At 43.4% G+C, this 60805-nt stretch overlaps 1 protein-coding gene across 1 annotated transcript; it reads right to left on the bottom strand.

The window, feature by feature from the left end:
• Positions 1 to 3569: 3569 nt before the first annotated feature.
• On the bottom strand, positions 3570 to 60150 carry LOC117528166 (protein lin-7 homolog B-like). Its single transcript, XM_034190748.1, has 5 exons — positions 60003 to 60150; positions 38006 to 38124; positions 37836 to 37907; positions 29382 to 29591; positions 3570 to 3791 (listed from the first exon to the last, which is right to left on the bottom strand). Exons 1-5 carry the CDS (start codon positions 60067 to 60069, stop codon positions 3585 to 3587), a joined length of 675 nt encoding a protein of 224 aa, XP_034046639.1. The 5' UTR covers positions 60070 to 60150; the 3' UTR covers positions 3570 to 3584.
• Between the last annotated feature and the right edge of the window lie 655 nt (positions 60151 to 60805).

The raw sequence follows: 60805 nt of genomic DNA, 5'->3' as shown, positions 1-60805 counted from the left end.
AGTTGTATTTACAGAGCTCCTGGATCAAACACAAATATTTTTGTGGATAAATTGACAGATATGTATAACACCTATAAAAATAATAAGCTTTTGTTTATCTGTGGAGACTTCAATATGGATTTTCCTCAATCCTCATTGTCAATCACACATAGATGACTTATTAATTTCGTATTTAGTATGGGATTGTATCCAGTAATTACTCATCCAACTAGGATAACTAGGAAATTCATCAACACTCATTGACATATATTGACAAACATTACTACGGGAAACATAATGGGTGGACTTCTCGTTAGTGATATCAGTGGCCATCGCCTGTTTTTGTTGTTTTCAATTCATTAGTTGATAAAATTGACCATATTAATATTATAAACGTCACAAGGAAAATAAAGGAACAATGAAAAAGCTTAGTGGCGCATTTAGACAGCAAAATTGGAGTGACAGTTACATTGAGGATGTTGATCAATCTTACAAAGTTATTCATTTCTATTATTTCCAATTTATATGACAGATATTGCCCGTGTGTGTTAAAAAAATGGAAAAAAGCTAAGCAAAGAGAAACCTGGATCAGTAAAGGACGTCTGAATGCTGTCAAAAGAAAAAAGTTTTGTATAAGCAGTTTTTAAAATCTAGAACAACTGAAGCTGAGATAAATTAAGTCATAAAAACAAACTAACATACTTATGCGATCATGGTAAAAAGCAGTATTATAAACCATATCGAAAGCCACAAATTCCATTATTTGCTTGTCTGTAAATTTTAAAAATTCTGGGACTTGGTTGATTATATTACAATACAGATTATGTATAAAGTTAAAAAATAAGATTTGCCTCTACATGTCCAGGAATCTGTTTTAAATGAGAGACTCCAGCTACAGTTTGAGAGGAACATTAGTATTTGAGAAATTGAAGATCCGTACCTACTGTTAAAAGTCATTGTGTTTCCGTCAGGGTGTTAATATTGGAATAAACTGTCATGCTAATATTAAATACTTGGTACACATGGTTGGTTTTAAACGGCTTTACAGAAATAATATTTTACATGTTATAGGTGACGGATTAGGTTACATTTTGTCACTTCACTCTTACCTTGTTTGGTTGTGTTTTGAATTGTTGTGATTAAGTTAAATTGTTTGATGCACTTTTTCCTTTCTTTCTCCTCTTTTCTTGTACAGCTATTAGACCATATATATATATATATATGTTTCTTTAACTCAGCACATGGGGCTGTGCAGCCAGTACATTCTGAGTGCTGGTCCCAAGCCCAGATAATGAGAGGGTTGCGTCAGGAAGGGCATCCGGCGTAAAACAAGCCAACCCAACTATGCAGACTCAGAATTGAATTCCCATACCGGATCGGTCGCGGCCCGGGTTAACAACGTCCACCACTGGTGCTATTGCCCAACAGGGTGCCAGTGGAAATTGGGCTACTGCTGGGCGAAGACGACGACGAAGAAAAGGAGGAAAACGTTGCCACGAACGCAGGAGAAGAAAACTAGAAGGGTGGAAATGAGAGTGGGGACTTTGAATGTTGGTAGTATGACTGGTAAAGGGAGAGAGCTGGCTGATATGATGGAGAGGAGAAAGGTAGACATATTGTGTGTGCAAGAGACCAAGTGGAAGGGAAGTAAGAGCAGGAGCATCGGCGGTGGGTACAAGTTGTTGTACCATGGCGAGGACAGAAAGAGAAATGGTGTTGGGGTCATTTTAAAGGAAGAGTATGTTAAAAGTGTGTTGGAGGTTAAGCGAGTGTCTGACAGGGTGATGAGTGTGAAGTTGGAAATTGAAGGGGTGATGATGAATATCATCAGTGCATATGCCCCACAGGTAGGTTGTGAGATGAAGGAGAAGAAGATTTCTGGAGTGTGTTAGATGAGGTGGTGGAGAGTATGCCCAAGCATGAAAGAGTGGTGATAGGAGCAGACTTCATGGGCATGTTGGTGAAGGGAACAGAGGTGATGAGGAAGTAATGGGTAGATAGGATAGGAATGGGGAAGGACAGATGGTAGTTGATTTTGCAAAAAGGATGGAAATGGCTGTGGTGAATACCTACTTTAAGAAAAGGGAGGAGCACAGGGTAACATATAAAAGTGGAGGAAGGTGCACAAGGTGGACTAATTCTTTATAGGAGATGCAAGCTAAAAGAAATCACAGACTGTAAGGTGTTTGTAATGCTAGGAGAGAGTGACAAGGATAGGGATGCAAGGGACACGTGCCACACTTTGCTTCATTTCTGCAAAATCAGAACTCAAAATATGCAAAAATGTATACCTGCCTTTCAAAATCCAACAGCTCTCATTTTTGGAGTTTTTCCCAGTGAAAACTGGTGTTCATCAGGGCTGTATTTGGTACACGGTGCCTGCCTGGATTGGTTGTTGGGGCGGGTTGTGGAAACCAGTGACTTAGGTGTTTTTGTTGGTGAGGGCAGGTGTCCTGAGCTTAACTTCATGGATGATGCTGTGATCTTTGCAGAATGAAAGGATGCTCTGATTGCAGCACTTGAGAAGCTGAGTGAGGAATCACAGAGTCCGGGTTTGTGACGGTCCTGGATCAAGAGATTCAGGCTTTCAGCGACTTCCTGGACTCAGCCATCATAAGTGGATCTGTATGTGGTGAAAGTGTTGAACTCCTCCTCCTTCTGCTCTGGTCTGGAATTTCCCTCAAGTGCATTGAAAAACCTGAACCTTTGCTGTGGATTTCGGTGAAGCCGTACACACTGTGTGCCAGGAAGCTAGCTTGGAAAGCTGTTTCAGTTTTGGAAAGTTATCTTTCATCTCAGTTATTTTTCTGTGAATGCTCAAATTGCAGTTGGAGAAGTAAAAAGAAATATTTTTGTGGTTTTAACACATTGTGAACATTAGTTATTTTTTTGCAGCAGTAGTGTGGCGCTATAGTGTTCCGTGCGCATATTCCACACAAGTGAACGATGACAAAACAAAACCAGCCTTTCATTGTTGCTGTGCTCTCTGTAGTGAAATGCATTTCTTTGCATTAAACACTAGTGGGCGCACGGTGACCCCCCACACGCTCCGTGGGAGTGAGGCGTGTATTTGCACACTACCCTCTTTTACTCATGTACCCTGTACGCAGATTTGGCCTCAGCTTGTCAACATTTGGTTTGCATAGTTTATTTCATTTGAAATATGGATTTTTTTTTTTTAGATATTATTCATGAAATTTGCATGCAAAATAAGTCTACCCTTCTAGCAGGAATAAATAAATAAATAAAATTAGTGACTAAATAAATAAACTCACTGCAATGTTCCTAAAGTCAGTTTCAATTCTGTTGGGAAAACCGAAGACGTGGTGATGTGGCGTGTCACCGCTGCCGTGTGCCGTGCCACGAGGAGGAAGAGAGTCAAAGCACACAAGGAAAAGTAGTTCCTTCGTAGTTTAATTTGTTTTTTGTTTTTTTTTTTTCATATTTTCACCATCATTTTTAAAATATGCCATGAAAATACACAATCACAAAAATATACTGATGCATATTTTAAAACAGGAAAATAAATATTTGCACTGTGAAAACTGATTTCTAATGTAAGAAAGCAGTATGAGAGGTCCTGGTGGGAGTTTTCCTTAAGTTAGTCACTTAACAGTGACGAATGAGTGCAGAACAACAAGCAGCCTCACGTGTAGCTGGTGTGCTGGTGCCGTCCTGGCAATCCTCATCTTTTCAAATCGAGCCTCCATTTCTTCCAGGACCTTGGGAGTGTATCGAACCACCAGTTTGACTGAACTCTGAGCAGCTTTCAGTAGCTCCACGGCCTTTTCGTGGTGCTCTCCCTCAACACTCTGCATGGACACAAGGCAGAAATACTTCAATAAAATATTGCTTAATTTCCTTATGCCTTCAATTCCAATTCAAGTCTTAATACAGAGTCCCAATCGAATACTTTTATTTTCCTTGATTACATCCGCAGAGAGCAGAATGTAAGCACATTAAAGTCAATCCATTACAAATGCTTATCACTGCAACAGCTCGGATAGGCATTAACGGAAAAACATTTAATACAAGGCATTTCATAAAGTTTGGATTAAATATTTCAAAATTTGAAACTTTTGTTATACGCCTCATCAACTGCACTTAGTACAGAATATAGTAGTAAAAGCAGGAAACTCAGTAAAAGTGACTGAATGATGTTTTAGTTGCTGAAAATACATTCATTATTATTATTTTATTAATATGCTTATGTCACTGACATAAATGAGAGAAGCTCATCACCATCTCACTATGTCATTTAGGTCCTTCAGACTTTATTTTTAGTAAAATAGTTATGGGGAGCATTAGCATGACTAAAACCCTTCAGCTTCTGGGGGCTGAGGCCTCCCAGACCCCCCAACTACAGCCCTCTTAATCGCCAACCATTTTAAGCATAGTTCTTTATTTGCCTCTCATTCGCCTGGAAAGTCCTCACCATCTCATTCAGGTCCTTCAGACTTTTTTCAGTAAATGGTTCTGGGGAGCATTAGCATGGGTAAAACCTTAAAATGAATGTCATCCATTTTGGAATACAGCCATAACATTAAAAATTGGAAAAAGTGAATCCCTGGAATATTTTCCAGGTGCATATACATACATTCACTAAAATCTTTTAGGTACCAAAGGTTCTACAATGTATTTTAACATGACAAGGTCAAGATCTATTAACTTGTCATTACTGATCACGGCTGACTACAACTGGCGATTTCTCTTTGTTAGCAAAAAAAGGATGTTTGACAGCATTCACTGAACTAATACTCAGAACAATGGGGAAGTCCAAGGAACTCAGTGCAGACCTAAGAAGGAGAATTGTAGAGTTACAAAGTTGGGAAGGTCCCTTGGAGCCATTTCTAAACAACTGCAGATACCAAGATCATCACTTCAAACTATTTTATGTAAGTACAAGTTAGTCAAATGTGTCAGCACTTTGACAAGGTCTGGAAGAAAACCCAAACTATCACCCTCAGATGAAAGAAATTGGTTAGGATATTCAGGAGCGACCCAAGAACCACCAAGGCTCAAACCTGCCATGAACTGGAAATTGCAGGAATGCCAGCATCACTGTCTACAGCGAAGTGAGTTGTACATCACCATGGACTGAGAGGGTGCCAACCAAGGAAGGTACTCCTGCTCCACAATCAACACCTTCAAGTTTGACTGAATTTTGCAGCTACCCACATGGACAAGCCAAATACCTTCTGGAGAAAACCTTTATGGTCAGACGAGAAAAAGATTGAGCTATTTGTCCATAATGACAAGCTTGGAGAAGTCAGTGTCAGGTTTTCAAACCTAAGAACACTGTACCAGCTGTCAAGTATGGTGGTGGTAGCATCATGCTGTGGGGCTGTTTTGCTGCCAGTGGTACTGGCGCTTTGCAGAAAGTGGTTGGAATAATGAAGAAGGCGGTCTTACCTCCAAATTCTTTTGGGTGTTCTAACAAGACAATGATCCCAAACACACATCAAACTGTTTGTGGGTTGGATAAAGCAGGCTAACATTACGCTTCTGGAATGGCCTTCCCAAAGCCTCAACGCTCATGAAAATTTGTGGACTACACTTAAAAGCCAGGTCTGTGCCAAGAAACCAACCAATTTAATTGAACTCTACCAATTCTGCCAAGAATAATGGTCAAATATCCAGCCACAATTATGCCAGAAGCTCGGTGATGACTACCAAAAGCATTTGGTCGATATGTAGCTTGCTTGATATTTAGGAGGGGGTATGTATATTTGAGGATTGGTGGTGGCCAAGCAGTTAGTGCACTTGGTTTTGGTGTGGCAGGTTTCTGGTTTAAATCCCACCTCTGCCACATTTCTCCATGTCATGTGGAGTTGCGTCAGGAAGGGCATCCTGTGGAAAAGTGCCAATTCAACATACAGATCCACCTCGGATTTGCTGTGGCGACTGAGTGCAAACAAGGGAGCAGCCAAAGGGTTTTACTTTTATGCATATATTTGAGCCTGTATGTCTTATTTTGAGCCTGTGTGGATTTGAGAAGAGCCAAATAAATTCAAACTTGTGCATGAAATTGTTGTTTGTTGGAGTCATTAAGCCTTTAACTCGAGTGCCAGCCATTTTCAAAGTTCAGAACATCCCAGTGCCAGGATTTTCAGCATTTGAGTGTTTTTCAAGACCCACAGAAAAGTGAGTTCTATGTCCATGTCAACAACAAACATACCAAAACAAACTTCACACTTTTCTTTATCATCAGAAAAAAAAAAAAAAAGTTTGTTTGTACCTCTTTCCATTCTTTAGTAACTGTCTGCAGAACATGGTTGGGTATCACTAAAAAATGCTGATTTCTGACAAAAAAAAAAACAAAAAAAATTGGCTTTTGTGACAAGCAACATTTCAAGCAGAAAATGTCTTTGATTCTAATTGTTTTTGCTTCAGTGACATCTCAAACATTATGAAAAGTGATCCTATTGTATAATGCACCAAAAACGTCAGAGGAGGGACTCAGTCTGCTTCTTCTCTCGGCGGCGCGTCTTTTCCCTCTGGCTCGCGCGTATCGGACCTTTTTATTTTTTTCAAAAACCTGATGGATTTGAATCACGTGTGTTTGCATGAGCCAACCTTGAACCTTCGTGCGCATGGTGAATTTTTTCACGCCTGTCGATTGCGTCATTTGCTTGTAAGCAGCCTTTGTGTGAGATGTGTCGTGCGCTCAGCGTTTTTGATTCCAAGGAAAAAGACGGAATGACTGGAGCAGCACGACTGCATCAAATTTTGCCAGAAACTGGGCGACAGCCAAGTGGAAACCATCCGGATTAGGAGCGGTACAACCGGTTTAAAGAGAGCAGGGGTGGTTAATGTGGTTAATGCGCTTGGTTTCAGTTCAAAAGGTTCCAGGTTCAAATCCCACCCCTGCCACATTTCTCCATGTAATGTGGAGTTGCGTCAGGCCGGGCATCCGGCGTAAAACTTGTGCCAATTCAACATGCAGATCCACATGGGATTTGCTGTGACGACCCCAAGTGCAAACAAGGGAGCAGCCGAAGGGACTTACTTTTTACAACCGGTTTAAAGACATCCGCACCACAGTGGAGAGCGATCCGCGCTCCGGTCGGCCATCAACATGCTGAAATGACCAGATTATTTCCAAAGTGAACACTGTGGTGATGTGGGACCATCGTGTGACTATCCGAGAAATTATGGAAGGGGTGGACATCAGCACTTTTTCAACACCCACCACGGTCATACTGACACCGGGTGGGAGGAGGGGAAAAATGGACGTAAAGCAAAAAGAGACCCGGTATAGAAAAACAAGACCATAAAGCAAAGAACCATTAGGCAAACTGACAAACCCAAAAACAGACCAGTAGGAGAACCACTGGGTGGCCACCAGGGCCTAAAGCAGAACCAGGAGGGTGACTGCGAGACGTCACACAGTGTGCAAATATACCCGGGATCAGGGCAAAAACAGGAGGATGACCAGGAGGCCCTACACCATACAGTGGAATATCAGGGGACCGAATTACAGATGGATCAGGAGGGTGACCCTGAGCCTTCACACCTTGCACAAAAACATCGGAGGCCTGGCTAAGGACAGAATCAGGGAGTAGGCCAGTGTTGGGCCTGTGTTGGGCCTCCAACACAGTGCCGAAAAACATGAGGGGATCATTTAGCAACTGGGTCAGGAGGGTGACTATGAGCCACAATGCAGTCCATGGGAGCATCAGGGAACTGACTATAGAGGTCACAGGCCCTCATGGCAAAGCCAGAAGAACTATCTGGGTCTTTTCCAGAACCATCAGACTTGGCAAAACCAAAAGCCATGCTCAGTCTCCCACAAATGGAGCCTACTGGAAGTAGAAGCCGGAAAATTTGGAAAACAAAGTACAGAGCCCCCCAAAAACCCAACCCCAAGTAATGACCAATTTAAATGGGTCTGAGGTCAAATAAACTGCATAACCCAAGCAGGAGCTTAACCATTTAATCAAAGAACTCAGGTGAAAACCAAGAGGGTACTTATATATGGAATCAAAATGTCGACAGAAAATTCCATAAAAGTGGGCCGTTCAATTGAATTACAGAAACCAGATCGGGAAAAGATCCACCTGGGAACACATGTTCTTTCCTTGAACAAATCAAAAGAATGGCTGGCAAAACTGCAGAAAATCTGATTTGAAAACCTTAATCAAGAAAGAAAGAAGGGATTTGAAATGTTTTTGAGTGGGAACAAACCTCCCAAAATCATACTTTAACCTCAATGAGGACCAGAAAAATAGAACTGATTAACCAAAGGTCATTAATAATTTAGTGTGCAGCTTAAACGGCAACCAATCCAAACAATGACATTGTGATACAAACAGGTTTCTTGATAAATCAGATATTACAGTCAAAACCCAGCAGAGAAAAATACCGGCAGGAAAAGAAACTTCATTGACCGTCCCACCATGACTGTCCTCGGTGGTTGGCTTCCAAACTGTCATTAATGCTGGAGCTGGATTAGGTGCAGGGGACGCACCTACAGGTATCAGTTCTGGGCATGATGCGATGCGTGCTGAGACTGATTCACTTGCTGCCGCCACTGTCACTGGAGTGCTGCACGGCGCAGGCGTCACAAGAACAGAGTGCGTAGGTGCAGATCCACCAGATGTGATGCGCTCTGGTGCCGATCCTCCAGACGCCGCTGGTGAAACGGGTGCGAAGCGCTCTGGTGCCACTCCTCCAGGCGCTGCTGGTGCGGCTGGAGTGATGCGCGTTGGTGCCGCTCCATCTAGTGCTACGGGTGCCACAGAGACAGCACGCTCCGAAGCAGATCTGTCAGCTGTAGCCGGTGTCACTGAGTGCGGAGATGACCTTCCGATGGCTCTGCCAGTGTGGAATCTGGAGAGGAGACAGGCAACGAGGGTGCGTTGGTTTCCACCGGTGTTATTGCGCTTGGAGCTGGTGCCTGCAGTTTCAGCGCTCGCGATTTCCTGGGAGTAGGTATTGGAGGTGGACCGGAGGGGGATGACATCAGTCCTGAGGAATGTGGAGACAGGAGAGTGGACAGGGCTTCCCCGAGCGGCCGTGCTGATGACTTCACCACAGTGGTTAGTGCTGACTGGACATGAGGAGGGCGTGCTGGAGTCACAAGAGATTTCCATGGCCTGGGTCTCGGTGGCTCCCGTGATGTCAGACTGGGTGCTGGGCATGGCTGTGATTCCAACTTTTCTGACTGAGTTGGTGCAGCTGGCTTTTGCGCAGATGCGCACCAGGCTGCATTTGAGAGAGTTATGTATTGGGGTTCGGCTGAACAGGCAGCAGTAATGTCCGATTTAAACAAAAATGGATTAGGTCCTTAATGCATGGAGGAACCTGGACCTGCTTGAAAAGAGCTCAGGAAACGAGGTGACCACTTCTGACTCGGCTTGCAAGAGCTGGTCGAAAGTTGACAGTACGTGACGACGGTTCTGTTGACTCGGATTGTCCTGGTACTCAAAAAAATATGTCCTGTATTTTAAATAGTACCGTAGCTGTGTCCTGGAGTGCTAACTGCTCTGCCTCTGATGACTCATCATCACAATCGCTCCACTCAGAGTCATCATCAGCGGACAGGTGTTCAGAACACAGGTGAGCCTCAGGATGTTTAACCCAGTCGGGAAGTCTTTCCCCAGAAAAATAGTGTCCAGATCCTGCAAATCAGGAAAGACTTCATACAGCCAAACATTTGCTTCCAGAAGTTCCCTAGCCTATTCCAAAAAGTCAAATTTCTTCCATGGAGAGTAGCAGTCCCGGAAACACACAAAGAAAAAAGTAATGTCAAAAATCCTTCTAACGGCGTAGAGGTCCAGGTTCCTGGCAACAGGGTTCAAGCCCGCTGTGTCCATGTCTGGCGCGTTTGTTCTGTCAGGCTGAGTGGTGGCGAGGCACAGACAGAGGCTGGACACAAATGCAGGCTCTCAAACAGGACGTATGAGTAAAAATATAGGTCTTTTTACCAGCAGGGGTTTGGTAAACAGGAAGGAAGTCCCCGGAGCAAAAGTATCAGGCAGAGGCGAGACAGAGGATGTGGTCAAAAACAAATAGGGTCAGTACACGAGCAAACTCGGTTTTCAGAGCTGAGGCAAAAGGCAGGATCCAGAAAACAGAGCAGAGTCAAAACACAGCGTGGCATAAACAGAACAGAGACGAGGTGCTGGTTAGTGATAATCATCAACAAACGAGCAATGAGGGAGTGAACAGACGCAGTTTAAATAAGGAAGGTGGTGACAGGAAAACAAGACGCGTGTGAGGATGAAGGATTTGGGAAGGGGGACGTGGCTGACAGACGAGGAACAGGTGCAACAGAGTGAGGGAAGAAAATGCAATGCAGACAAACCAAAAGAACTAAGTGACTAGAAAATTAATGGTGGAAAATGTGACATGCTTAAGGCAGACAATAATTAAAATGAGCAAAACAAAGGGGGAAAAACTAGGAAATAATGTGACTAATCAATAAATTGGAAAACTAGGTGATCAATAATAAACAAAACTGGAACAGAACTGACACTGAATAAAGTATAGAAATAAATAGAATGACAATACAAAATAAAAATGCAATAAATCACCAACGGAACATAGTCAGATACAAACACTGAATAAATAATAAGCAAGACCTGTGACTAAAGCATACTTACATTTGAAGATAACCAATACAAATATGACTAACAAAATAAAAGATAACCCAGAACAAAACCAGTGACCACAGCTAACAGAAAGAAAACCAATAAATGACTGACCTGAAAATGCAATACTGTTCTTTTGTCAGGGAGGAATGGTTGATTCTTCTCAGCATACATCATTAACCCATTAATGGTCTACTCAATCATATGATAAAGCATATTGACTGTTTCAAGGCATATTGACATCTCATTTCAAAATGAGCAAATATTTGCACAAAAACAATAAAGTTTATCAGTTTGAACATTAAATATCTTGTCTTTGTGGTGTATTCAATTGAATATAGGTTGAAGAGGATTTGCAAATCATTGTATTTATCATGTTTCTGTCCTGTTTGGTTTCCAGTTTGCATTTTGTCCTCTTGTCTTTTCTTTCTGTTTGCTTTGATTTTGACTTTATAGTTTTTTGGCCTTTTGATTATGTTAATTCTTGTTTCTCTTCATTCTAGTATTCTGGTTCTTGTATTAGAGAATTTGCGTGACGACGGAGACAACACGAACAACGGTGTTTAATACTTTTTAATTGCCGTTTCATCCCACCCCTTCCTGTAGTGCTGCAGTTTACACCGCCGTAATTGGTGGCCGGCGTTGTATCCCTAACCAACGGCGTGTAAAACCGCAATAGAGCCCACATCGGTGTCCTCAAAGGCGTTTTAACCGGCGACAGAGGCAGACAAAACGGCGGCGCTAGCGGACAGTACGCCGTTCTAAAGGCCACCTCCCGGTTAACGGCATTGCAAACGGCCGATAGGAGGTGGTCAATATAAAAACGCTAGTGCGCTACATGCAGGCCTCTCACTCGCGGCCAGCTCCAGATATTTTTGCAGAGAAACTCCAGTATGCCTCCTAAAAGAAAATTGGCAGCGGCAAGGACTTACCAAGAGGAGAGGAGAGGCCTATGGTGGAGACGAGCAACACGCTGAGGAGGGGAAAGGACAGGAGAAGAAAAAGCTGAGTATGATCTCCCTCCCCCTGCAGTGACAGCTGCTTCAACCTATTATACTCTGGGGGCAGTGCCTATATGCAAAAGTTCCTGGAGTAACGCAGGATTTGCCTGGATAAATCCAGCGGTAACAGGGCATTATCGGCGGCAGCAGAACACCGCCGTTCTCACGCGCGTCTTAACCTGCGATTGTAAAGGATAGAACTGGGTATTAATCCCGTTGCCTGACGTGTGCCGGATGCTATGGCGTCAAAACGCCGCTTTATTCGGCGGATTTAGCGGCATTTTATCCGCATATTTGCGACTAGTACGGCACTCAAAATGCCGGTGAAATGCTCCGCCCCTTTCCACCGTGAAAACAGCCGGAACTACCGCAAACTTCGGTCTACGTACTACCCGCCAACAAAACCGGCTATGTGTAACCTGGGCTTTAAAGCAGACTGCAGCGGCTCAAAAAGATCATTCTCAGTGAGGTGGTCTATAAGCTGCCGTGAAACCACCTTTTCTAAAATTTTGGAACACAATGATAGATTTGATATCGGCCTGTAATTTTCAATACACTAGGGTCAAGATTAGATTTCTTAAGTAATGGTTTAATCACTGCTGATTTAAAACATTTCAGAACAGATCCAGAAGTTAATGACAGATTAATAATTTACAGCACAGTTGGCCCAAGAGTGGGCCACAGGTCCTTAAATAATTTTGTTGGTATGGGATCAAATAAACAGGTTGTGCAGAGTAGGAAAAAAAGGTAGTTTTTTTTAAACTGTGAAAACAACATGTTTAACAAACCATTTTTACCAGAGGCCAACATATGGCCATCGGGTATTGCGAAGACCTGGACTCCATCCGTCTGTCTGCCTATCTGTGTACATTCTTGGGACACAGACCTTGGACAAGTTCAAAGATGGCTAACCTTCACCTATTTTAAGAGGTTAAAAAGTCACATTCTGTACCTAATTTTATGGCATGATCTCACGAATGTTAGTGTGGTGATGTCACATGCTGCTAGCAAAGTGCAACTTCATTTCGTTTGTGTTTAAATATAACCTCCTATGTGATTTCAAAGACATTCAGAAGATAACTTTCAGTTTCGTTTTTGAGTGGCGTGGGGTGACAGCCAATCAGAGTAGAGCTGCACCATGATGTCACAGTCTGGTTACTAGCTCCAAATTCAGTTTTGTGTGTAAATATATCCTCTTTGTCATATAAGCTAGTGAGAAATAAACACTTTGAAAACTGAAAACGCTGTTTTTAGAACCTAATAATACTTCTGAAGTGTTTTAAAAGGCATTTAGCAGACGCTGGCATTCAGTATAGTTTTGGAGTGGCAGGGGTGATAGCCAATCAGAGTAAAGCTGCACCGTGACATCACAGTCTGGTTGTGAGTTGCAAACTTTTGGAACCTAATAATTACTTAAACAACTGCAAATTATACAGAACACAATGTTCATGTGGCTGAGGGTATTTTAGCATTGCACTGTTTTTATCACTTAGAATGCAAAAACAAATGTAGCAAACAATGTTATATACAACTATTTACATTAAAATGCAGGAAATGCTTCAGGCTATTTACAAAACAAGCATGTCACAATAAGATGGCACACCAACTATTTGTGCCACTCACAAAACCAATTCCCATCCAACACAAGACAGAGGGGTACGTCACAGGCCTGACACTTCCAGGGTGTGTCACTCCTCCGGTTGTCCATCTGAATGCAGTGTTGGCACCTCAGCCTACCTTTGGTGGCTCTTTGGCCAGGATCTGTGGCTGTGGCAGTGGGCACAGGAATGTGATACTCTCTCCTGCTCTTCGCAGCGAGACCAACAACATGTATATCAGCAGACCAAAAAACTTGTGCAGAGCTTCTGTCCATCCAAAGTCAGTCCATTTGTTCTTCTCTAATTCCGTGATTTTTGCAGTATTTTAGTTGGTTTTGCTGTTGATAATCCTGACTGTGTCAATGGCAAAAAACAATAGAAAAGGGTCTTTTGGACTATGGGGACAAAGGGTCTCTACCTGGACTCCTGGTGTTCTCCATGACTGGAAAATGCTGATTCCTGCTGGGGCAGTGTCAGCATCCTCCTCTGTCTTCCAGGGGCGTGGCTCTACTGCTTGATCCAGCGGAGCTCTAAACCCAGAAGCAGAGGCATGCTGTCCCATCCTCCCAGAGGTCCGTGTAGCGCACCATGCATGTCAGTGGCTCCTCATCCTCTGGCAACTCTTCCAAAACAAGAGAGGGATCATCCATTTCATTGTCAGAATCCTGACAATACATGGGTTGGTGATAATTTTTGATTGGTTTAGGTTGTCCATATTTTCACGTGTTTTTTTTCCTTGCAATTGCTCCAGTGAGAGAGGAGAGAAAAAGGAAGAGCAACTTGCTAAAACTTTGTTAAACTTTGTAACTGTTAGAATTGCCTAATGCTGCATTTACACATAATGACAGCACGTCACGAATGCCACAAAGTATACATTCTTGGCCGCTAATCACGAAAGTGCTGATTCGGGGCAGAGGTGTCAGGTGTCCTCAGAAACTGCTGCAACCTGTTACCATGCGTTACGATTAATGGCACGTGTTGCTGGAGAATTATCAGGAACCATTACGTCCAACCGTCAGTTGCTAAACAATTCAGATTGCTCCAGTTTGCTCCTCAAAATCCACAGCAGAAGAACTTTGTGACTGCATGCTTAGTTCGGCTCTGTGCCATGGAGTGGCGCAGAGAGGAGGAGGAAATGGAGAGCCAGATGTGTGGCTCCACGTGGCTCTCGTCTCGCTTGTTTTCCCAAACATCAGGCACATGCAGCAGGTGGAACACCTGCAAGAGCACGCTAAGGAGCACTGGAACAAAACCTTTAGCCGACTTGGCATCACTGTCCTTCAGCATACTGCAACAATGAAACTGAATGCGGCGCAGCAGGGTTTAACTGTGCGCACGTCAGAGAAGAACGCTGTCACGCTGTCACCTCCACAACATGAGGAAAATGAGGGTGGTGCATGACTTTCGTGGAAGATTTTTTGATAGCCAAAAACATGCTCCACAAAAAAATCACAAATATCACGCACCAACACGCACTATTAAGAAACCTATTCAGATGCGTTAAGTCATGTTAAAAATGTCAGGAATGTGCCAAGAATGACGCAAATATCCATCCATTTTCTTCCGCTTTATCCGGAGTCGGGTCGCGGGGGCAGCAGCTCAAGCAAAGCCGCCCAGACCTCCCGATCCACACACACCTCCTCCAGCTCCTCCGGGGGAACCCCAAGGCGTTCCCAAGCCAGCCGAGAGATGTAGTCCCTCCAGCGTGTCCTGGGTCTTCCCCGGGGCCTCCTCCCAATGGGACGTGCCCGGAACACCTCTCCAGCAAGGCGTCCAGGGGGCATACGGAAAAGATGCCCGAGCCACCTCAACTGACTCCTTTCGACGTGGAGGAGCAGCGGCTCGACTCCGAGCTCCTCCCGAGTGACCGAGCTGCACCGATCCGTGTATCGATCTCACGCTCCATCCGTCCCTCACTCATGAACAAGACCCCGAGATACTTAAAATCCTCCACTTGAGGCAAGGACACTCCACCGACCTGAAGAGGGCAAAGCACCTTTTTCCGATCGAGAACCATGGCCTCGGATTTGGAGGTGCTGATTTTCATCCCGGACGCTTCACACTCGGCTGCAAACCACCCCAATGCCAGCTGAAGGTCCTGATTTGACGAAGCCAACAGAACCACATCGTCCGCAAACAGCAGAGACGAGATTCTGTGGTTCCCAAACCAGCCCCCTCTACACCCTGGCTGCGCCTAGAAATTCTGTCCATAAAAATAATGAACAGAACCGGTGACAAAGGGCAGCCCTGACAGAGGCCAACGTGCACTGGAAACAGGTTTGTCTTACTACCGGCAATGCGAACCAAGCTCCTGCTGCGGTCGTACAGGACCTGCTGCGGTCCTTAGCAAAGGACCCCGGACCCCGTACTCCCGGAGCACTCCCCACAGGGTGCCCCGAGGGACACGGTCGAACACCTTCTCCAGATCCACAAAACACATGTGGACTGGTTGGGCAAACTCCCATGAACCCTCGAGCACCCGATGGAGCGTGTAGAGCTGGTCCAGTGTGCTGCGACCAGGGTGAAAACCACACTGCTCCTCCTGAATCCGAGGTTCGACCATCGGTCAAATTCTCCTCTCCAGTACTCTGGAATAGACCTTACTGGGGAGGCTCAGGAGTGTGATCCCCCTATAGTTGGAACACACCCTCCGGTCCCCCTTCTTAAACAGAGGGACCACCACCCCGGTCTGCCAATCCAGAGGCACTGTCCCCGATCGCCACGCAATGTTGCAGAGGAGTGTCAGCCAAGACAGTCCCACAACATCCAGAGACTTAAGGTACTCAGGATGGATTTCATCCACTCCAGGAGCCTTGCCACCGAGGAGCTTTCTAACCACCCGGTGACTTCGGCCTGGGTAATGGATGAGTCCGCCTCTGAGTCCCCAGTCTCTGCTTCCTCTCGGAAGACGTGACAATGGATTGAGGAGCTCCTCAAAATACTCCTTCCACCACCCGACAACATCCCCAGTCAGGGTCAACAGCTCCCCACCCGCACCATAGACAGTGCCGGTGGAGAGCTGCTTCCGCCTCCTGAGGCGTCGGACGGTTTGCCTGAATCTCTCCGAGGCCAACCAATAGTCCTCCTCCATGGCTTCCCGAACTCTCCCAGACCCGAGTTTTTGCCTCTGCGACCGCACGAGCTGTGGCACGCTTGGCCTGCCGGTACCTGTCAGCTGCCTCTGGGTCCCACCTACCAACAAAGCTAAGTAGGACTCCTTCTTCAGCTTGACGGCATCTCTTACTTCCGGTGTCCCACCACTGGGTTCGGGGATTGCCGCCGTGACAGGCACCAGAGACCTTGTGACCACAGCTACGAGCAGCCGCATCGACAATGGAGGTGGAGAACATGGTCCACCCGGACTCCATGTCTCCAACCTCCCCCGGGATCTGGGAGAAGCTCTCCCGGAGGTGGGAGTTGAAGACCTCACTGACAGAGGGTTCCGCCAGTCATTCCCAGCAGACCCTCATGATACGTTTGGGCCTCCCAGGTCTGACCGGCTTCCTCCCCCTCCCAGCGGATCCAACTCACCACCAGGTGGTGATCGGTCGACAGCTCTGCCCCCTCTCTTCACTCGAGTGTCGAGACACGTGGCCAAAGGTCAGATGATACGACTACAAAGTCGATCATCGACCTCCGGCTCAGGGTGTCCTGGTGCAACGTGCACTTATGGACACCCTTGTGCTCGAACATGGTGTTCGTGATGGACAAACTAGCACAGAAGTCCAACAACTGAACACCACTCGGGTTCAGATCGGGGAGGCCGTGCTTCCCGATAACCCCCCTGCAGGTCTCACTGTCGCCGCCCACGTGGGCGTTGAAATCCCCCAGGAGAACAATCGATTCCCCAGTCAGAGCGCTATCTAGTACCCCTCCCAGGGACTCCAGGAAGGTCGGGTACTCTGCACTGCTGCTCGGCCCGTAGGCAGAGACAACGGTGAGAGACCTGTCCCCAACCCGAAGGCGTAGGGACACAACCCTCTTGTTCACCGGAGTGAACTCCAACACATGGCGACTGAGCTGGGGAGCAATAAGCAATGCGACCCCAGCTCTCCGCCTCTCCCGTGGACAACGCCAGAAAAATGAGCATCCAGCCCCTCTCCAGGAGTTGGGTACCAGAGCCCAAGCTGTGCGTGGAGGTGAGCCTGACTATCTCTAGTCGGTATCTCTCAACCTCCCGCACAAGCTCAGGCTCCTTCCCCCCCCAGCGAGGTGACATTCCACGTCCCAACAGCCAGGGGCTGTGAGCATGGACCGGGCCACCGGGCCACCCAATCCTCTCTGCACCCGACCCCCATGGCCCCCTCTGCAGGTGGTGAACCACAGGAGGGCAGGCCCACGTCGCTCTTTCGGGGTGAGCCCGGCCGGGCCTGATGGGCTAAGGCCCGACCACCAGGCAGTTGCGCGCGAGCCCCAACCCCAGGCCTGGCTACCAGGGTGGGGGCCCCGGCTCCGCGATACCGGGCGATGTCTCGGTCCTTGATTTTTAACTGGTCATGGAGGTTCTGAACTGCCCTTAGTCTGACCAGTCACCTAGGACCTGTTTGCTTTGGGAGACCCTACAGGGAGCACAAAGCCCTGACAACATAGCTCCTAGGATCATCCGGGTACGCAAACTCCCCCACCACGATAAGGTGGCAGCTAGAGGGGGAGATGATGATGCAATGATGATGATGCAAGTATGACATTTGTAATGCATCTTGCCTATGTGTAAACGCACCTTAAGCAGCAGGTCACCCCTTTGAGTTTGTCTGCTTGAGGTTTCTTCCTCAATATCATCAGAGAGTTTTTCCTGTGCTTGTTCTAGGGCAGGGGTGTCAAACTCAATTGCACAGGGGGCCAAAATCCAAAACACACTTTCGGTCACGGGCCGAACAGGATAAACATTTATTGAATACATTAAACTTTAAAACTTTTAAAACTTAACTTTTTTGAACATGAATATGAATAAAAACAGACAGGACTATTATTCTGGAATAAATCAACTTAAACCTTAAATAACTTCTAATATTTTGCTCTCCATAAAAATATATCCTGTCTAAATTATACAAGTTAGAAAAAAGTAAACGTTCAAATGTCTTTACTCTTACATTATTTTATATAAAAAATAAACTTAAATTTAAACTTACTAAAATATCCCAAAGATTTTGCTCTCCATAAAAATATATCCTGTCAAAATTATACAAATTCAAATATGAACATGCTGCATAACAAAACCTGGAAATATAAATAAAATTTCAGCAATAACAAATCAAATCATTCAGTTTTTTTGCTCTTATGTCGTTTTATCAAAGCTGGATGCCTGGCATCTTTTTTTGGCAACAAGTTCCTTTATGTTTGGTGTGAGTTTCTGTGTTGTGGAGATTCTCAGGATGGACTGCAGGTGCTCATCAGTGAGATGACTCCTGTGTGCTGTTTTGTTAGTCTTCATCACTGAGAAGAGCTTCTCACACAGATATGTGCTACCAAACATGCACAAAGTTCGAGCCACATGTAGACGGAGCTGGGGCATTTCTGCAGGAATGGCGTGAATAAACTGTGGGGGCCCTGCAGTGTCATATTTTGCCTTCAGTGTGCCATTACACTGCAGCTCAATCAGCTTCATCTGAATCTGCACAGGTGCAGTTTCCACATCGACGGCAAATGGGTTGCGAAGCAACTCCAAATTCTTTTTTTGTTCTTCAAAGTCACCAAAGCGCCGTGCAAACTCAGTGCGCAGTGCACTCAGTTTATCAGCAAAGTGCATATTTGGGAACACCGTTGTGCCCGCTTGGTTCAACATTACTTGGCAACAGGGAAGAGTGGGACATGTTGCACTGGTGCATTTGTGACTCCCATAAAAGCAGCTTCACTTGAAATGCCTTTACTGCGTCATACATGTCAGTGATCATGCGGTCACGTCCCTGGAGCTGGAGGTTTAAGGCGTTGAGATGAGCTGTTATGTCAGCCAGAAATGCCAACTTGCATTTCCACTTTTCATCCCTAAAATTGGTGGAGTCTTTTCCTTACTGTCCATGAACTGACAGATTTGTTGCTGAGCTCAAAAACTCTGCTGAGAACTTTTCCCCAACTTAGCCAACGCACCTCTGTATGATAAGGAATGTCAGCAAACTCTGAATCTATCTCCTGCAATTGCCGGTGATTTAAACCTTTAGCTCGGATAAAGTTTAGGGTTTGTGTTACAGTGCTCATTACATGGTCCATCTTCAGGACTTTGCCACATAGTGCTTCCTGGCGTATAATGCAGTGATATGCAGTTAACTCACCAGTACAGTTCTCCTCGCATCTTTACTCGCATCCTTCCCACTAGTCCTCTTTTTTCACTACACATAGATGGCGCTCCATCAGTAGTAAGTGCAATACGTTTGTCCCAGGGCAGTTTCATGTCGGTTATACTTTGACATACATTTTCAAAAATGTCTTTTCCAGTCGTTGTCCCAGTGCATCAATTTAATGTCCATTATTTCCTCTGTAACACGCAAATTGGAGTCCACTCCATGGATGAAGATGGCCAGCTGTGCAGTATCAGTCATGTCAGTACTTTCATCCACAGCAAGAGAGTATGCAATAAAGTCTTTGCTTCTTTCACTCAACTGTGTTCTTAAATCAGTGGCCATCTCACAAACTCGATCAGCAATCATCTTTCTACTCAGGCTTACATTTGCCAGAATCTGCTTTTTGTCTGGACATAAGACGTCAAACACCTTGATCATGCAGCTCTTCAGAAATTCTCCCTCTGTAAATGGCCTGGCTGATTTGGCGATCTCCTCTGCCGCGATAAAACTTGATTTCACAGCAGCTTCACTTTGTGATTTTGCACGGGTAAAAAATGTCTGCTGAAGTGTCAATTCTTCTTTAAGTCTTCTGCTTTCTGTATCTTCTGCTCTGCATTTCAGGTCTTTCAGGTATCCTGATGTTTTGTCTCACAGTGCCGTCTTAGATTAAATTTCTTTATTACAGCCACTTATCTCCACAAATGAGACACACGGGTTTACCGGCAATGTCAGTAAACATATACTCAGCCTCCCATCCGACTTTAAAGGCTCTGTTTTCAGAATCAACTTTTCTTCTTCGGCATCGTGAGGGCTCAATAACTCGGGCGCAATAACTTGCAGCATCATAAGCTAGGCTAAATGAACGGGAAGCATTTGGCAAGGCAGCTGAAGCGCTGCATTATGGGATCTGTAGTTGTATTGTCTTTATTGCCAGCGCTTCATATGCCGGGGCCATTAAATAACAATAATATCTAAAATGATCTCGCAAGCTGGATAAAATCACACGCCGGGCCGATATGGCCCGCAGGCCTCGAGTTTTGACACATATGTTCTAGGGTTGGTAAGGTTAGACCTACTTGTGTGAAGCACTTGAGGTAGCTTTGTTGTGATTGGTGCTATACCACACACATCATATACATACAAATACATACATATCAACACATAACACATATATATATACACACATTGATATATATATATATAATATATATAATATATATATATATATATATATCTCAATCAATCAATCAACCAATCAATCAATCAATTTATTTATATAGCGCCAAATCACAACAAAACAGTTGCCCCAAGGCGCTTTACATTGTAAGGCAAGGCCATACAATAATTACGTAAAAACCCCAACGGTCAAAACGACCCCCTGTGAGCAAGCACTTGGCGACAGTGGAAGGAAAAACTCCCTTTAACAGGAAGAACCCTCCAGCAGAACCAGGCTCAGGGGAGGGGCAGTCTTCTGCTGGGACTGGTTGGGGCTCGGAGGGAGAAACCACGGAAAAAGACATGCTGTGGAGGGGAGCAGAGATCAATCACTAATGATTAAATGCAGAGTGGTGCATACAGAGCAAAAGAGAAAGAAACACTCAGCGCATCATGGAAACCCCAGCAGTCTAAGTCTATAGCAGCATAACTAAGGGATGGTTCAGGGTCACCTGATCCAGCCCTAACTGTTATGTGTCGGACGCAGCTCGGAGAACCGACCAGCGTTGAAGGACCCAGTATGAAATAAGCAGAGCACGGTACACAGGCTAACTGAATTTAATACATAACAGTGATACAAAAAATACAAAAGAAAGTGCGGTCTGGCGTGGTGCGCTCCCGCAGCGCTAACGGTCCGGAGCCAGAAGCTGTTCGGACCCAAGGACCCCGCCGACACCCCCCAGGTGGCCGCAACAAACCGAGTCTGTGAAAGAAGGAACCATTATGTGAGTCCACACTCTACACACAGAGAGAACACTTAAAGGTGTACATAAACAGCAACACTTCCTGCTTGATTACTAATCAGCTTCCCAACCTGCAGGCATGGAACATCCAGTTCACAAAACTCCACTGCAGTGGAAGCCGATACATACAGCTCAACATAATAAAGGTGTGAGGGACACCACATTTACTGACTGTATAAATGTAGTCACAAAATCTAACGTACCTCAGGAAGTGTGCTGACGAGCATGAGACCTCACCCACTCCTCTTTCACAGACCGTGCATCAAACCCTGGACGTTCTCTGCATCCACTGATGATGAGATGGCTCCCGAGACGACGATCTCACCCGTCTGGTCACAAGGTCGAGTCTCTGGCAAATACACACTGTATACTCCAGTCTTAAATGCCACCATGTTCCAATCCATATAGATGCACCTCAGCTGTGAGTCCTGACGAGCCGCAGGTGATCAGGGTGAGGTCCTGATAACCTCAGCAACACAGCCACTCAGTCCCAAATGCAAGCCACCTGGAAGGAGAAACAAAGGACAGAAACAAAAAGGCAGCCAGGCCCCCCCCAGCCATATAACACTAACTATAAGCTTTAGCAAAAAGGAAAGTTTTAAGCCTAATCTTAAAAGTAGAGAGGGTGTCTGTCTCCCTGATCTGAATTGGGAGCTGGTTCCACAGGAGAGGAGCCTGAAAGCTGAAGGCTCTGCCTCCCATTCTACTCTTACAAACCTAGGAACTACAAGTAAGCCTGCAGTCTGAGAGCGAAGCACTCTATTGGGGTGATATGGTACTATGAGGTCCCTAAGATAAGATGTGACCTGATTATTCAAAACCTTATAAGTAAGAAGATGAATTTTAAATTCTATTCTAGAATTAACAGGAAGGCAATGAAGAGAGGCCAATATGGGTGAGATATGCTCTCTCCTTCTAGTCCCCGCTAGTACTCTAGCTGCAGCATTTTGAATTAACTGAAGGCTTTTCAGGGAACTTTTAGGACAACCTGATAATAATGAATTACAATAGTCCAGCCTAGAGGAAATAAATGCATGAATTATTTTTCAGCATCACTCTGAGACAAGACCTTTCTAATTTAGAGATATTGCATAAATGCAAAAAAGCAGTCCTACATATTTGTTTAATATGCGCATTGAATGACATATCCTGATCAAAAATGACTCCAAGATTTCTCACAGTATTACTAGAGGTCAGGGTAATGCCATCCAGAGTAAGGATCTGGTTAGACACCATGTTTCTAAGATTTGTGGGGCCAAGTACAATAACTTCAGTTTTATCTGAGTTTAAAAGCAGGAAATTAGAGGTCATCCATGTCTTTATGTCTGTAAGACAATACTGCAGTTTAGCTAATGGTGTGTGTCCTCTGGCTTCATGGATAGATAAGCTGGGTATCATCTGCGTAACAATGAAAATTTAAGCAACGCCGTCTAATAATACTGCCTAAGGGAAGCATGTATAAAGTGAATAAAATTGGTCCTAGCACAGAACCTTGTGGAACTCCATAATTAACCTTAGTCTGTGAAGAAGATTCCCCATTTACATGAACAAATTGTAATCTATTAGATAAATATGATTCAAACCACCACAGCGCAGTGCCTTTAATACCTATGGCATGCTCTAATCTCTGTAATATAGGTTATAGGGTTAGGTTAGGTTCCTCAGAATTGAGTGATTCCATATTTTTTTCCCCTCTGATTGGTCTAAAAAAGTAACCGTTACTGACTGCCACAATTTTTTTTCCTGATTTCTTATAGTGTTTCTTAAAGCCAGAAAGTTGCCATTTGAAATGACTTTAGTTTTGTGTCATGTCTGTGATCTGCTTTTTTCCTACAAATAACAACTGAATGAACATCCTCCGAGGCCGGGTGATTCCATAATTTTGCCAGGGGGTTGTATATATGTATAAAAAAAATCCATGATCTTTGAAGTCAGATAGATCTAGATCCTACTTTAATAATTGTGGGAATTTCTGATGGCCTTAGGAAATTTAAGGTAACACAACAGTGTCTTCTAACATATGGGGTTGTAACAACAAAAAACTGATCTTACTTCTGTGAAGAAACAGAGAGGTGCCCCTCCTTCAAACACTGGCTGACAGATTTGACAGACACTTTTCATCTGGAGAGGATTAGATTCATTCTGAAAGAAATTTAGCCACGTGAGGTGTGCAGCTAGTACATTCTGAGTGCTGGTCCCAAGCCTGGATAAATGAGGAGCGTAGAAGAAGGCAGGGCGTTAACCTTAAAGTTTGGTCTAATCTCAGCACGCGGGGTGTACAGCCAGTGCACCCTAAGTCCCAATGTCACCGACCGAACAGTCTCCTCTAAAAACTGGTCAGCTCTTCCTTCACTGCTCATGCGTCTGAGAATGACTCCGAGTCTACACCCAAAATGTGATTATTAAGCATCAGATGACAAAGTAAAACCTCTTAAATCATTCTAAAGTCAGTTTTAAGCAGAAATGAGGCAGTCTAAAGCAGAAACAAGGCAACAATCTGTGAATCACTGCTGATGCTAAAAAATGACACTGCTGACACTCCGAAATTATGCATGCGCAGTTGAAGGCAGGGCGGACTGATTTTTAGGGGGGGCCGTTCGGTCGGTGACACCAGTCCCAGTAGCGTTGCGTCAGGAAGGACATCTGAGATCCGGGTTAACAACAACTACCAACGGTACCACTGCCCAACAGTGTGCCGGCATAAACTAGGCTACTGCTGGGTGAAGAAGAGGAGGAAAATGTGTCCAGAGACAGTAGGAGAAGAGGAAAACTAAAAGGGTGGAGGTCAGAGTCGGTATTTTGAATGCTGGTAGGATGACTGGTAAAGGCTGGCTGATATGATGGAGAGGAGAAAGGTAGACATATGGAAGGGAAGTAAGGCCAGGAGCATAGGCGGTGGGTTCAAGTTGTTGTATCATGGTGAGGATGGGAAGAGAAATGGTGTTGGAGTCATTCTAAAGGAAGAGTATTTTAAGAGTGTGCTGGAAATTAAGCGAGTGTCAGACAGGGTGATGAGGATAAAGTACTAAATTGAAGAGGTGATGATGAATATCATCAGTGCATATGCCTCACAGTTAGGTTGTGAGATGAAGGAGAAAGAAGATTTCTGGAGTGAGTTAGATGAGGTGATGGAGAGTGTGCCCAAGCATGAAAGAGTGGCAATAGGAACAGACTTCAATGGGCATGTTGGTGAAGGGAACAGAGGTGAAGAGGAAGTAATGGATAGATATGGTGTCAAGCACAGGAATGTGGAAGGCAGATGGTAGTTCATTTTGCAAAAAGGATGGAAGTGGCTGTGGTGAATACCATTTTTAAGAAAAGAGGGTGACATAAGAGTGGAGGAAGGTGCACACAGGTGAACTACATTCTGTGTAGGAGATGCATGCTAAAGAAATTGGAGACTGTAAGTTGGTGGCAGGGGAAGAGTGTAGATAGACAGCATAGGATGGTGGTTTGCAGGATGACTTTAGAGCTAAAGAAGAGGAGAGAGTCAGAGCTCAACAAAGGATCAGATGGTGGAAGCTGAAGGAGGAAGACTTGTGTGAAATTCAGTGAGCAGGTGAGAGAGGTACTGGATGGAGGGGAAGCAATTTGGACAACTGGAAAGGTTCTGCAGATATGTGTGAGGGAGACAGCTAGGAAGGTACTGAGTGTGACATCTGGACAGTGGAAGGAAGACAAGGAGACTTGGTGGCAGAACAAACATGTTCAGGAAAGCATAAGGAGAAAGAAGTTGGCAATAAAGAATTGGGATAGTCAGAGATGAAGAAAGTAGACATGACACCACAGTTTGGGACACCACCAAAGTAGACACCTTACACCACAGGTAGATGTGGTGTAAGGTGAAAACAGACATGGCAAAAGCTAAGGAAAAGGCATATACTGAGCTGTACAAGAAGTTAACAGAGGTAGGAGAAAAGGACTTGTACTGATTGGCCAGACAAAGGGATCGAGCTGGAAAGGATGTGTTGCAGGTTAGGGTGGTAAAGGATGTAAATAGTAATGTGCTGGGAAGTGAGGAGAGTGTGTTGAGAAGGTGGAGGGAATATTTGAGGAGTGGATGAATGAAGAAAATGAGAGAGAGAGAGAGAGAGAGAAAAGGCTGGCTGATGTGGACTGAGTAAATCAGAAAATGCAAGAGATTAGTAAGGATGAAGTGAGGGCAGCTATGAAAATGATGAAGAGTGAAAAGGCAGTTGGTCCAGATGACACTCCAGTGGAGGTATGAAAATGTCTAGGAGAGACGGCAGTGGAGTTTCGAACCAGATTGTTTAATAAAATCTGTGTGAGGAAAGTGTGTGAGGATGCCTGAGGAGCAGAGAGGAAGTGTGCCGGTTCCTATTTTTAAGAACAAGGATGATGTGTAGAACTGCAGTAACTACAGAGGCCTTAAGCTGATCAGCCACAGCATGAAGTTATGGGAAAGAGTAGTAGAAGCTCGGCTTAGAAAGTAGGTAAAGATCTGTGAGTGGCAATATGGTTTCATGCTGAGAAAGAAAGATTTGCTCTGAGAATACTGATGGAGAAATACAGAGAAGGCCAGAAGGAGTTACATTGTATGTTTGTGGATTTAGAGAAAGCTTATAACAGGGTGCAAAGACAAGAGATCTGATATTGTTTCAGGAAGACTGGAGTGGCAGCAAAGTATGTGAGCGTAGTACTGGACAAATACAAGGATAGTGTGACAGCGGTGAGATATGCTGTAGGATTGACAGATTCATTCAAGGTGGAGGTGGGATTACATCAAGCATCAGCTCTGAGTCCTTTGTTGTTCACAATGGTGATTGACAGATTGACAGATGAGATCAGACAGGAGCCTCCATGGACTATGATTTTTGCAGATGACACTGTGATCCGTAGTGAGAGTACAGAGCAGATTGAGTCTAGCCTGGAGATGTGGGCATATGCTCTGGAAAGAAGGGGAATGAAGGTCAGTAGGAGCAAGACTGAGTACATGTGTGTGAATGAGAGGAGCCCAGTGAATGGTGCAGTTACATGGAGTTAGTTAACAGTGTTGTTAGTGTTATTGATTTATGTTTGTGTAGTTAAATTGGTTTAGTCAGTTTAATTAAGGCTCATGTTTCCATTAGCATAAGTGAGAAGCTTTTAATTTCTTCCGCCACCATCTGCATTTCTGCATGGCTAAAATTAGAAACTCCTGCCTGTGACAGAATGTGGAAAATACAATACAAATGCGTGCATGCAACTTTGATCATGGAGAATCTGGGGAGAGCTGACATTTGCCGTATGGTATGCTTATGCCGTTTGGGTCAAGGTTGAACGTTGCCAAAACAGAACGTTGATAGCACTAATATTTCTGGAGAAGCTACAGATATTAGCAAACGTTGATAACTACATTCTGGATTCATGCGGCATTCCAGCAGGGGGCGGTCAATCATGTTTATATTAAAAGTGTGAGTGCGTGATTTTATTTAGTAAATTCAATGTAAGTACATAATGTAATTGTAAATATTTTAAACAAATACATGGATGACACAAGAAAGTGAAAACACTTATTTCCATTGTGGTCCATTTAAAGATCAGATGACAAAATCGAAATAATAATAATAATAATACTACAAGCTTCACGCGGCTGCACTCATGGTACACTGAGCCCCAAACAAGAAGTGCCAAATTTTGAGTCCACAGTGAAGCAGGAAGTGTCAAATGTTCAACACTTCCTGGATTGATAAGACATGAGATCTCGTGGAATCTCGCGGGAATTCGTTTGCAAGTTCAGACTGAAACAGGAAGTGCCAAATTTTAAGCCCACAGTGAAACAGCCCTTACCAAAAATAGTACTGATAAGTATATAAAAAGTAAACTGGAAGTATACTTGCATGTCCTACTTTTTGGTAAGGGAGGAAATGGCATATGTTGAACAGTTCCTGGATTGACAAGACAGGGATCTCATGGGCAAGTTAGTGGCAAGTTGAGACTGAAACAGGAAGTGCCAGATTTTGAGTCCACAGTGAAACAGGAACTGTCAAATGTGTTTAACTTTGGAAAGTTTTTTTTTTTTAATAATTCCCCCCTGGTTTTGATCATTTTTTTTAATTAACCTGTTCTCTGGTATACAGTGGTCCCTCGCTATAACGTGGTTCACCTTTCGCGGCCTCGCAGTTCGTGGATTTTTTTAGTGCAATTTTGCATGCTTTCTTTTTTTTTGCAGCACATTGTGTTCTGCGTCCTTATCAGATGGGCTGGTCGTGGCACTGGTCGGCATCACCGCGATTGCTCTCACTGCCTCCGATGCGCTTACCGAGTCTGCAGGCTCGGTAAGCGCCGCAGTGGGCCACTCACACAGTCCTCCTCTCTGCTGTGCAGAGCTGCGGACAACTCTGGCAACAGGTCCAGAGACTACGCTCACTGTTTTGATGTGGAGCGCTCCGCCAGCCAGCAAGGATAGACTTCTTCCTGAAAAATCCGCAGCGCCCACTGCATGGTCTTGGTAACCGCAGCCGCAGAGCTCCGTGGCCATGACTTGGATTCTTTGCGGGTCCCACATCCGTACCCCCGGAGGCAGTGAGCGAACAGAGAGCACGCGCATTGTGTTCTGCGTGTGTCTGTTTATAATCTTCTCGCCCAGAAGAAAAAAAGAGTGTTTACACAGGAGAGAAAAGTGAGAACATGTTAATGGCTGTTTGAGAAAAGTGTATAAAGTGTGTAGTGAGGGATTTTACAGCCTTAAAACATCTATAATAATTGTAAAAAAAAATAACGCTGACTATTTCGTGGATTTCGCCTATTGTGGGTTATTTTAGAACGTAACTCCTGCAATAAACGAGGGACCACTGTGTTCTTTTTGCTGTTGGAGGTTTCTGTGTAACTTTTTGTTTGTCTCATTAAATAATAAAAAAGTCCAATGTTGAACACTTCCTGGCATGGGTGTAGCAGAAGCAGAAGATTTTGCCATGCTTATGCTCCCTGCATATTTACTGAAAATAAAGTGTGACGAACCTAAATGGGATGGATTGGTGGATGTCAGAAATCTCAGATTGCTCTTGTTTTATTTTATTTTTGTCTTGGTGGATCATGGGATTTATTTTCATCGTGTGCAGAATGCTGAAGAGTCGACTGATAAACGCTGGTATGAATGAATGAAGTGCTGTGACTCTTTCAACTTTTAAAATAAGTTAATTTTTTTTGTTGTGGCACAAAGTGCCAGCGTTCTCTGGTTCAGCCTGAGAACGCACACAACACAGAGGACTTCTTCTAAAATGCTAAGTTTCTTCAGCCACGACAAGGAACTAAAGAATTTTCAGATGTAATTTTCCAAAATCAGGACCCTTTATGTGGATAAGTTTTCATCAGGCTGTGATGATGAATCTGACTGAAATGAACAGGTAAGATTAAGACTTTATATTTACTCTGTGTGTGTATGCTTTTAAAAGTTGAAATGGTCTGAACTGTAATGTGAGAATGCAAATAAAGAATATGCTTAAAGTGGCAGGGGGTTAAGAGGGCCGTAGCTGGGGGGTGTGGGGGCAAAGCCCCCCAGAAGCTGAAGTTTTTTTTTTAGACATGCTTATACATTTACTGAAAAAAGTCTGAAGGACCCAAATGACATGGTGAGATGCTGAAGAGCTTCACTCGTTCATGTCTGCAAAATATACATATTAATAATAACAATAATAATGATGATAATAATAGTGCGTAAATGATTACAACAACAACATAAATGATTTCTAAATACATTAAGACAGTAAATTAACATAAAAAATACATAATTAACAGGATAAAAAAGGGTTGAGTTCCTCTTCTAAAAAACTGTTGAGGTCTAAGGTTGTAAAAACATTCTGGACTCATGCAATTCCAACTCGTTATACAAGCTTTGCTTAATTTATTACCACTCATGAAAATGTCAGCTACCTATTTTATGAGCACCACTAAATCTAGAGCCCGTGGATCCCCACGGGCAACACGCTAGTAATATACATGAAATGTGACTGGTTTCAGTGTACTGTAATCTTACCACGCCATTGACAGACAGCAGCTGGTCTCCTCTTTTCAGCCCTCCCTGCCGGTCAGCCACGCCCCCAGGAATCACTCTGGAGATGTAGATGGGAGAGTTCTGTTCTTTGCCACCCATGATGTTGAAGCCCAACCCCTCTTCTGTCTTTGGAAGCTCCACTACCCGCGGGTGGGCGTGGCCCTCACTGGCTGCAAAGGCCGCCACTGTAGCCTTCCCAAAGAGAAAATCACATTCAGCCAGACAGTTAGAAAAGTAGTGTGAAATATTGCTTCAAATCTGTGCCGATAAGCAGACAAATAGCCACCAAAATAAACATACCATAGTTATGGTATGTTAAAATTTGAATATAAGTCGTATCTATTTTACTAGCTTGGAGGTCCTGCAGTTTATATAAATACAATCAGTGATATTTTTGATCAAAAACATCTGTCTGACTGTAGGATTATATCAGAACTACTGGACGGACTGTGACGGAATTTTCACCACAGATAGATGTCAGGACATGGAAGACTCCGCTGAATTTTGAGGTGATCCGGATCCAGATTGATGGACAGGTTGCTCTTGTTTTATTTTATTTTTGTCTTGGTGGCTCATGGGATTTATTTTCATCGCGTGCAGAATGCTGAAGAGCCGACTGATGTCTGTGATAAACACTGATATGAATGAATGAGGTGCTGTGACTCTTTCAGCTTTTAAAATAAGTTATTTTTTTGTTGTGGCACAAAGTGCTGGCGTTCTCTGGTTCAGCCTGAGAAAACCACAAAACACAGAGGATGTCTTCTAAGTTTCTTCAGCCACAACAAGGAACTAAAGAATTTTCTGATGTCATTTTCCAAAATCAGGACCCTTTATGTGGATAAGTTTTCATCAGGCTGTGATGATGAATCTGACTGAAATGAACAGGTAAGATTAAGACTTTATATTTATTCTGTGTGTGAATGGTTTTAATATTTGAAATAGTCCAAACTCTTTACATAAAGACTGCAGCTTTCAGTTGTTGAGCCAATCAATGGAGAGCATCAATTAACTTATGAGTAACTTACAAGAAACATGTCAACAATCGCATAACTTACCAACAACTTATGGCCTGCTTATTTATGCAGGACATATCATACACTGGTATGCAATGAAAATATTGTACATGCCCAAACTTTTTCGAGGTACTTGCCACATATATCAACAGCATGCTTCAACATACTCTTAACTTATACACAACGTACCCATAACTTATTAGACGTACACCAGCATTTTTTATACTGTTGGCATATGCTGGCTCAGTCGTCAAGGTATGACAGGGGTGAAGGTGATCTTAAAGCCTCGGTCCCACCGAATAATAAAGGCATGAATAATGATCCACATATGGATTTGCCAGAAAATTCAGTGATTATTTGAATAATGATCCACATATAAATCTATCAGCCTCTAATCAGCCATGACTGACTGTCATTTGAGCCCCATCCATCGTTGAATGGCTCATGTCGCCAGATATGATCCATGTTAAGCCACATATGATCCATGTAGCACCATGTAACGCGACATTGGTGCACGTTTAGGCATAGGTTTGGTCCAACCCTCCCGCCCTCCCACACTTGGTCAGTGTGAGTGTGGGTTTTCAATTCACAGCATCCATTGAAGATGTTGTCACATTTTTTAAACGCAGTCCAAAAAAAGACACTCCTGCACAGTGCAGCCTGTGTGCGCATCTGTGCTCCAGGCTGCAGTTCACCTGTGTTCCAGAGTCATTAAATGCACTTCTTCTTCACTGGCTTTATTTCTTCCGTGGCTCACCGCTGATCCAACTTTTAACTTGAATGATGAAGCAGATGACATGCAAGAAGAAACTCATCAGTCCCTGGAGCAACAGGTTGTTCAGTTTTTTCTTCCAACAATATCCACATTAATAGTACTGATATTGCTGATTGCCATTCAGTTGCAAGAAGAGACAAAAAGGCGAAACCGGTGATCATCATCCGGTTTGTAAATAGAAAGTTTAAGAATGAACTGTTAAGGCAAACAAAAAAGTTGAAAGGAACCAAGGTGTATGTGAATGAACATTTGACAAAGAAAACTGCGGAGTCCTTCGCAAGCAGAAAAAAATTCAAGCGACATGGACCAGGAACTGCAAAGTGTGGATCAAACTAAATGGAACTCCGGAGGAAGCGAAGGCCATAATGATAAGAGAGCTTGTGGATTTGGATACATTTAAATGATTGCTCCTTTTGGATGAACATGTTCCTTATTGTTTCGATATTGTTTATTTGAAGGGATTTTGGTATGTTTTTGTTTCATTTTCCTTTTTTGTTATGAGACAATTCTTGACTAAATCCATATCTCATACTGGTTTACATGAAATAGCCATATCATATTTAGCCGCATTTTTGGTTTGTCGATTACAACCCTTTTATGATGTCAATTGATTCTTTTCAACTTGCTTCTGCACAGGAGCTTGATCTAAAAGTGTTTGATTACTCTGAACACAAATCTCATACCATTGATTACAATATAGATCCAGATTGTTTTTTTCTCAAAAATACTACTCACCACTGCAATTACTTTACCGAGGAACAACTTAAGGACTGTTCCATGATAAACGGTTCTTTCTCCATTATACATTTTAATAGTAGAAGTCTTCCTATGAATTTGCCCAAAATTCAGGATTGTTTAAAAAGTGTCAATAACCCCTTTTCTGTCACTGCAGTTACAGAGACATGGTTGAAGGATGAGCACATGGACATGGTCCGGCTCGATGGCTATGATCTTTTTTTTATAAATAGGATGAATAAAAGGGGCGGTGGTGTGGCACTTTACGTCAGCTCTAGTTATCAGTGTGAAACTGTCAATAATATGTAAAGCAAAAACAAAGAGTTCACCGCGCTTCTGCACAGCACAAACAAATCTGGTGCAACCAGGCAGGACCAATATGTAAAAAAAGAGATAACTGGTACAACACAGAAATACGTGCCAAAAAAGTTTTAATAAGGTGCTGAAAGAAAAAAATGTTCAACGGGACTGACGTTTCAATGTGAAAGTCACATCTTCCTGAGGAAGATGTGACTTTCAAATCTCTTTTTTGTCAATAATATGTCTTTTTCTTTTGATAATGTTATGGAATGTGTCTCAGTGGAAATTAAATGTGAAAAATCTAAAAACAATCATAAGTTGTATTTACAGAGCTCCTGGATCAAACACAAATATTTTTGTGGATAAATTGACAGATATGTATAACACCTATAAAAATAATAAGCTTTTGTTTATCTGTGGAGACTTCAATATGGATTTCCTCAATCCTCATTGTCAATCACACATAGATGAATTTATTAATTTCGTATTTAGTATGGGATTGTATCCAGTAATTACTCATCCAACTAGGATAACTAGGAATTCATCAACACTCATTGACAATATATTGACAAACATTACTACGGGAAACATAATGGGTGGACTTCTCGTTAGTGATATCAGTGGCCATCTGCCTGTTTTTGTTGTTTTCAATTCATTAGTTGATAAAATTGACCATATTAATATTATAAACGTCACAAGGAAAATAAAGGAAACAATGAAAAAGCTTAGGGCGGATTTAAGACAGCAAAATTGGAGTGACAGTTACATTGAGGATGTTGATCAATCTTACAAATTATTCATTTCTATTATTTCCAATTTATATGACAGATATTGCCCTTGTGTGTTAAAAAATGGAAAAAAGCTAAGCAAAGATAAACCTTGGATCAGTAAAGGACTTCTGAATGCATGTCAAAAGAAAAAAGTTTTGTATAAGCAGTTTTTAAAATCTAGAACAACTGAAGCTGAGATAAGATATAAGTCATATAAAAACAAACTAACATACATTATGCGATCATGTAAAAAGCAGTATTATAAACCATATCGAGAGAGCCAACAAATTCATTATTTGCTTGTCTGTAAATTTTAAAATTCTGGGACTTGGTTGATTATATTACAATACAGATTATGTATAAAGTTAAAAATAAGATTTTGCCTCTACATGTCCAGAATCTGTTTAAAATGAGAGACTCCAGCTACAGTTTGAGAGGAACATTATTATTTGAGAAATTGAAGATCCGTACTACTGTTAAAAGTCATTGTGTTTCCGTCAGGGGTGTTAATATTTGGAATAACTGTCCTGATAATATTAAAATACTTGGTACAATGGTTGGTTTTAAAAGGCTTTACAGAAATAATATATTTACATGTTATAGGTTGAAGGATTAGGTTTACATTTTGTCACTTCACTCTTACTTGTTTGGTTGTGTTTTGAAATTTTGTGATTAAGTTAAATTGTTTATGCACTTTTTCCTTTTCTTTTCTCTCTTTTCTTGTACAGCTATTATGACCATATATATATATATATATGTTTCTTTAACTCAGCCACATGGGGTGTGCAGCCAGTACATTCTGAGTGCTGGTCCCAAGCCCAGATAAATGAAGAGGGTTGCGTCAGGAAGGGCATCCGGCGTAAAACAAGCCAACCCAACTATGCAGACTCAGAATTGAATTCCCATACCGGATCGGTCGCGGCCCGGGTTAACAACGTCCACCACTGGTGCTATTGCCCAACAGGGTGCCAGTGGAAATTGGGCTACTGCTGGGCGAAGACGACGACGAAGAAAAGGAGGAAAACGTTGCCACGAACAGCAGGAGAAGAAAACTAGAAGGGTGGAAATGAGAGTGGGGACTTTGAATGTTGGTAGTATGACTGGTAAAGGGAGAGAGCTGGCTGATATGATGGAGAGGAGAAAGGTAGACATATTGTGTGTGCAAGAGACCAAGTGGAAGGGAAGTAAGAGCAGGAGCATCGGCGGTGGGTACAAGTTGTTGTACCATGGCGAGGACAGAAAGAGAAATGGTGTTGGGTCATTTTAAAGGAAGAGTATGTTAAAAGTGTGTTGGAGGTTAAGCGAGTGTCTGACAGGGTGATGAGTGTGAAGTTGGAAATTGAAGGGGTGATGATGAATATCATCAGTGCATATGCCCCACAGGTAGGTTGTGAGATGAAGGAGAAAGAAGATTTCTGGAGTGTGTTAGATGAGGTGGTGGAGAGTATGCCCAAGCATGAAAGAGTGGTGATAGGAGCAGACTTCAATGGGCATGTTGGTGAAGGGAACAGAGGTGATGAGGAAGTAATGGGTAGATAGGATAGGAATGGGGAAGGACAGATGGTAGTTGATTTTGCAAAAAGGATGGAAATGGCTGTGGTGAATACCTACTTTAAGAAAAGGGAGGAGCACAGGGTAACATATAAAAGTGGAGGAAGGTGCACACAGGTGGACTACATTCTTTATAGGAGATGCAAGCTAAAAGAAATCACAGACTGTAAGGTGTAAGCAGGAGAGAGTGTCACTAGACAGCATAGGATGGTTGTTTGTAGGATGACTTTAGAGGTAAAGAAGAAGAAGAGAGTGAGAGCTCAACAAAGGATCAGATGGTGGAAGCTGAAGGAGGAAGACTGTTGTGTGAAATTTAGCGAGCAGGTGAGAGAAGCACTAGTTGGAGGGGAAGCAATTTTGGACAATTGGAAGAGTACTGCAGATGTGGTGAGGGAGACAGCTAGGGCAGTACTGGGTATGACATCTGGACAGTGGAAGGAAGACAAGGAGACTTGGTGGTGGAATGAAGAGGTCCAGGAAAGCATAAGGAGAAAGAGGTTGGCGAAAAAGTTTTGGGATAGTCGGAGAGATGAAGAAAGTAGACAGGAGTACAAGGAGATGCGGCGTAAGGCGAGAAGAGAAGTGGCAAAAGCAAAGGAAAAGGCATATTGCAAGCTGTACAAGAGGTTTAATAGTAAGGAAGGAGAAAAGGATTTGTACCGATTGGCCAGACAAAGAGACAGAGCTGGAAAGGATGTGCAGCAGGTTAGGGTGGTAAAAGATGCACATGGTAATGTGCTGACAAGTGAGGAGTTTGTGCTGAGAAGGTGGAGGGAATATTTCGAAGAGTTGATGAATAAAGAAAATGAGCGAGAGAAAAGGCTGGATGATGTGGTGAGAGTAAATCAGGAAGTAAAAGAGATTAGCAAGGAAGAAGTGAGGGCTGCTATGAAGAGGATGAAGAGTGGAAAGGCAGTTGGTCCAGATGACATTCCAATGGAGGCATGGAAATGTCTAGGAGAGATGGCAGTAGAGTTTCTAACCAGATTGTTTAATAAAATCTTGGAAAGTGAGAGGATGCTTGAGCAGTGGAGACGAAGTGTGCTGGTTCCTATTTTCAAGAACAAGGGTGATGTGCACAGCTGCAGTAACTACAGAGGCATAAAGCTGATCAGCCACAGCATGAAGTTATGGGAAAGAGTAGTAGAAGCTAGGCTTAGAAAACAGGTGAAGATCTGTGAGCAGCAATATGGTTTCATGCCGAGAAAGAGCACTACAGATGCAATGTTTGCTCTGAGAATACTGTTGGAAAAGTACAGAGAAGGACAGAAAGAGTTACATTGTGTGTTTGTGGACTTAGAAAAAGCTTATGATAGGGTGCCAAGAGAAGAGTTGTGGCATTGTATGAGGAAGTCTGGAGTGGCAGAGAAGTATGTTAGGGTAGTACAGGACATGTACAAGAATAGTGTGACAGCGGTGAGATGCGCAGTCGGAATGACAGACTCATTCAAGGTGGAGGTGGGATTACACCAAGGATCAGCTCTGAGTCCTTTCTTGTTTGCAGTGGTGATGGAAAGGTTGACAGATGAGATCAGACATGAGTCCCCATGGACTATGATGTTTGCAGATGACATTGTGATCTGTAGTGACAGTAGAGAGCAAGTTGAGTCTAGTCTGGAGAAGTGGAGATATGCTTTGGAGAGAAGGGGAATGAAAGTCAGTAGAAGCAAGACTGAGTACATGTGTGTGAATGAGAGGGAGCCCAGTGGAATAGTGCAGTTACAAGGAGTAGAAGTGGTGAAAGTAGATGAGTTTAAATATTTGGGGTCAACTGTTCAAAGTAATGGAGAGTGTGGTAGAGAGGTGAAGAAGAGTGCAGGCAGGGTGGAGTGGGTGGAGAAAGGTGGCAGGAGTGATTTGTGACCGAAGAATATCAGCAAGAGTGAAGGGGAAAGTTTACAAAACAGTAGTGAGACCAGCTATGTTGTATGGTTTAGAGACAGTGGCACTAACAAAAAGACAGGAGGCAGAGCTGGAGGTGGCAGAGCTGAAGATGTTGAGATTTTCTTTGGGAGTGACAAGAATGGACAAGATTAGGAATGAACATATCAGAGGGACAGCTCAGGTGGGACGGTTTGGAGACAAAGTCAGAGAGGCGAGATTGAGATGGTTTGGACATGTGCAGAGGAGGGACCCAGGGTATATAGGGAGAAGGATGCTGAGGATGGAGCCACCAGGCAGGAGGAGAAGAGGGAGACCAAAGAGGAGGTTCATGGATGTGCTGAGAGAGGACATGCAGGTGGTTGGTGTGACAGAGGAAGATACAGAGGACAGGGTGAGATGGAAACGATTGATCTGCTGTGGCGACCCCTAACGAGAACAGCCGAAAGACAAAGAAGATATATATATACATTCTTTATTTTTAATGGTATAAGGGGAGGGTGCTTATAAGCTTTGCTTCTGCCTTCACCCTTTCCGCCACATGGGTTTTCGTACGTTTCTTTTATGTTTGTTATTGCCTTTGTTGTTGCTCAGTTGTGTGCCGGATAAATAAAAAAATTCAATTCAATTCAATTCAAATCACCTGCTGGAGTCAGTGGTTGCAAAGAAAACCTGCACCCTCTCGGCCCTTTCTGGAATAGTTTGGACACCACTGACATAAATGCTCGTCACAGCAGAGCTCATCTGATCCATTATAACAAGATCTTAAATCTATCATAAACATAGTTTTACAGCTACTTATAAAGAAGGACTGAACATGCAACTGTTTTACCAAGCTATTTCAATAAAAACATTACAAATACTTACTTTTTAGGCTGTTCCAAATACGTTCTCCATCACATGGAGCAGGAGAGAGAGAAAAAAGGGTCCAGATGAAACAGTCCTCCGTGATTCCAGATGTGATTAGAGGTGTTTTCAACATCCAAACTGACAGAAAATGATTAACCCGCTACAAAATACTGATTTTATATACACCATCCGGCGCACAAAGCAGGTGGGATTGTAGTGCATAAGAGGGATGAGCCTGTCCAAAATAGCCTGTCCTGTCCTCGTATCTGCCAGGTGCTCAGATAATGGGCTTTTAACAGCCTCGTCCTCATCAATCCTCGTTAGTCCTCATAGTACCTCGTACAGAAACTGCCCCACGCTGTTGTTGCTAAATTATGAATGGCTTGAAATTAGTGCCACACTCAGAGATGAGCCACGTTAGCTGAATATTCTGCCTCTAAGAGCCACTATTCTCCCACGATTGTTGAATAACTGGACTCGTACCAAAAAACATGCTACATGGCTCATTAGTCATCCTTCATTATTCGGTGGGACCAGGCCTTAGTCCTAGAAAAGGTAATACCTTGGCTGTTGCTTGTGCTCGAACCTCTGGTCCTCCAGCAATGTCCAGAGTGTCATAAAGCTGCTCGTACACCTAACAAACCACGAGTGGGAAAGTGACCTATCCAAGCAATGAAGATAGAAAAATGACTAGTCACACTTTAAAAAACATGGTCCCTGATTGTGTCATACCTCTCTGATTGCAGTGCAGAATTTGCTTTGCAGAATTCTCTGCAGGGCCTGCAGTTTGGGATGAGGCAGCTCACCGCTGCGCTGTAGTCGGTCCAGCAGCTCAATCACCCTGCAAACATCTGAGACCAGATGCACACGTCTGTCCAAAAGATCTGCTTTGACTTGAATTCCAAAGTTATGTCCTCTTCTTATTACAGTACTTACCACTTACTCATTATGACCAATAAAACACACACTGTGCTGTAACCAACACACAAACCTCTGCCATTACCAAATGTTTCATTTTCATGAGTGCTTGTGGCTCATTGAAAGCCACAGAACAGGATTGCAGGTCACCGTTATTAACCAATATGAAAGAGACAAGCCTAAGGTTCAATAATTATGTATGAGCAAACTTCAGTTTAAAGATATTTATTGAAGGTTGACTCAGCAAAATTCAAACTGCCTTTGTTTCAGTATAAAGCGCAATTAAAATATTAACACTCCCATTTTTATAGCCAAAATCTGTATTATTTAGCTCTCTGACTACAATCTCCACCACTGTTTAGTAGAATTATTACATAATGTCGCTCTTATAAATCGCTACACCTATCCTGCCATAAAGTGCAGTATAATGAAACCATTCTAAACATGCACACACGGCTAATTTAAGGACATAAATGAAGTTTCACCTTATCTAGACTGTGGATGGGATGAGGTCAGTGTGCTGTGCAGCTGTGGTGCAGAGTCGACTCTACCATTGACATTAACGCTTGTCCGATTGTCCGGGACAAGTGTAAAATGTGATTTTTTTTTTTTTTTTTTTAGTTTAAAATGTTCAAATTCTTGTCGCACCTTGCGAGAAAGCATCTTCGGTTTTTCCTGCCACTCTCACGCAGCACACAATCGGAAAACATGATAAACAAATGTTGAAATAAAAGAATTTGATTTGCTTTATCAAAAAACATACTGGCAAATGATCATGCATTGAACAGTGATGAATTCAGAAAACACACAGGAGAGAAGCAGATGCAGATTGGCATTTACCAATTATTTTAATTTTTTCCCCAATTATGAACAATCACAGGAGAGAAACATTATGAGCTATGTCTTGGTTAACAGATTAAAAGGCTAGAGGCTATGCATGCAATATGTAAAAAAACAATTGTTTTTTGGAAATTCAGTTTTACCACCCACACAAGAGAAGCAATTTATGAAAAAGTGTAATTTCAGTACTTCCACAGTAACATGCCCCCAGACACCCCTAGGTGACACACACCATTGGCGTATGTATCACGTGCTTTCGGCATGCTTCACGCGACTCGTACCTGTGGCGCTCGCTTGTCCGGACAACCAGCTTTTCCTATAGGACAAGTAAACTGCCAGCGACTGTATGTGAGGGTTTCAGCCCGCCATCCGCTCTTGGCACAACAATCCACAGGCCACAGCGGCTAACAGTCTCCATGAGAAACATCCTCTCACTTTCCAAGATTTTACTTAAAAGATTAGTTAGAAGCTCCATTGAAATCTCTCCTAAACACTGATATGTCGTCTGAACCACATGCCTTTCCAGTGCTCATCCTCTGCATCGCTGAACTCACTTCATCCTGACTAATCTGTCCCACTTTCTGATTCATTCTCTCCACATCTACCCATTTCTTCATTCATCAGCTCCTCAAAGTAATCCCTCCATCTTCTCAACACATTTCCATCTGAATCAATACCACGTAAACCTGCTGCATGTTTTTTCCAACTTGGTCCCTCTGTCTATCCAAATGGTCTTTTTTCCTTCGTTATTGCTCAACTTCATGTACAACTTGCTATACATTGCAAAGTCTTTGTTCACTGATGGAAATTTGCCCCTTTTCAGGAAGTCTACAGGATCACTGTTGGAAGGCTTTTACCACCAAGAGGAATGTATTCCTTCACCCCCTTTGTGAAAAACAAACGAGACCAGACTCCGGACAAGTCACACAAACAAGTTTACTTTGGATCAGCATCAACTGATGTGATGTACGACAGTTTCACAAGGGCTGTCGAGTTTCAAGAACTGTCAAATCAGAACATGGCATTTTCTGCCGATAACAGTTTAATAAAACACCAATTCAACTCTTCTACTCCCTTGGCCACATACAGTAGCAGAGTGTCAGTTTGAGATATGACAGAGCTCATGAGCAAATCTCCACGTTAATACATGGAACCACAGTACCACCTGCTGACCGTGATGGAAGCATCTCTGAACAGAATAAGGAACCTGCAAAAGTCTTTTTTTTCCCCTGTCTCCTACAAATAAGTGTTTGTGAAAACCAGAAACAGTGTGGATATTGCCACGTGTCATGCATGCAGAATGTGATAACCTGAACTGATTTTATGTCTGGACTAGAACTGTTGGTTGTTGAGTCTGGTTAAAGCAATCTGACCCGCCACGTTGGAACTGTGTTAAAAAAAGGACTGAAACAGAGGAAACTCTCTCTCGTGTTCCTCTCTTGCTCCCTGGTCATCTTGTCTTCTCCAGTTGTCTTGTGTATTCTGTTTTTCTTCCCATCTTTGTCTTAGAACCGTGCGTTTCTCTACTCCAACTGTGATTTTTCAAACTGACTTCAAGTTATGAGTCAAGCCAGCTAATTTTTGATGATTTCCAAGATGAGTTTTTCCACACAGGCATCTGAACCCTCACACATCTGTTGGAAGAAGCACCGCCAAAACCAGATTGGACCGGACCAAATCTGCTAAACCTACAGCAGCCCAGGTCCAGATAAGTGAAACTCCTCAAGATTCCACTGGGTTTATGTCAAAGTTAATGCAGAATGGCTTGTTTTTCTTTAATTGTAATGACCTCTTTTGAACCTAAATTTACAGCTGTTTCAACTAAGCAGATTTTTATTTTTTGTCCGTAATATTTCTTTTATTTCCCCATTTTTTTCTTTTTCCCTTTCTTTATTGTCTTATCATCCTCACATCTCATACCAACCCCATATTAATTCAGGAACTGTTATACATATTTCTAAATTCTCAGTAATGTGTTTATGACCTGAAAATATATTGATAATCCTTAAAATTATGCCTGTTTGTTTTGGTGTCCAGCTGAAAGCAGAAGTTTGACCCCTCAATTAGGTAATTCCGACTTTCAGACTGATCAGTTTTTAAATGATTTCCCACCTTATAAGCGGGATAAGTTATTACCAATAAGTGTAATTCAGATTCTGAAATAATAATATTAAAGTTCACTTAAACATGCAACCCAATCTCACACCAGTTCATGACACTGTCACGAAAATGGCACATTTCGTGATGATGTCATGATTTCATGAAATACGGGGTGATGTGTGTGTGCGTGTGTGGGCAGGGGGGGTATGGTTAGGGGAAGGGGTAGGGGCAGTAATAGCAGGGCTGCACGATCGCCAGTGGTGGGCACAGGTAACCAAAAAATTAACTTCAATAACAGATAATCAGATAACTGAAAAGTTATCTTTGATAAAGATAAAACGATAAACCACCCAAAAATGTATCAGAAGTTACAGATAACCGATAAATTCCAATATTGTCTCTGGTACATTTGCAACTACTAATAAACTGAATTTGAGTTTTAACGCCACAATGGCTTCTACTAGAATTAAAAGTGACAACAGAGCCAAACAATGAAACTACACTTTTGTCTTTGAACATCCTACCCCTGCTGGAAGCTCTTGTTTACTACACAGCTTCCAGCACAGAGGCACTCTGAGAGCAGCCATAAAGCCCAGCTCTCTGCCAATCACAACGCTCCGGTCAGGTAGAAGTCTTGAAAAATAAAGTCATGCTGACTTATAATTTTGATTTATAAATAACATGAATATCGATAGAATAACTCCATTAATGTAAATTCTGTCATTTGTACAAAGGTAAAATATAACATATATCTTTTAATGTTGAATAATGCACTAATTCTGAGGTTTTGTAACAAACACAGACAGATCGCAAAGGATTCTGGGTAAAAGTGCCTCTGCTAAACACTGATTGGTTCAGTCATTCATTATGTAAACCAACACATTAATGTGACGTGTGTCGTGTGTAGGTGTTTACAGATAAATGTGCTTTTGTAAAATATTCTATTTTTATTTGTAAAAACAGGCATTTTTACGGAGCCCTGGAAGTGTCATAGCAAAATGTTTTGCATGTGGAGAGAATGTGCGCAAGTTTTGTTAGTGTCGTGCGCACGTTTTATGACATAGTAAAACGTGCACTCAATACTGTCTACATAAATGTTGGCTTTACACTGTGCGAGTTTTGGCCCTTTCAGTTGATTTTTCATTCGTGCAAGAATTTTTTGGACAGAGTTTCAGGTTGATCACACGTCCTGCATCGTTTAGTATACAAGGAGTAACAAGCTGCGTTTAACATCTCATGACCACCTCCTGATCGCCGATCGTATGGTCAAATGAAAATCAAACGTTTGATATCATTCTGGTCGGCTGACGTGAGTGTATCCTGCTACTCAAGAGCTACAAGCATCCAACCGCTCGCACTGTGCCTGTGCAAACACTGCAGAGCTGTCTTGTAATTTTTTTTTTTTTTTTTGCTGTTGTTTTGTTTTGTTTTTAAACTTAATTTGTACAACAACAACAAAAAAAAAGCCATTTGCAAAGCCAAAAAGCTGATTTGACAATCATCTGATATAACCGGGGTCAAAAGAATAGAACACTGCCATCTACTGGTGCCCAGACGCTCAGTATTTAGGGCGAATACTGCCATGAACACTACTGGCCAGTAGATGGCAGTAGAGGCCTTGAACTTGCCAAAACAAAATTCCAGATAATCTGTGTCTGCTACATTTAAAATGCGTGGAATTTAACAAACGCAAACACAATAACATCTATAAACCCAGAGAATATATTCACGAGAGTTTTAGGCACTAGAGTTTAATGCTGTTGTCCATGGAGCCTGAACAGAGTGTCTGAAATGCATCTGTCCTGTCATGAACGTACTGAGATTACATAATCCTACCCATAATGCACTGCTGGGCACAGCATGTGCTCACAAAACCTTAAAAATTAGCACATTATTTTAAAACTAAAACATATATCTGATATTTTCACTTTATAAAACTTTAGACATGACAGTAATTTTAAATAACCTGTCCAAAATTAGTTTGGTTAAAATTTGAACCATAAGTTAAAAATGTATGCCTCTGGATGACTTAGGTGATATTGCCACCATATCAGTATGGTGTTAAAGGAAATGACTTTTTTTTTTTTTTTTTTTTTTGGTGACCAGTTCTCCTTTGCCTGCAGAGGATAGAGTTTTTTTTTTTTTTTTTTTACAGTAGCAGCGCTCTTCTGTTTGCAGAGGGTAAAACTGTACATCTGTTACAAAACTTTTAACAGTTAGGTGCTGAACTGATTTTAAAAATGCTTGTCGCTGTTCAGCTTTGTTTACTTTGTTTATCGGTCTAAAAGTTATCCGACAAAAATTAATCGGAAGATAATTGGTCCGATAATGGTTTTTAAAGTTATCTAAAAAGATAATCCGAAAATGAAAACATTATCTTCGATAATTATCTGTTATCGGATTATCGGAACTGTGCCCACCACTGACGATCACTCACTCATCACTCATTTACAACCGCCTTTTTGGGTTCGGGTCGCGGGGGCAACATCTCCAGCAGGGGACCCCAGACTTCCCTTTCCCGGGTCACATTGACCACCTCTGACTGGGGGAATCTCGAGGCGTTCCCAGGCCAGTGTGGAGATATAATCTCTCCACCTAGTTCTGGGTCTCCATCTAGATGGATGTGCCTGGAACACCTCCCTAGGGAGGCGCCCAGGAAGCATCCTTACCAGATGCCCGAACCACCTCAGCTGGCTGCTTTCAATGCAAAGGAACAGAGACTCTACTCCAAGCACCCCACGGATGACCAAACTTCTCACCCTATCTCTAAGGGAGACACCAGCCACCCACAGCAGGAAACCAATGGATTGCCTATTCTGGGTAAGGAATATGGCCTTGCCCCAAGTGAAGGAGTTCAAGTACTTTGGGGTTTTGTTCACGAGTGAGGGGACACTGGAGCATGAGATTGGCTGGAGAATCGGTGCAGCAGGGGCGGTATTGCGTTCGCTCTACCGTACCACTGTGCTGAAAAGGGAGCTGAGCCAAAAGGCAAAGTTCTCAACCAATCTTTGTTCCTACTCTCATCTATGCTCATGAGGGTTGGGTCATGACCGAAAGAACTAGATCGCAGGTACAAGTGGCAGAAATGGGCTTCTAAAACCTAAAATTCATATCGCGGTATAAACTGAATCCGGGGTCTAGGGCCCTGTCTAGGGCTCCAGAATTTAATTTTTATCTAATGATACTTTTTCAGCATCTCCTGGAAGAACAAATCTCAAAATTAGTGGATATTTAAATGATCCTATATTCAACCTTTTATTTGACCTGTCAATGATCTTGTTGAAATAACAGAATATGACATGGAAGTAGGACCTGGAATGATTTTCCTTTTAATTGTAAACCAAATTATGCATTAACTCAGAACAATAAAACTACATTAAATTTATGAAGACTGAAAAGACCGTTACAGCATTTCAAAAACCACAGCTAAAGCTTGTAGAATATTTGCAAAATCATGGTAAAATATCAATAACATAACTTACAGTAAAAGTCACTTATATTCTTGTGTAAATTCATGCACATAAGGCATATAATCTTGTCTAAAATCCTGTTTGAACAGCAGAATATTTTCCAGGGAGAGAAAAATTCTTACCGTGTTTTCCTGAGAGGGCACAGTTCACTTTTCCCGTTTCTTTTATCGTTCAGGTGTGTTGATGAAGCCAGCGACGATTCCATGGATTCTTGTCCTTATAAGACTTTTTCAAACCGTCTTTCTCGCCATCTTCTCTCTGTGCGACGTCGCTCCATGACACAGACATGCTGCACAAATCTTCTTTTAAAAACTTTAAAGCTCTAAAAGTTTGGGATGTCCACATTGCACAAGTTTAGCTTAAATGGCGCACTGGAGCCACACAGCGTCGCCGCAGCAACCAACCAGTCCTGCTTTACGACAACTGTCGTAACAGCTACACTTTGAGTGGCATTTTTCCTACGCGAAACTCCACGGGTCTGAGGAAACTGATTTGTATCTGTAACACACAGATCAGTATCCGCGGACTTATAAAACTTACACAATGTCGTAAAAAAAAGAGAACGCTTTGCGATAAGCATTTTAAAAACTCAGTGATGTTCATGATTAAAGAGTACAACACCCCACCTCCCCTCCCCATGATGAAATCCGCGGAATCCCGTGGAGTTTTCACAGCCCTAGTATATATGGCGATATAAACCTAAGTGTTAAAATTATAATGTGTTTCTGAATAGATCCTAAATTGATCAAAATAAATAAAAATGACAACAACAAAAATATAAAAACAGATATAATGTAATTTTGAAACCATTTATTGTGCAGATCTCAAAACTACTGGTATATTTTGCCAGAAGGTACATCTAAGATGCAAAGTCTAGATTTGATGTTTTGGTGAAAGAATTAAATAAATGTATGGTCAGTGGCTGAGGTTTCCTCTCTTGAACACTAGATGGCACACGCACTCTGAATACATGAAGCGCTTTCAGGACGGTCACTTCCTCATTTACAAAACTCAACACAAAACCACCTAAACATTTTATAAAAAAAAAACACTTAATTTACTCATATTTGAAGTCAGTATAGGTAAACTGATGTTACCTGGCTGATTTTGTCTTTCTGCTCCGGTAAAAAAAAAAAAAAAAAAAAAAATCATTGCATTATTAAATGTGGCGCTTTCTCAAATGTTTGATTCAAGTCGCGATGGAGCCTCCACCTTGCCCCAGTGCGTCGGCTGAAATAAACAAACAACGGCTTTGCAAATATCAGTGACAGAACAGGCGTCTCACAAACTTACATGAACAGCAGTAAGAGTCACCTCAGCTCAGAACATCCCTCTCCGCCGCAGCAAACTGGTTCACACACACACACAACACACACACACACACACACAACACACAGCCGCTCCGCAAGAAGTTTTCCTGGATCAAAAAACTCTGCGCCCGTTATCGCAATTAGTCAGTGGAGTCCAAATCTCTACCATTGACTAAAATTATACCATGTACCAGATAAACCACATAAACTGCACAGGCCTACATAATAGTAAAATATATATATATATATATATATATTTTTTTTTTTTTTTAAATCACGAAAATATGACTCATTTCGCAACGAGAATGTGAGAAAAAAAGCATGAAACTGGGCAGTAAATATGCAACACTCTTTACTTTGTTCATCTCTCTGACTATCCCAATTACTTTTCCCCAATCTCTTCCTCCTTGCACTTTCCTGTACTCCCTCACATGACCCGCACCAAGTCTCCTCATCTCCTGTGCTCGATCCAGACGTCGCCCCCAGTCAGTGGTGGACTGTGTATTTTGTCACTGTCATTGCCAAATGTTATAAGAGTTTGAAGAGCAGCATGGCTCCTTTAAGAGACAGGGCATTGCAATACAGTTTTAGGATAATAAAGGCAACAGCGACTCAAGATAAAATGGAGCATCTAAGTTCTTATTTCCAAATACTGGTAAAAGATTGAGGGACTTAACCGAGATGCAACAAACAACTTTGGCCCTGGAGGCTAAACAAATCTATGCTGTGTTTTCTGAATGTGGTCTGATTGCTGAAGTAGAAACATTAACACAAAGCAGCAAGAAAAAAACTGAGCCAGCCACCGGCCACTTTATTAGGTACACATTGCCAGTACCAGGTTGGACCCCCTTTTGCCTTAATTCTTTGTGGCATAGATTCAACAAGGTGTTGGAAACATTTGTCAGAGATGTTGGTCCATATTGACATGATGGCATCACACAGTCGCCCATTCAACAAGTCTGCCCATTCTCCTCTGACCTCTGACAACAACAAGGCACTTTTGTCCATACAATTGCCACTCAGTGGGTAGCTTCTTTTCTTCAGCCAATGGGCTGAAGAAGAGAAAATGGAGCATTACTCTATTACTCTAGCATTACCGAAATTCCCTTACTCTGATGCTCAGTCTGAACTTCAGCAAGTCGTCTTCACCACATCTAGATGACTAAAGGCACTGAGTTACTGCCATGTGATTGGCAGATTAGCTATTTGTGTTAACGAGCAATTGAACAGCTGTACCTGATAAAGTGGCAGGAGAGCGTATAGACCCCAGAGCATAAGGATACTAATATAGGCAGGGAGGATCAGTTAGGCAATCACCAGATTTATGCAGAAAACAGAAGGTACAGCCTGACACTTATTTCAGAAGAATAAGGAAATCCAACAGACTACAGAACAACTCTCACCAGACACATTGCCCACTGTACTGTATAAAACACACTGAATGTTGGTTCTGTCGATCCCATAAGATAATGGCTTTTGCGCCAAAGGTCATCCATCAGGTTGTTAAGTTGCAGCACCTGGTGTGGCTGTACAGGCTGATGCGGGACCGGCACTGTCTGCTACAGTTGCTGCAGGTGTAATCCGTTGGTTGGGTGTCTGTGGTAGTTGGTTGTGGCTGGAGTCTCTGCTGTCGGCAGGGCATTCTCTCCCTCACTGGGCCTCTCTCCTCTGCTTCCCGAATAATGGTTCTGGTGGTGGACCACCAGCCAGCGTGGTCTGCAGCTGCCAACTCCAAAAATGCAGGATTGAAACCATGTGCCCTCAGGTTGCATTGTCTGCAAATGTCTTTGAAGTGAAGTGAAGGTCGTTTTGTTGCTCGGGAGCCTGTGTCCAGCTTGCATACAGTACATCCTTTGGGATGCGGCCGTCCTCCATTCGCCTGATATGTCCGAGCCAGCACAGGCATCTCTGGGTCAGCATGGCAAATATGCTGGGCATCCCTGCCTTGGCCAGGACATTAGAGTTGGTGATCCTGGTGGTCCTGCCAAGTGATGCCAAGGAGTCTTCTGGGGTTGCGCATGTAGGTGTTCAGCCTGCGTTCCTGGCGGAAAAGTGTCCATGCTTCACTCCCATAAAAGGAGAGTGCCCAACATGCATGTCTGATACACCCTCATCTTGTGAGCATGGTGAGCATGGTGTTGTCCCAGACTCTCTTCATCAGGTGAGCCACTGCTGCCGCTGTGTTGCCGATCCTCTCATTCAACTTGGTGTCGAGGCAGAGGTTGCTGGAGATGGTGGAGCCCAGGTAGGTGAATCATTCCACCACTTCCAGGGTGTGGTCAGCGATGAAGATGCCAGGATCGCAGCTAACGTCCTGGCCAATAACCTGGGTCTTCTTTAGGCTCATGATAAGCCCAAACTCACTGAAGGCATCCACAAAGCAAGCGATCAGCCTCTGTAGCGCATCCTCTGTGTGGATGGTGAGGGCGAAATTGTGTGCAAACAGCATCTCCCTGATGAGTACCTTTCACACCTTTGTCTTTGCTCAGAGGTGTACGAGGTTGAAGAAGCCCCTGTCACTCCTGGTGTGGGGGAAGATGCCATCTTCAGACTGTTGGAAGGCATTGCACAGCAGCAGGGAGAAAAACACGCTGAAGAGGGATGGGTGAGGGCACATCCCTGCTTACCACAGCTCATGATTGGGAAGGGGTCCAAAGATGATCCTTCGTACTGAACCGTGCTGCTCATGTTGTCGTGGAAGGACGTGATCATCCTCAGGAGCCTGGGGTACATCCAATCGATCTGGTGCAGGAGGGTGAAGAGTCCTTCTCAATTGACCAGGTCGAACGCCTCTGTCAGGTCAAGGAAGGCCATGAATAGGGGTCGTCTCTGCTCCAGGTACTTCTCTTGCAGCTGCCTTAGGGAGAACACTGTGTCAATGATCAACTTGGCAGCCCTGGAGCTACACTCCTTGCGGAGCTCCTCTATGATTGTGGGTGGGATGTCCAACTCCTCCATGATGGACAGTGGGCTTGATGGCTTTGTGAGTGATGATGTTCTCCCTGGAGTACAACTCCTCATAGTGCTTTGCTCACCTCTCCACCTGTTGGTTGCTGTCAGTAAAGACTTGCCCAGCGGCAGACTTGAGGGGGCAGTCTTGATGGCACTTGATCCGAAAGCTTTCTTCATGCCATCGTACATGGCACGGATGTTGCCACAGTCACCCGATGTCTGGATGTCCTGACATAGCTCTAGCCAGTACTTTGGGCTTTCAACTGGGCATTCCTCCAGGCTGCACGTAGAGCAGCAATAGTCTTCTCTGAGGGCTCTCTCTTATACATGAGATAAGCAGATCGCTTGGTGGCAACACCTTATTGGCTGGGAGTTGCCCAGCTTGAGGTGGGCGGTAACTAGCCAGTAAGACATGATGATTCCTCTCACCGTCAGAAGATGACCCATAGTGCCTGTGAGCGTATGCCAATCCACTCTGGGTTTGAACTGATGGTGGCACCAGAGTGACCTCTCCAGGGCGCAAGCCTGGGCGATGATATGGAGATTCTGAGATGCCCGGTCCTCAGAATCTCCCTCTCGGCATTGCTGGCCGTGTCCAACGGAAAGGATGAGCCAATACGGTTGGCACCAGCGCTGCTGCATGAGATGCTGGAAGTTGACGCATTGTGTTGACCAACCACCTTCGGGACTCTACTCCCGATTTTCTGTCAGGGTTTACTCCCTTAGCCTTTGTCACTCCCGTGACACCACAAGACAGTGGTACTATTTGCTCATAGCTGGGGGTTTGCTTTATGGGCAGCAGGGGGTTGAGCCACACATTGGTAGGTCTGCAAACTGCACATTTAGGGATAAGCCCTTATCGAGTCAAACCTCCTCCCCTCATCCTTACAGTTCAGCCAGTATCCGAGAAGTCACTGTTACCGGGCATTGACGATAAGGAGGCACTGACATAGGACTTGCTGGTGAGAGGCTATATACTGACACGGCAAGACTTACGCCAGTGTAGGGCTGGATACTGAACTTCAGTTCTTTTGTGGCATGGACCGAAATGCTTCGGTACAGAGTATCGAAACATGCCTCGTCTTTCAGTGCTAAGTTTTGGTACCCAGAGGTTAATCATGTGCAAGAAGAGCCGCAGCCGTCCTCCTCTCCGCATTCAAGTCCACCTGTGGACGTTACAGAGCACGAGCAGTCAGATTCAAAATCTCCACCACCGGACTGTGCTGGTGGTGGAGATTTTGAAGCTTGAGGCAATGAAGCACTGTTCCGACCCGCTGCTTCGGTTCTTTGCTTTACTGCTTTTCAGAAGTAGCAAATCCGCTTCTTAACCCCTCTCAGAGCCATTAAAATATGTAAATCGTGAGTCACTTTTGTGCGGATTAAAGTCACTAACTGGGACTCCTGTCTTGTTGCGAGAAAGAAACGTGCGGTTTAAACAGCTCCAAATGCTGCGCGGCTCTCTGGCGAGCAAGTCACGTTAGAAAGATAGAGTCCAGTCGGAATTAATAACTTCAAAGCAAATTGCCGTTCAAAATAAAATGACACCTCTTTCCAAACGTTGTAATACAAACAATAAACTGCAAATGATCAAAAGTTTTTTCCTCCCAAAATGAGACATCCTGCACCGACGTGCAGCAGCTTATTTTTTCTGTAAGAAAACTGCTTGGAGTGGAAAATGATCAAAGCTGAAAAATAAAACTCAAGATTTGTACTATGTGTAACGTAATTTTGTTTTTGTTAGAATTGATCTTATAAATTGGTATCGAAAAAAGTATCGCTCAGGAACCGGTATCGAAGTGAAGGTATTGAAATTGCTACCGGTATCGAAAAAGTATTGCTCAGGAACCGGTATCGAAGTGAAGGTATCGAAATTGGTACCAGTATCGAAAATTTTTAATTGATAACCAGCCCTACTTTAGGTCTCCTGTATGGCCTTCTGTCAGTCGTGTGCTTGTGTGTGGGCGCGCCCCTGGTTCATGTCTGTTTCTGGTATGTGTGGGTTGGTGGGTGCGTGTCTGTCTGTTGGCTCTCATCCATGTGTGTTCTGTCATGTCTTTTTCTTATTCGGTTCTAAAAACAGTGTTTTCAGTTTTAGAAGTGTTTATTTCTCACTAGCTTTTACATAATATATGACAAAGAGGATATACGAGGTCTATTAGAAAAGTATCCGACCTTATTTTTTTCAAAAACCATATGGATTTGAATCACGTGTGATTACATCAGACATGCTTGAACCCTCGTGGGCATGCGAGAGTTTTTTCACGCCTGTCGGTTACGTCATTCGCCTGGGCAGTCTTTGAGTGAGGAGTGGCCCACCCTCTCTTCGATTTTTTCATTGTTTAGGAATGGCTCAGAGACTGCTGCTTTGTTTGATCAAAATTTTTTCAAAACTGTAAGGCACAACTGAGTGGACACCATTCGATAAATTCAGCAGGTTTTCGGTAAAAATTTTAACGGCTGATGAGAGATTTTGGTCTGGTAGTGTCGCCGTAAGGACGGCCCACGGCGCCTGACGGCGATCTGCGCTTCGAGGCAGCAGCGTCTCGCTGTTTCAAGTTGAAAACTTCCACATTTCAGGCTCTGTTGATCCAGTAAGTCGTCAGAGAACAGAGAACTTTCAGAAGAAGTCGGCATGAGGAGTTTATTTGGACATTGCATTGTTAACGGACATTTTGTAATGAAAGAACGTGCGGGCAGAGTCGCATGTCAGGCCGGACCCGACCGCGGGGGGTCGCGACAGGAAAAACACCTCCGTTGGAAACCTTAACAGGCAAGTTGGAACATGCCCAAGCTGTTAAACAATTTCTCAGTTACTCACTTGTTGAAAGCCATCAAAAAACACCTGATTTTTACAAATGGTTTTCAACACGGAGGTGTTTTTCCTGTCACGGCGCACACAGATTAGCCGAGACGTCACGGAAACGACTCGGCGAAATTGCGCGCACGTCTTTCATTAAAAAATGTCCTTAAACAGTGGAATGTCCGCATAAAGTCCTCATGCCGGCCTCTTCTGAATCTTCTCTGTTCTCTCACGATGTCCTGGGTGAATTAAGCCTTAAATTAGGATGTTTTCAGGTCGAAACAGGCCGACGAGTGAGTATATGAGAAATTGTTTAACAGCAGGACATGTTCCAACTTGTCCTTAAGGCTTTCAACAGAGGTGTTTTTCCTGTGGCGGAGCGTCGCATAGCCGACGCGCGGACCCGTCCGCACGTCTTTCATTAAAAAAATCTCCTTTAACAGTGGAATATCCGGATAAAATGCTGAAACCGACTTCTTCTGAAACTTCTCTGTTCTCTCACGACGTCCTGGATCAATAGAGCCTGAAATGTGGAGGTTTTCAGCTTGAACAGGCTGATGACGCTGCCTGAGAGCGCTGAGCGACGTCTCGCACCGTGGGAAGTCCTTAAAGCGACAGAATCACCTCAAAATCTCTCATCAGCCGTTAAAATTTTCACTGAAAACCAGCTTAATTTTTCGAACCGTGTCCACTTCGATGTGTCTCACAGGTTTAGAAAAAATTTTGATCAAACAAAGCGCCAGTCTCTCAGCAACTTCTCAGACAAAGGAATTCCGACGAGGGGCTGGACGACTCCTCCCACAAGGAGTGCTCACAGGCGAATGACGTCACCGACAGGCGTGGAAAAACTCACGCATGCGCACGAGGGTTCAAGCATGTCTGACGTAAAAACATATGAATGAAATCCATATAGTTTTTGAAAAAAATAAAAAGGACCTATACTTTATTGACAGCCCTCGTATATACACACAATTGAAACAGAATTTCCACCTAGCTAGCCGCATGTGACGTTACCACGCTAACGTCTGCGAGATCATGCCACAAAATTAGGTACAGAATGCAAGGTTAGCCACCTTCAAACCTGTCCAAGGTCTGTGTTCCAAGAATGTTCTCTTTGAATGTGAAGACTGTGGCAGTAATAGAACTGGACGTATGGACGGACGCCAGGTCTTTGCAATATCCGCTGGCTATATGTTGGCCTCGGGTAAAACCTACAGCCCCAGATCCCAAGTGAACTGTAAATTATGAAGAAAACTGTTGCTCTGCCATCCTCAGTTATTCAATATGCTAATATTCCAAAGCCTCTCATCACTCATAGTTGTTGGTATGTTTTTTAAAATAAGCCTGAATACCGAGGAGCTTTACTGTAAACTAGAACTGCTAAATGGGAAGGTGATGGGTATCAGACCAGAGGATCCTCACTTCACACCGCTGTCATGCTGAAAAATCACAAGGGGGCACATGGGCAAGGCGCTTAATCCTTGAGTTGCTCCCAGTGTGTAGTGAGCGCTTTGCATGGCAGCAGGCTGACATCTATGTGTGAGTGTGAATGTGAAGCATCATTGTAAAGCACTTTGAGCTTCTGATTCAGGTGGAAAAGTGTGATATAAATGCAGTCCATTTGCTGTTTCATTGATTTCTATGGTAACACGTTATGCAGCAGAGCTCTGCATCAATTCTGCCAAAATCAGCACCTCCCTTTTTATTTGAAGATTAAGTCAAGATGACTGGAACATGTATGTTACCCAAAAACGGAGAAAATCATGATGTGGATGACCTCATCTGAGTCTAAAAGTGCCTGCAGAGTGAAAACAAGCAGGATATGCATTTTCTGGCAATGTATGAAATTCACTTCAGTAACTTAAATCATACCAGCTTATAACGTGGATCACTCCATTTGACGCAATAGTGTCCAAAAACAACAACAAGCAGGGTATGAAATTTCCACCAACCCACATTTTGCAGCTGCCAAGAAGTTTATTTATCCATCAATAATACAATAAAACTGACAGTCTGTGCAAATAGGCTCTGAATACTGTTTGATTTGAGATCTTAAAATAAGAGGTAAAACAGTTTTCTTTTATTTTATGAACATTTTTTGCTTTGGGTCAAGGCCACCGGGAGCAACTAGGGGATTAAGGACCTTGCCCACCTTAGTGTTTTTGTTTTTTTTTTATATTATTTAAATACTATACAACCCCCCACCCCCCCCCCAAACACACACACACACACACACACACACACACACACACACACACACACACACACACACACACACACACACACACACACACACACACACACACACACATTCAAGACCATGGGCAAAAGTTCATTGTTCTCACTGTTATTTCAATGCAATGCAACAGATTACTCGATCCAAAAAAGAAACTAGAGCACCGCACTCATAGAGCACAAACCTCCACCAACACTAGTTTCCAATTCCACAAATTTTTACTTTGAAAAAATTTTTCAAGGTCAAAGTCTTGTTAGAAGTGACTTTTCATGAGCTAAAACATAATACAAAATATAGATTAAAAGGGTTTTTCAATGTTGAAAAGAATCAAATATCCATAAATCTGCAATATGGATCAGATGCGGATCAAACTTTAGTGCCAGTTTTCACTTCATTGTCACAAATGAGAGTGACTGAGGCACTTCTGATTGAGACATAATGCAAAATGTACATCAAATGGGCTTTTCAATATTAAATTCAAATGTCCACAAAATCCACAGTCCGGTGTCGCAGACTGAACAGTCCCCCCTAAAAATGGGTCTGCCCTGCCTTCACTGCGCATGTGTCATTAGCAAGGTTGGGTAGGATTACTTTGAAAGAATACATGTGGATTACATGTATATATGTACGAGGTCTATTAGAAAAGTATCCGACCTTATTATTTTTTTCACAAACCATATGGATTTGAATCACGTGTGATTGCGTCAGACAAGCTTGAACCCTCGTGTGCATACGTGAGTTTTTCCACGCCTGTCGGTTGCGTCATTCGCCTGTGAGCAGGCTTTGAGTGAGGAGTGGTCCAGCCCCCTTGTCGGATTTTCATTGCCAGGAAATGGCGGAATGATTTGGGCTTTTTTTCCATCAGAATTTTTTCAGAAACTGTTAGAGACTGGCAGCTGGAAACCATTAGAAAAATTTATCTGGCTTTCGGTGAAAATGTTACGGGCTTGGTAGAGAATGAGTGTTACTGTAGCTTTAAGGACGGCCCCCAGCGGCTGTGGGGCGCGCCGCGCTCCGAAGCCGCCATTGACAGGCTGAACGACCATTTCATTTCTAAACGGATGGCTGTCTGGATCCGTGACCATCGTGTGCCATTTCTCTGGTTATCACAAGAGCTGGAAATCAACCATTTTCCGGCAGATTTCACTTTTAACAAGAGATTTTGTCATGGAAAGCCGAGCGGAGGATTCGCGCATCACGATGGATTCGCTACTGGAGTGAGAATAAACCACCTCCATTTTGGTCTCACAGGACGGCTTTGAGATGATGCTCAGACAGCTGTCGGTGGTTTTTCCATCGAGTGATTATCCGAGAAATTGTGGATGAGCCTGGACATGCCAGAACATGTCCCGTGAGGCTTCATCACGGCGTTGCTGTGTGCCATGCGGCACTGCCGCAACACGCGGAATTCCTCCGCACGTCTGTCTCAATGTGCCAAAAAAGTGCTGATGTCCACGTCTTTTCACAATTCCTGTGCTAGTCAGACGACGTCCCGGATAAAACACAGCTTCCAGTTTGTAAATGAACGGCACATTCCACTGTTACAGGAGTTTTTGTCATGGAAAGAGGAGCGGAGGCTTCGTGCGTAATAACCAGAGAAATGGCACACGATGGTCACGGATCCAGACAGCCATCTGTTTAGAAATGAAATGGTCGTTCAGCCTGTCGATGGCGGCTTCGGAGCGCGGCGCACCCCACAGTCGCTGGGTGCCGTCCTTAAAGCGACAGTAACACTCCTTATTCTCTACCAAGCCCGTAACATTTTCACCGAAAGCCAGATAAATTTTTCTAATGGTTTCCAGCTGCCAGTCTCTAACAGTTTCTGAAAAAATTCTGATGGAAAAAAAGCCCAAATCATTCCGCCATTTCCTGGCAATGAAAATCCGACAAGGGGGCTGGACCACTCCTCACTCAAAGCCTGCTCACAGGCGAATGACGCAACCGACAGGCGTGGAAAAACTCACGCATGTGCACGAGGGTTCAAGCTTGTCTGACGCAATCACACGTGATTCAAATCCATATGGTTTTTGAAAAAATTAATAAGGTCGGATACTTTTCTAATAGACCTCGTACATACATTTGGATCACATTTCAAAGTAATCCTACCCAACCCTGGTCATTAGGTGCGGTTCACTGATTATCACCTCGTTTCAGCTTCAAACTGCACTCCAGTCATCATCTATCTCAGCGACAGATATCTGAAGCTTTTGTACAACAATCATTTACATATAAATTCAACATTATTTCATCATAAAAGACGAAGGAAGCGATCAGAGCGCTGCGGCTACATGAGCTGCTAGCTGATGTGTTGACTGCGCATCAGTCACTTCAAAGTATTGCCTCGTTTCTGCTTAAAATGTCCTGTTTTCTGCTTAAAATGGCCTTGTTTCTGCTTAAAACTGACTTTAGAATGATTTAAGAGGTTTTACTTTATCATCTGATGGTTAATAATCCCATTATTCCATTGATTGCTTTGGGTGAAGAGACTCTCTCTGAGATGAGTGGGTGAACTCCAGGGTGAACCAATTTTTAGGGGCAGATCATTTGGTCTGCAACACCAGATCAGATCCGGTGTCGCTGGCCAAACGGTCCACCCTGCCTTCACTGGCTACGTTTACATGCTGTCAGTATTCGGGATAAGGTCAATATTCCGGTTTCTGAATCATTAGGAATAACCTGTTTACATGCTTAAGCAGACAGAGTTACTCCTGTATACATGGTCATTGGTATCACTTGGAATATCCCCATCTAAACAGCGATGCACGTCTTCCACCGGTGCTTGATTTAGTCTGGCGTTCGTGCAAATCCTGCTTCGCGTAACATTTCGGCCACCTTCTTATCATGTCGCTATCTCGGCACTTTCTACAGTCAATAAAAGACATTATATTCATGTCTTTCACAATACTAATGAAGTATAGTGGTCCCTCCTTTATTGCGGGAGTTACGTTCTAAAAATAACCCGCAAAAGGCGAAATCCGCAAAGTAGTCAGCGTTAGTTTTTACAATAATTATAGATGTTTTAAGGCTGTAAAACCACTCACTACACACTTTCCTCAAACAGGCATTAACGTTTTCTCACTTTTCTCTCTTGTGTAAACACTCTCGTTCTTCTTCTGGGTAAGATGATTATAAACAGACACACGCAGAACACAATGCGCGTGCTCTCCTTTCGCTCACTGCCTCCGGGGGTACGGATACGGGACCCACAAAGAATCCAAGTCATGGCCACGGAGCTCTGCGGATACGGTTACCGAGACCCTGCGGCGCTGTGGATTTTTTCCGCAAGAAGTCCATCCTTGCAGGCTGCTGGAGCGCTCCACATCAAAACAGCGAGCGTATTCTCTGGACATGTTGCCAGAGTTGTCTGCAGCTACGCACAGCAGACAGGGGGGCGGTGTGAGTGGCCCGCTGCGACGTTTACCAAACCCACAGACTCAGTAAGCGCATCGGAGGCAGTGAGAGCAATCACGATGAAGATGACTGGTGCTACGACCGGCCCGCCTGATAAGGACACAGAACACAATGCGCTGTTTATCTCTGCTTCTGTGGTGTCTGGTGGGTTGCGCATACAAGTAATTGCCGTACTCAAAAGACCAAGATTCTTTGCAGACAGGACATGTGCAGAACACAAAATAATGTTCCTTTCTATGGGGATATCCCGATGTGCGTTTATATGACCCAATATTCGGGTTAGAAAAGGAGTAACCCAGGGGTCATATTCGGGTTTTTACAAACCGGAATATGAGCATATTCGGGTTTTATTCCGGTTATGAAAGGGTTATTGGCTGTATGTAAACGTAGTCACTGTGCATGCGTCATTTTGGAGTGTCAGTAGCAATTCACCGATTATTATCAATCAATCAATCAATCAATTTTTTTATATAGCGCCAAATCACAACAAACAGTTGCCCCAAGGTGCTTTATATTGTAAGGCAAGGCCATACAATAATTATGTAAAACCCCAACGGTCAAAACGACCCCCTGTGAGCAAGCACTTGGCTACAGTGGGAAGGAAAAACTCCCTTTTAACAGGAAGAAACCTCCAGCAGAACCAGGCTCAGGGAGGGGCAGTCTTCTGCTGGGACTGGTTGGGGCTGAGGGAGAGAACCAGGAAAAAGACATGCTGTGGAGGGGAGCAGAGATCGATCACTAATGATTAAATGCAGAGTGGTGCATACAGAGCAAAAAGAGAAAGAAACAGTGCATCATGGGAACCCCCCAGCAGTCTAAGTCTATAGCAGCATAACTAAGGGATGGTTCAGGGTCACCTGATCCAGCCCTAACTATAAGCTTTAGCAAAAAGGAAAGTTTTAAGCCTAATCTTAAAAGTAGAGAGGGTGTCTGTCTCCCTGATCTGAATTGGGAGCTGGTTCCACAGGAGAGGAGCCTGAAAGCTGAAGGCTCTGCCTCCCATTCTACTCTTACAAACCCTAGGAACTACAAGTAAGCCTGCAGTCTGAGAGCGAAGCGCTCTATTGGGGTGATATGGTACTACGAGGTCCCTAAGATAAGATGGGACCTGATTATTCAAAACCTTATAAGTAAGAAGAAGAATTTTAAATTCTATTCTAGAAGTTAACAGGAAGCCAATGAAGAGAGGCCAATATGGTTATGATTATTACCTCGTTTCTGCTTCAAACTGCACTCCAGTCATTATCTGTCTCAGCAACAGATATATGAAGCTTTTGTAGGACAATCATTTCCACATAAATTAAGAATTATTTCAGAATAAATGACAGGGGAGCGATCAGAGCGCCGCTGCAGCACGTCTGACTCTGACGTGCTGCTGTGCATGCGTCATTTTGGAGCGTTGGTAGGGATTCACTGATTATCGCCTTGTTTCTGCTTAAAACAGACTTTAAAATGATTTAAGAGGTTTTACTTTGTCATCTGATGCAGTTGGGCTGCTCTGTGTCAGCCTGATCCCGGCAGATCTCAGGAGCTAAACAGAGCAGGATGTGGTTAGTACTTGGATGGGAGACCTCTTTGGAACACCAGCGGCTGTGTGTGTTTCTCCAGGTAAAACTGGAGTTGTGTCAGGAAGGGCATCCGGAGCAAAATGTGCCAGTTACCAATGCGGATCTGACTGTATCCGCTGTGGCGACCACAAACAAAACTGGGAGAAGCCAAATGAACAACAACAACAACTTGCTTGATAATCACATTATTCCCTTAGTCAGACTCAGACTCTCAAATACGAAAGGCATTTGATCTTTTTTGACAGAGTTATGAATTTTTAAAAATTTGCTCAATGTTAAAAAATAGGTATATTTCCAGTTTCCCAAATTTTTCCCGCCCTTTGACCTATGACCTTGAAAACTGAATTACTTCATATATCTTATCCTATAATATGAATCATCAGTAAACATTTCATAACGATATATGAAAAATTGTGGGCTCCTGGCTGTTCACAAACAAACAAACAGTTGAACAAACAAATAAACACACAGGGTAGATAAGATGACCTCCTCCAACAGAGGTAACACAGAAAACAAGAAACAAAAAAGACCCAATCTGTGACTAAAAACCATGATTGGAAATACTGTCTGAACTTTTACTGTACAACAACACACTTGTTGATGTCTATATTATGAACACCATTTTTTTCTTATTTCTTTCTTTATATTATGAATATATCTGATGTTTGTTTTCCTGCATGGAAAAAACCACAATCTATGGTGGTTTTGTACCATTTGAAAATAGCAATAAAGTGAGAAAAATAAACAGTATTTTTGCCATTTTTCAGTCACATGACTATCACAAGGTCGTTGCTTGATCAGCTGCTGCATTTATGACGCACAGAGCTTAATGATCACTTCTTGAGGCCTGATCTCGGATCAGCCGGTGAACAGCAGCTGGCTGCAGCGCAAGCAAACAAACAAACAAGCAAACAAACAAACAAACAAACAAAAACCATATGCGAGTTCACACCGTTTGCTTGTTTTCTTCACAGTGCAGCGTGGAAGGATGTGACAGAGCGGTTTGGTGTGGAAAGGAACTGTGCCGAGGCTCGGGGGATCGGAACACACACACACACACACGTGGAAAACGACAACTTGCAAATGTGACGTCAGCATGGGAACACGACATCATAAACTCTGACCTCGTTCCAAGCACAGCGGCTCCGACACGTCCGCTTCTTTAGGGAGGTGAAAATAGGAGGACATCATTCTGAAGACCACACGGTCCGGAAGGAAACCACAAACCCTCAATCACAGCGAAGATCCGCCCATCGTCACAACGAAAGACCGAGCAGCAAAGACACGGCCAGCATCAAAGCGTCCAATCAGCAGGCAGGAAACATTAACCCTTTACACAATCATAAAAGCGTCCAATCAGCAGGCAGGAAACATTAACCCTTTACACAATCATAAAAGCGTCCAATCAGCAGGCAGGAAACATTAACCCTTTACACAATCATCAACGCGTCCAATCAGCAGACAGGACACATTAACCCTTTACACAATCATAAAAGCGTCCAATCAGCAGGCAGGAAACATTAACCCTTTACACAATCATCAAAGCGTCCAATCAGCAGGCAGGAAACATTAACCCTTTACACAATCATAAAAGCGTCCAATCAGCAGGCAGGAAACATTAACCCTTTACACAATCATAAAAGCGTCCAATCAGCAGGCAGGAAACATTAACCCTTTACACAATCATCAACGCGTACAATCAGCAGACAGGACACATTAACCCTTTACACAATCATAAAAGCGTCCAATCAGCAGGCAGGAAACATTAACCCTTTACACAATCATAAAAGCGTCCAATCAGCAGGCAGGAAACATTAACCCTTTACACAATCATCAACGCGTCCAATCAGCAGACAGGACACATTAACCCTTTACACAATCATAAAAGCGTCCAATCAGCAGGCAGGAAACATTAACCCTTTACACA

The sequence above is a fragment of the Thalassophryne amazonica genome, chromosome 16, assembly GCF_902500255.1.
Source record: "Thalassophryne amazonica chromosome 16, fThaAma1.1, whole genome shotgun sequence".
Classification (NCBI taxonomy): Eukaryota; Metazoa; Chordata; class Actinopteri; order Batrachoidiformes; family Batrachoididae; genus Thalassophryne; species Thalassophryne amazonica.
Note: the sequence above shows the minus strand (reverse complement) of the source record. Positions and strands in the feature narration are given on the sequence as shown.

Coding starts and splice junctions, on each gene's coding strand:
- LOC117528166 (XM_034190748.1), bottom strand. CDS start 60,069: ATGATGTCCTCCTATTTTCACCTCCCTAAAGAAGCGGACGTGTCGGAG. Junction 29,592..37,835: donor GAGCACAAGCAACAGCCAAG/GTATTACCTTTT, acceptor CTCTTTGGGAAG/GCTACAGTGGCGGCCTTTGC. Junction 3,792..29,381: donor TGCTGTCTGTCAATGGCGTG/GTAAGATTACAG, acceptor GTGTCCATGCAG/AGTGTTGAGGGAGAGCACCA.